Source organism: Lissotriton vulgaris, chromosome 3_1 (genome assembly GCF_964263255.1).
Source record: "Lissotriton vulgaris chromosome 3_1, aLisVul1.2, whole genome shotgun sequence".
NCBI classification, from domain to species: Eukaryota; Metazoa; Chordata; class Amphibia; order Caudata; family Salamandridae; genus Lissotriton; species Lissotriton vulgaris.
This window is the reverse complement of record NC_141689.1, coordinates 840,386,375-840,458,463: the sequence shown is the minus strand read 5'-3', so window position 1 is coordinate 840,458,463 and position 72,089 is coordinate 840,386,375.

The following is a 72,089-nucleotide window of genomic DNA, read 5'->3' as shown; positions in this document are numbered from 1 at the left end:
AACACCAACATTTCCTAAATCCGCTCAGACCAGGCATCTTAAGCACACTGATCCGTTTACTAACTTCAAGGAGTGAAAGCAAAGAACACAGTACAAAAGTACTCACCCCTCGGCTTCAACTATTGCAACAGACGAATAACAAAAATCAAAAACAAAACAAAGAAGTGGCCGCTACCCACAAATACTTAACTAAATGGTCTTCTCACGCCAACGGAGGTCCGTCTAACGTCTCGCGATACCAATCATCACCAGAGGGTCAAAGGCAGGACGGTAGTCAGGGCAGCAGTCATCAGCAGCCGTCGGAAAGGAGTAGCCGCCCTGTAAAAAACCTTTGGTCCACTTCGACATACAGGGGTCGCTTGACGTGGCTCGCGAATCCTCCGGAATTTTCTTGCGGGGCTTCTCACGACCCTCGGGCTGAACCGCTACCACCGAAACCGCTCCATGTTGGGCGCCAGTTGGAGAACCGGGCCTTATGGGCCGTGCAGCGCAGGCCACGCCTAAATCCCAGAGTTCACCTGCCTTGTAACTAACAGAGACACAAGACACTCCGTTGAGCGTGGAAGCCAGGTTTATTAGCTGCAGCTAAGCACAGTTGTCCCAGAAGCTACACACAGGGTGGATTCTAAGGAGACTGCCACTTCAATCCGTGGCGCACAGTCTTTTATAGGAAACACATTTACAATATCCCACTCTTTGCATATACAAAACAAACCAATGAGAAAAGTTGAAAAACAAGCTATCAGGTGTCTCAAATACGCCCCTTTCTCAGACCCAGTGTGCTACCCCTCCTGCCAAATTAATCAGTGATGGTGTCCAAAAACCCCTCTTGCAGGTGGCAAGACTTATTTGTGTGTCTCAAAGGATGGTTGTGTAATAGGAGCATACAAGGAGAGAATAGCGAAGGCCAGTCAGATAAGATAGTAAGAAAAAGAATAGGAGAGGAAAGAATAGGAGAGGGCAAATAGTCGGCCGAGACAGGGATCAATTGAACCAGACATGGATTAACGAACTCAGCCAGACCCTGACATTGGGTTTCATGAACAAGGACAATGGAGTTACTTTTTAACTGAAAGGACACGTAGCAGCTGGAAAAGCAAAAGCACATCGTTCGCCGTGCTGCCTGAGTGAGGGCAACACAAAATGGCGAAAGGACACAAAATGGCGGCTAGATACGAAACGAAATCTGAAATCGTAGAACCTCACGTCCCACTCAAAATGCAAAAACAACACTTGATGGACAGAATGATACACAATGGCAAAACATTCACCCCCAGTCACAGATCTGGGTTTAATCCATTGATATTTTGCTCACCACACCACCTCAGTTCAGACATGGCCATATGCAAATCAGTTATGACCCTGTGCCTCATGGGAACAGTCTAGCCCGAACTGCCAAGCCATGTCTTCCCTGGACCAGAACCAAGCATCTTAGGACCGGTTTCTGGCTATCAGCCGTCGTCAACCAGGATAGCTTGATTCCAGGGGCATGGAGAACACGGTGCTCAGGTCTGAGCATACCCGTCTCACTTGGGGTGACAAATCCAAAAATAACCCTTGATGGACAGCTTGTTGCACAATGGCAAAACATTCACCCCCAGTCACAAATCTGGGTTTAATCCATTGTTATTACTGCGTTCCTCTGAGCACTCATTCAATATCAAAAAGAGTCTTTATATAGTTTTCACTATTCCATTTAATGTCCAGTCTTCCTTCAAATTCAAATCCAGTTCACATCAAATGATAATTCGCAGCCCATTATCATTTGATGTGAACTGGATTTGAATTTGAAGGAAGACTGGACATTAAATGGAATAGTGAAAACTATATAAAGACTCTTTTTGATATTGAATGAGTTCTCGGAGGAACGCAGTAACTGTTTGGACCATTGGTTTGTCTTGGAGGCTGTGGTAACCAGCCCCCCATCTCTTCCTGAGCACCACGTTTACATATATTGTTTGATTACTTATACCTGGACTTTTTGCTGTGCGCTCTCATTAGCCGTTACCATTGTTTGCTTAATCCATTGTTATTTTGCTCACCACCCCAGTTCAGACATGGCCATATGCAAATCAGTCTTGACCCTATGTCTCATGAGAACAGCTCTGCCCGAACAGCCAAGCCATGTCTTCCCTGGACCACAATCAAGCATCTTATGACCGGTTTTTGGCTATCAGCCGTCATCAGCCAGGATAGCTTGATTCCAGTGTCATAGAGAGCACTGGACTCACGTCTGAGCATACCCTTCCCACTCGCGGTGACGAATGCAAAAACAACACTTGATGGATGGAATGTTGCACAATGGCAAAACATTCACCCCCAGTCACAGATCTGGGTTTAATCCATCGATATTTTGCTCACCACTCCACCCCAGTTCAGACATGGCCATATGCAAATCATTCTTGACCTTGTGCCTCATGGAACAGTCCAGCCCAAACTACCAAGCCATGTCTTCCCTGGAACGGAACCAAGCATGCTATGACCTTTTTCTGGCTATCAGCCATCATCAGCCAGGATAGCTTGATTCCAGTGGCATGGAGAGCACGGGACTCATGTCTGAGCATACCCGTCCCACTCGAAATGCAAAAACAACACTTGATGGATGCAATGTTGCACAATGGCAAAACATTCACCCCAGTCACAGATCTGGGTTTAATCCAACGTTATTTTGCTCACCACACCACCCCAGTTCAGACATGGCCATATGCAAATCACTTTTGACCCTGTGCCTCATGGGAACAGTCCAGCCCGAACTGCCAAGCCATGTCTTCCCTGGACCGGAACCAAGCATCTTAGAACCGGTTTCTGGCTATCAGCCGTCATCAGCCAGAATTGCTTGATTCCAGTGGCATGGAGAGCACGGGACTCATGTCTGAGCATACCCGTCCCACTAGGGGTGACAAATGCAAAAACAATACTTGATGGACAGAATGTTGCACAATGCCAAAACATTCACCCCCAGTCACAGATTTGGGTTTAATCCATCATTATTTTGCTCACCACACCACCCCAGTTCAGACATGGCCATATGCAAATCAGTTTTGACCCTGTGCCTCATGGGCACAATCCAGCCCGGACTGCCAAGCCAGGACTTCCCTGGACCGAAACCAAGCATCTTAGGACCGGATTCTGGCTATCAGCCGTCATCAGCCAGGATTGCTTGATTCCAGTGGCATGAAGAGCACAGATCTCACGTCTGAGCATACCCATCCCACACAGTGGACAAATGCAAAAACAACACTTGATGAACGGAATGTTGCACAATGGCAAAACGTTTACTTACAGTCACAGATCTGGGTTTAATCCATCATTATTTTGCTCACCACACCACCCCAGTCCAGACATGGCCACATGCAAATCAGTCTTGACTTGACTTGATGAACGGAATGTTGCACAATGGCAAAACGTTTACTTCCAGTCACAGATCTGGGTTTAATCCATCATTATTTTGCTCACCACACCACCCCAGTCCAGACATGGCCACATGCAAATCAGTCTTGACCCTGTGCCTCATGGAAACAGTCCAGCCCGAACTGCCAAGGCAGGCCTTCCTTGAACTGTAAACAAATATTTTGGAACTGGTTTCTAGGTAACACCATTCATGAGCCAGGCTAGCTTGAATCCAGTGGCAAAATGAGTAAAATACCCACGTCTGGACATACCCTGCCAACTTAGGGCAAACAAAGCAAACACAAGGAGATGATGGACAGAGCGCTGAAACTTTTCAGACACGCACCCCCAGTCACAGATCTGGGTTGAATAAATGAATACATGATCATTCATTAGCTCACTTTGCCACGGGGCTGGACTGTTCCCATTGGGCACGGGGTCAAGACTGATTTGCATATGGCTGGGTTCAAACTGGAATGGCATGGTGGGCAACAAAACAATGGATTTAGGCCCAGATCTCTGTACTGGGGTGAATGTATGACATTGTTCTACATTCTGTCCATCAATTGTTCTTTTTGCATCTGGGGCTGTGGGCACCTTGTCTGTGATTACGGTGCACCAATGACATTATTTATTCTTAATGCATTTGCCTATGTTGCGCCGTCTGAAAGTGGGTACGGGGGTGCACTGTTGCAAATGCTATTGCCAAAAGGTTTGGCTTAGTGTACCCATACCAGTATTTACTGGTTGTTCTCACTAATTGTTTTGCATTCTGTCCATCAAATGTTGTTTTTGCATTTGTCTCCCCGAGTGGGACGGGTGTGCTCAGACATGGGTCCCCTGCTTTCCATGCCACTGGAGTCAAGCTATCCTGGCTGAAGAGGAGTGAAACCCGGAAAACCGGTCATAGGATGCTTGTTCCCTTTCCAGGGGCTGTACTGGGGTGAATACATGACATTGTTTTGCATTCTATCCACCAATTGTTGTTTTTGCATTTTTGTCACTCTGAGTGGGACGGGTATGCCCAGACATGGGTCCCTTGCTCTCCATGCAACTGGAGTCATGCTATCCCGGCTGAAGAAGGGTGAAACCCCGGAACCAGTCCTAGGATGCTTGTTTCCAGTCCAGGGAGGACCTGGACTGGCAGTTCAGGCTGGACTGTTCCCATTGGGCCCAGGGTCAAGACTGATTTGCATATGGCTGGGTTCAAACTGGAATGGCATGGTGAGCAAAAAAACGATGGATTTAGGCCCAGATCTCTGTTTTGGGGTGAATGTATGACATTGTTCTGCAGTCTGTCCATCAATTGTTGATTTTGCATTTCTCACCCCTAGTAGGACGGGTATGCCCAGACATGGGTCCTGTGCTCTCCATGCCACTGGAGTCAAGCTATCCGAGCTGAAGTGGGGTGAAACCCTGAAACCATTCCTAGGATTCTTGTTTCCAGTCCAGGGAGGACCTGGCCTGGCAGTTCGGGCTGGACTGTTCCCATTGGGCACAGGGTCAACACTGATTTGCATATGGCTGGGTACAAACTGGAATGGCATGGTGAGCAAAAAAATGATGGATTTAGGCCCATATTTCTGAACTGGGGTGAATGTATGCCATTGTTCTGCATTCTGTCCATCAATTGTTGTTTTTGTATGTGGGACTGTGGGCTTCTTGTCTGTGATCATGGTGCAGCAATGACGTCATTTATACTTAATGCTTTTCCCTATGTTGTGCCCTCTGAAGGTGGGTACAAGGGTGCAGTGTTGCAAATGCTAATGCCTAATAGGTTTGGCTTAGTGTTCCTTTACCAGTATTTACTGTTTGTTTTCACTAATTGTGATGGTTATGCCTAAGAGGGCCCGGATGTGATTATAATGTATTCATACGAGGCTATTCTATTTTATGCTATGATGTTCTGCCTAATATGTGTATTCAGAGTGCCCAATTGCCAGTAGTTACTGGTTGTTTATATTTTCCCTACTTGTGTGATCTAATGGTTCTGACAGTGGCCCGATTGGGGCTGTCATGTATATAATCCCCTGTGAATTAATACCGGGTGTCAGTTGGCACAGTGTATATTGCGTAATTATTATTCCAATGTGTTTATGATAATACAAAGGCTACTTTTAATATAATCTTGTGTGGAGTTTCCTTTGAAGTATGCCTAGTGTGTGGCTGCTGTGTGTGTTGCGCAAACGCTTTACACATTGCGTCTGGGATAAGCCTGATTGCTCATGCCAAGCTACAAAGGGGGTGAGCAGGGGTTATCTTCAGTGTGTAACTCCCATGCCCTGACCTGAGGGGTGGTGTCTGCCTGGCTTAGGCGCAAACCCCATTTTTTTTCATGTTACAGCCAGCCAATCAGATCCTTTGGTACTGCAGGAGTGTCATGGGACCAGCAAATCAGAAAACATTATTTTCCCGCTGGATTCCTAAGGCACTAGGTGCCCGATGTAGGTGGCCCATTACTGGTCGGTAAACCCAAAAATCAGTAAATTTCAGGTTTACCGACCGGTATTGAGCCATTTCCTGTGTAGGGGAGATTCGGTAAATACCGTATCGGTATTTACCGGTTCTGTATTTACCGAATCATCATTTACCGATTCGGTATTTACCGAATCAGCAAATGACATGTCGTAAGCACTTTGAAGAGTGCTTCTGTGCTTTAAGGATTCATTATTTACCACCAACTATTAGTTGGTGGTAAATATTGAATACCTCTGTGAATGCAAATCTGTGCATTTACACCACTGCCATGTGGCAGACATCCATGCCCTTGGGGCATGTATGAAGGGCATGTATGTGTGCCAAGTGTGCACACAAGCACTATTCAGGGGTGCAACAGGGTGTCAATATGACACCCTGCCAGCCTTGAATCTTTCCCTATTTTACCGAATCGGTATTTACCGATTCGGTAATTCACATTCATTCCTATGGGCCTCCAGTCCTCCAGGCCCATAGGAATGAATGGGAATTACCGAATTGGAAAATACCGATTCGGTAAATACCGAATCTTAACGATTCAGTAATACTTACCAAATTTTTCCCTACATAGCATTTACCGATTCTAAAATACCGAATTGGTAAAATTCAGTATTTTTTAATTGGTAAATGTCTCTCACCTACATATGGCCCTAGGTATCTCTATTATTTATCAAAGTTTCTCAAAAATAGTTGGCCACATTTAGACCAAATCACAAAAAGCTCACCTTCTGGGCAAGGATCTAACTTCTTGCCATATTTGGTGTAATTCTGTACTGCTGTTTTTGCTTCTGTTTTGTTGTCTGATTTCCCTGTGGAAATTTCACAGGTAATAAACATTTTGTGACCCCTCTTGTTTCTTAGCCCTTCTTTTCAGATTACCTTCAGATTTCCTGATTGACAGATTAACTGCACTCGTACATCTCTGCTCAAACAATGTCAAATTCGACATTGTTTGAGCAGTGATGGACTAGTGTAGTTCTCCCAAATATCATGGGCGAGATTCCTTTCCGCAGCAGATTTATACTGAATCCTTCATTGGACTACCCTTCAAATATCTAATATCGGAACCCATGTTAGAAACGGACTCCTGTTTACTGAATTCAGCCACAGGCCGCCATTCTACCCCAGGCTTGCATTTGACCAGTACCACGCAACACAGTTTTCTGGATACACATTTTAACCAGTACACCACCGGATATTATTGACTGTAGTACCCTCCCCTCAATAGGTGCCTGGCTGGGCCCTATGGGAGTATCCTTCATTACCTTTCACTCCCACAGGTGCTTACTACACTGTCAGACATCCCCAGGTGTCCCATCATTGAAAGGTCCTGATGAGACCCCGTATTGATAGCTGAGTCAAAACAGCATTGACAACTTGAGGCAAACCAAATCTCAGTTCCTACCACTATACTAAAAGGCCGTTAACATTTATTTTGTATTAACCCCTTCGCTGCTAGGCCTTTTCCCTCCCTGTGCTAAGCCTTTTTGTTGGCTATTAGGGGTAGTGCGCGAATAGGCGCCTGTAACTTTTTGACCACATAAGGTATCCACACCAATTTTGCTTCCTTTTCTTCCAACATCATGGGGATTCTAAAGGTACCCAGGGTTTGTGGATTCCCTTGGAGGGGTCCCAGAAATTAGCCAAAATACAGCAAGTTTTTTTTTTTTTGAAAAATTGGTAAAACAGGCTACAAATGAAAGCGTCTGGGTTTTTCGCTGCAAAAGTTATCAAAAAAGGCTTTGTGGGGCTGAAATCACAATTGTCAGAATTCAAACATTTTTCACACAGTTTTGGCATTTGTCTGGGTCATAGCCTATTTTTGCTATTTTTTTTGCTTTAAACCTCCTTCCAGTTAATGGTAGAAATGAGTGTGAAAGCAATAATGGATCCTGGAAAGCTATACATTTTAGGAAAGTAGACAAAATACTGAATACAGAAAGGGGTCATTTGTGTAAATCCATCAAGGTTTTGTTATGGAAAGTAACAGTTAAATATTGGAAAAATTGAAAAATATAAAAAAAACAGCCTTTTGTGTCAACGTTTTCACCTGTAACGTCTTGTAATTATGACAGCTCATTGAAAGCAATATACCGTTACACCCGCTGAACCTTCCTGGTTGTGGGGATATTATAGGACTTGTAGGTTCACCAAGAAGCAGACAAACCCAGAGTCAAAAACTGATTAGCAATTTGCAATGGCTTTTTATTATGTACCGGGTATATAGCAATTATTGTGTGAAAATGTATACATGGAGAAATCAGTAAGAAAGACACCTATGTAATTCTGAAATGGGAACAAATTGTAGAGTTTAGAAACAGTACATATTTGCACATTATCAAAATTGGGAATACTCATACTAGCATGAGAATTATTGGTCATTTTTCAAAATGACTTCTTTTTTACACAATGTCTTTTATTTGGAAGGCAGAAATTCATAAAAAATCAATAGATAATAACAGTTGCTTTACAAATCTGAATTACCCTAAGTCTCTCAAATAAAAATGTTACCTCACTTGTGTGGGTAGGCATAGTGTCCACGACCGGAGAGGGCTCAAAACCCAACGTGAACACACCATATTTTCACAATGAAAATGTACACTTTTTTTGCGAAGTGTGTAGCTGTCGTTTGTGAACCCTAGCGCTGCCGGCACCTAAGGAAACCTAGCAAATCTATACATTTCTGAAAACTAAACACCATGGGGAATCCAGGATGGGGTGACTTGACTGCCTTCCACCAGGTTCTGTTACCCAGAATTCCTTGCAAACCTAAAAAACTGTAAAAAAAAAATACATTTTCCCCACATTTCTGTGGTGGAAAGGTCAGGAATCTGTGTGGATCCACAAACTTCTACCCACCCTACGTTTCCCAAAGTCTTACAAGAAAAATGGTCCCTCGCTTGTGTGGGTCAGCCTAGCGCCCGCAGCAGGAAACGGCGCAAAACGCAACGTGGTCACACCTCAATTTCACAGTGAAAAATAACCCTTTTTTTTGCAAAGTGCCTAGCTGTCATTTTTTAACCCTAGCTCTACCGGCACCTAGGGAAACCTAGGTGCCGGTAGAGCTAGGGTTAAAAAATGCCTTTTAAAAACTAGGCACCAAGGCAAATCCAGGATGGGGTGAATTGACTGCCTCCCACCAGGTTCTGTTACCCAGAATCCCTTGCAAACCTAAAAATTAATTAAAAAAACTCTTTCCCCATATTTCTGTGGCGGAAAGTTCTGGAATCTGCGTGGATCTACAAATTTCCACCCTCCCCTCGTTCCCCTAAGTATTGCAAGAAAAATGGTACCTCACTTTTGTGGGTCGGCATAGTGCCTGCGACAGGAAATGGCGCAAAATGCAACCTGGTTACACCTCAATTTTGCAGTGAAAAATGACTCTTTTTTGGCAAAGTGCCTAGCTGGCGTTTTTTAACCCTAGCTCTGCCGGCACCTAGGGAAACCTAGCAAACCTGTACATTCTTAAAAAGTAAACACCCAGGGGAATCTAGTATTGGGTGACTTGAGTGCATCCCACCAGGTTCTGTTACCCAGAATCTCTTGCAAACCTAAAGAATTGACAAAAAAGCAAATTTCCCCCATATTTCTATGGTGGAAACTTCTGGAATCTGCGTGGATCTACAAATTTCCATCCACCCAGCATTCCCCAAAGTCTTACGAGAAAAATGGTACCTCGATTGTGTGGGTCAGCCTTGTGCCTGCAACAGGAAACGGCGCAAAATGCAACTGGTCATACCTCAATTTTGCAGTGAAAAATTACCCTTTATTGGCAAAGTGCCTTGCTGTCGTTTTTGAACCCTAGCTCTGCCGGCACGTATGGAAACCTAGCAAACCTATACATTTTTGAAAAATAGACTCCCAGGGAAATACAGGATAGGGTGACTTAAGTGCCTCCCACCATGTTCTGTTACCCAGAATCCCTTGCAAACCTAAAAAATTGGTATCAAATAGAGGGAATAAGGGTGGACGATTTTTAGTGGGGTCCAATGTACTTGTCCTAGGAAGCGGCAAGCAACAATAGTTGTACAGAGTTCCCCAAGGAGAGCTAGAAATTTTAGCCCAGCCAGTCTTCTCTCTCACTTAATTAGACAAGGGGTGGTGAGAGGGTATAGAGTGCATGATGTAGACCCTTTTTCCAGAATGTAAGGATACCTCACACAGGCTCCCGGCAGGACCCCAACTGTTGTCCCAGCCGATGACCGTCCAGCGTCATCATCGGTATCCTGCTCCTTCGGCAGGCTGGCGGTGCAATGCCCGTCGGGCAGCAAGGAAAGCTGCTCTTTAGCGGAGATCTTCTATTCTGGGCCAACGGGTGTGTGTGTGTAAGGGGCCTAAAGAAGTGCATTCGTGAGCATAATCCGGACATTGCTTGACTACCGCGCCGGCTGTCCAGTGATCTGATTTCCTGTGGGAAGGGTAGGTGCAGAGATGCCTGCCTTCAGTGACCTTTGAGGATCTCCTCACTCGCTGCTGGCCCCACCTGGACAGCTCGTGAGGCTTTCATGAGGAATTATTAAGGTTCCCAGGAAGTCCGTTGCGTGGAACCATTTCTGAACGACACTTTCACAGGTCGTATACCGGTGTCTTCCTTACTTGGAGGACCCGAGCAATTTTATGAGCACGCAGGTCCTGATGAATCGCCCTTAGGGCGTGAAACATGTCGACCGTTTTTTCACAATAAGGGTTGAATAAGGGTTGGTCTCATTGCTCACTACCCCTTAATACCCCTGTAACTTTTTAATCAAAGCAGTGAGCCTGACTATTAAAATAATCATCAACAGGACTCTACTGACTTTTTTTAACTACACCACTATGCTCACGATTGCACTTCTTTAGGCCCCTTACACACACACACCCGTTGGCCCAGAATAGAAGATCTCCGCTAAAGAGCAGCTTCCCTTGCTGTCAAACCTAAAAAATTGACAAAAAAACACATTTTCCCCACATTTCTGTGGTGGAAAGTTCTGGAATGTGTGTGGATCTACAAATTTCCACCCACCCCGCATTCCCCAAAGTCTTATGAGAAAAATGGTACCTCACTTGAGTGGGTCGGCCTAGTGTCTGCGACAGCAAACGGCACAAAACCCAATGTGGTCACACCTCAATTTCGCAGTGAAAAATTACCCTTTTTTGGAAAAAGTGCCAAGCTGTGGTTTTTGAACCCTAGTTCTCCTGGCACCTAGGGAAATCTACCAAACACACACATTTCTAAAAACTAGACACCCAGGAACTTCCAGGGAGGTATGGCTTGCGTGGATCCCCCAGCGTTTCCTTACCCAGAATCCCTGGCAAAGGTCGATTTTTGCTGAAAAAATCCCTTTTCTAACACATTTTTGTGTGGGAAAGTGTGGCATCACCGGGCTCACACAAATTTCTTACCACCCAGCGTTCCCCTCGGTCTCTCGATAAAAATGGTGCCTCACTTGTATGGGAGGCCCAAGTACCCGCGACAGCCAAGGGCCCAAAACGTAGTGAGGCGACATTAAATTTGCCTATCTCCAAACCACCTGTTTTTGCAAGGGGGGTCACCTGGGTTTTTGGCTCTGTGCTCAGCGGCCATCTATGGAAACCTACATAACCCACACATTTCCAAAAACTAGACACCCGGGATCTTCCAGGGAGGTTTAGCTTGCGTGTATTCCCCAGCGTTTCCCTACCCGGAATCTTTTGCAAACCTCGATTTTAGCTGAAAAAATCTTTTTTTTTCACATATTTTTGTGTGGGGAAAGTGTGGAATCACCGGGCTCACACAAATTTCCTACCACCCAGCATTCCCCCAGGTCTCCTGATAAAAGTGGGCCTCACTTGTGTGGGAGGCCCAAATACCTGTGACAGCCAAGGGCCCAAAACGTAGTGAGGCGACATGACATTTGCCTATCTCTAAACCACCTGAGTTTGCAAGGGGGGTCACCTGAGTTTTTGGCCCCGTGCTCGGCGACCTTCTAGGGAAACCTACCAAAGCCACACATTTTTGAAAACTAGACACCCGGGGGCTTCCATGGAGGTATGTCTTGCGTAGATCTCCCAGTGTTTTCCTACCCAGAATCCTATGTAAACCTCGATTTTAGCTGACAAAATCATTTTTTTCACACGTTTTTGTGTGGGAAAGTGTGGCAGCACCGGGCTCACACAAATTTCCTACCACCAAGCGTTCCCCAAGGTCTCCCGATAACAATGGTGCCTCACTTGTGTGGGAGCCCAAGTACCTGCAACAGCCAAGGGCCCAAAACGTAGTGAGGCGACATCAAATTTGTCACCCCGAGCATCGACTCAACCGTCCGCATGGAACCCCATTCACGGCTCCACAATACGTCACACACGGTGGGAGATTGCCGCTGTGACCACCACTCGCTTCAATCCTTAGCGGTCCAAAAATCAGCTGCAGAGCTCTATTCTTGACCCCCAGCACGCCCCATCGAGGGATATTTTCACTGTGTGCACTTTCGCCCTTTTAACTCTACAGAGATACCGCGCCTTCTGCGATTCCCTCGTAGTCAATAATGCAATGCTTCACAGGCATGAATCTAATGTCCTGAGGATGATCCCTTTATTTTCAAACAGGGATCGATACGCCATCGACACTGTACACACTATATGCATATGATTGTAATATGGACTATGTCGCAATAGTGTGCTTTTTTTATCAGTCTGCTGAAAAGGATTATTGCACACAGACACCACGTTGCCCTTGCCTGAACCCTTCCTTTTTGTATGTCAAATAGTTCTATGTGTGGTAGTAGGACACAGAATGTGTCACACTTGAATCTGTATGAATATCTGACTACAAACCTATATATTAAAATTCTGTCCGGCTGGAAAAAGAATATGGAGACTATTCAGCCTATATTTATTTCTTAAACTTAACTTGTACAGTCTAGGGATCTGCCCCCCAGGGGAGGCAGAAAGTCTACTAGACATCAAGGAGTTTTTTTTCTAATTTTAATTAGGGTGGGGGCTGCCCAAAATGGGGATGCCAATGCCCCCAGCCTAATTAAAATTTGCCCAAAAAATCCCTGGCTTCTATTGGCCTTTTTGCCTCCCTGGTGGGCAGATGGGGGGCTACTGCCCCATCTGCCCTACAGGGGGGCAGGAAGGCTGTTATTTTTGCGGGGGTGTTGGGGGCATGGGCATGCCCGTTTTAGGAACCCCCACCCTAATTCAAATTTGCTCCCAAAAAATCCCTGCCGTCTAGTGGACTTTTTGCCCCCCCCCGGAGGGGTAGATTGGGGGCTAATGCCCCCATCTGCCCCGAGGTGGGTCAGAAACTCCACTAGATGCCAGGGAGTTTTTTGGGCAAATTTTAATTAGGGTGGGGATGCCCAAAACGGGCATGCCAATGCCACCACTCTAATTAAAATTTGCCCACAAAATCCCTGGGGTGTACTGGGCTTTTTGCCCTCTCGTGGGGCAGATTTGGGGCTAATGCCCCATCTGCATCCCAGGATGGGGCAGAAAGGCTGTTTTTTTGAGGAGGGGTGGGTGGGGCATGGGCATGCCCATATCGGGCAGCCCCCATCAAAAATAATAATAAAAAAACAAATCCCTGGCGTATAGTGGGCTTTTTGCCCCCCCCCCCCGAGGGAGCAGATTGTGGGCTATTGCCTCCAACTGTCCCCCAGGGGAGGCAGAAAGGCTGTAAATTTTGAGGGCTGGGGGCATGGACATGCCCTTTATGGGCAGCCCCCACCCTAATCAATTATGCAGCTATAAATAAATATCCCTGGGGTCTAGTGGGCTTTTTGCCCCCCCCCCCCCGGGGTGGCAGCATCTGCCCCCCTGGGGGGCAAAAAGACTAAATTACACCGAAACAATTTGTGGGGAGCAAAAGCCCTTGCCCAAGGGGCCGCTCCCCCTCCATGGTGTCTAGTGGGTGGATCCCTGCCTCCCCAAGTAGGGATCCACTCTGGAAAGAGGAGATTCTCCCCTTTCCAATGATATCCCTCCAGTCTTTCTACATGCCCGGGGGGCTGAGATAGCCCCCTGAGCACATAGAAAGTGAAACTGAAATGAGCCTAAAGACTCATTTCAGTTTTGGTTTCCGTGCAATGACAACAGCACGCTGATCGGCATGACACAGAAACCAGGGAGGGGGCCTCGGGAGCTGGAGAAGCTCTTCCCCAGCTTCCTGAGGTCACAGGGAAGAGAAGGAAATCCCTCTATTGTCTGCAGCAGAGGGATTTCCTGCCCCTGTCCTCATGGCGGAATGATTTCGTCATGAGCATAGGGGCACCAATGCTCATGACGAAACTATTCTGTCATGAGCATCGAAGGGGTTAATGGGCGAAAAGGTCACCTATGAGGAACAGGGGCCAGTTTGAGAGCTGGTACCTCAAGCGTTGCAGCAGGATTACACTCTCCATAAATAAGACAACATTAACAGCGTGGGGAGAGTAACAACATGGTTATTTGCAGGAGTCTCCTGTGATCAGGAATGCATGGTGGAATCATTCATCCACATTATATTGGGGGCCTTAGCACCAGATCTATAAGGTGAAGCAGCTATTGGGGGGAGGGCGAGAGCGCCAGTTGGCTCCTTGCCCTGTGGCAGGGTCCGGGCAAGAAAAATGGCGCAGACTCCTTTTTGGCGGTGTTGGACTTGGCCCTTCTTGCAGGTTCACCCCTAATCTTTTTGCTTTTAATATGTGATCTGTGTTAGTGATTTTTGGTCTCTGAGCACTTTTTCCCTGTGTCCCAGAGTAAAGTGCGTGCCTGTAGTGAGGCTGGCCTGTCCTCCAATAGGAATGCATGGGGAATGTCTGTGTCCATGGTCCTGATGCGTGAGGTGTGCAGGCTCGAGTTTGGTATGTGCGTACTCGTGAGATTGAACGCTGCGCAATGATGTATGCGGCGTGTATGTGTCTAGTGGGGAAGTGCCACTTCTAGACATTGGTGTGTGTGTGCAGTAAGGGTGCTGCTGTGTGATTGGCTGGGCCTGGATGGATGCCAGGCTCCATGAATCATGATGGGTCTGCCTGGTGGGGAGTGTGGAGATTAGCATGTTGATGGCTGGGGAGGAGTGCACCTGGGTCCTGAATATGGCTGGGCTTTCCCCACACAATGCTGGCTTCGCCCCCTGTGGTGCGACTGATGATCCTAGCCCTGCCAGTGAATAGAGTGAGGGGCTGAGCACATCTAGAGTGCTCACCAACCAGCTGCGACTGGTTTTTCCCCTCACCCTGTGCCTGAGACAAAGGATTGACCTGTATAAAAATGGGGCTGTGTCCCCACACAAGTTGTACTCTTCCAGGATCCTGAGGGGACTGCTGCTGTTGCTGGGGCCAGGAGGACTGCCACTTGGATTGCCTCCCTGCCTGGAGGCCCAGTGAGCTGGCTCTGGGCCCAGCCTTGCCCCCCTGCCTTCCTGAAGAACTTTTGCTGGAGTTTTATTTCTGCTCTAGCGATGAGGAGCGCTTTACTGTATGCTTTGCTGAAGCCTATAGCGCCTGGAAGCGCTGGACTTGCCTTTAGCACTGGGAGCGTGTGCTTTCCCTGCTAAGCGCTGAGGAGCGCTTTATTTTGCCTATAGTGCCTGGGAGCACTTTAAATTTCATTTAGCTCTTGGGAGCGCTTCAAGTGTGCTAACGATTGCCCACCTCGCTTTACAATTTAATTAAAGCCGGTTCCCACCCCGCATTGCCCCGCGAAATCGTCCCCGTCGCTGCCCGGCCGAACCGGAAGTCAGGCAGGCCAGGGGCGGGACCTTTGGACATCCGAAAGCCGGAAGCAGCGGTAGCCGACCCCGTGTTCCTGCGTTTGTCCGCCAGCGAGGCTCCCCGTGTGGTGTGGAAGGAGAGCCCCGCACCCAAAGACGAGTACCGCAGCCCGAGGGGAGAGAAGGAGAAGTGCGGGCGTCCGGAAGCAGAGGAGAGCCCTGGGCGCAGCTGTGTCCGTGCACCGCAAGGCAGGGTGACGCCGCAGAGAGCCAGCGCGGCATCAGAGAGCCCCCGCAACAGCAGCCGGTGAGTGTTGCTCCGGCTTTCCAGTTTCAAGGGCAGTTTCCTTGTGCTTTTGAGCAGCCCCGGTTGGCAGAGGGCCACTCCGACGACCTGGGGGCACATATCCATTATTGATTTCCAGTCCCCCGAGCGGGACTGCAACGAAGACCTAGCAGTTGTTGCGGAGCCCACAGAGGGCTCCGGGGGCATATTTTGTTGGTTGAGCCAGAGAGGCTCCAAGGTGCCCACAATTGTTTCAGAGCCGTGAGGGGCTCCCACGAAGGGCCATTGTTACCTGAGTCCCCCGAGTGGGACTCCAACGAAGAGGCTCCCAGCCCCCCCTTTTTGTTCCTGAGCCCTGAGAGAGGCTCAGCAGTGCCACAGTTGTATTTAGAGCCCAGAGAGGCTCTGGGGGCATTTCCTTGTTTCAAGAGCCGGAGAGGCTCGTGAGGGCACATTTGCTTCATTAGAGCCCACGAGGCTCCTGAGGCCACAGTCATTTGTTTAGAGCCCTGAGAGAGGCTCGAGGTGCCATTGCTTTGCAGAGCCCAGCGAGGCTCAGGGGGCAGTTAGTTGGTTAGAGCCCCGTGGCTCCCACGCTGTGTTTTCGCCCCCTCATCATTGTGTTCTTGAGCCCACGAGGCTCCAACGTTGGCCCATCATTGTTTTACAGCTGCCCAGCACTTAGTGGGCAGTTGCCACGTTTAGGTTTGTGTTCTTGGCTGCCTGCCCTGACATTTTGGACTAAGGGCATTTGAGCCCTTGCGAGGCCAGTTGGCCTGGAGGACAGTTCTAGTGTTGTGCCTATGTGCACCTTGCGCAATTTATGATCTACTTGCCAATGTGATTCCTGCGCAATTGTTATTACTTACACCTCTGAATGTGTTTATGCTTCATGTGTTTTGCTTCCTTCACTTTGCTATGTATTTGATGCTTACGTGATTGTTTTTCCTTCTATAGGGCCTGCTAGTAAGGTCCTAGTTCCCTGCGTGATTTTCCTAAGGTGGTTAGGGTTGCGTAGGAGGTTTTTACCCTTTACCAGTAATTACTGGTTGTGTGCTACATGTACTATTTTGATGCTACATTTATTATAGGTTCTATGTGCTAAGTGTTATACCTACAAAGTGCTAATTACAACAAGTGCTAATTTTAAAAAGTGCATATCCCTGACAGTGGTCCATGTGGCCCTGTCCTGTACATAATCCCCTGTAAATTCTGCCCGTTCCTGTTGGCACATTGTGAAGTGTGTGTTTTATCTAATGTGTTTTACTATAATACAAAGGCTATTTTTTATATAACCTTGTGCGGAGTTTCCTTTGTGGTGGGCCTTGGGTGTTGTTGCTGGGTGCGCGCGCAAACGCTTTACACATCGCTCCGAGATTAGCCTTGCTGCTCGCGTCACGTTACCTAGAGGGTGAGCAGGGGTTATCTTGGTGTGTAACTCGCTTGCCCTGACTTAGAAATGGTGATCTCTGACTGACTTTGGCGCGAGCCTTGGCCAGCCGGGGATCCCGTTTCTAACAGGCGGTGACTGGCTCATCCTTGAACAGGGAGGGCAGTCAATGGGGCTCTAGGCTGGCGGGAGAGAGGGCCGTCCTGCTGGTGGTCCTGGACTCTCCGGCCCTACCCGAGATGCCGGTGCTTGGAAGAAGCAATTTTGGTGAATGCTGGTGCGCAAGGAAAGGCGCAAAGCAGTACCAGGTGGCCACATCTAGTGGTAGACGATGGGTAGTTACCTCGATTCGCAGGGAAGCAATGGAGATGGGTTGAGGTCTGCTGGTACAACCTGCATCCAAGGTGGCTCTGGAGAGCCTGAATTGGAAATACAATTGTAACCGGTGGGGCAAACGAATTCTGCACAACCCAATGTTTATCAATGGGTGTTGGATTGGTTTAATAAAGTTGGTCTAATGTTGACAAAGCATCAACAAATAAAGAGGGCTTTATCTGAGAATTAGTAAAGACTTCACAGTGAAGACCAGCCACTTTGTATGGTGCCTTTTTGTGGTGGGCAAAAGGGGGCAAAGTATTGTGGGACGAATCGCACGTTAAATGCCTACTATGCTCATTTATAGGTTTGTGGTTTCTTTAAATACGCCGAGCCCCTGGCTGAGATATTCTCTGTCAACAGCAGAACTATGACATGCACCACAAATTAGCACATTTACAGATCAGATCCGAATCTAAAGGATCATTTCTGTGTGAGACAACCAGAACACGAGATCCGTTGAGCTCATCACCTTGGCACCCTCGCACATAACTTAATTTAAAAAAGAAAGTAGTTTAAATAACCTCATAGAACCACAAAATCAGAAAGAAAAAGTACATATCAAGATAGAAATACAGAACGGACTGGAGCAAAAGGCGAAACAAATCCTTTAATACATTTAAAAGACAAATTTACACTGGCTGTAGTATAATGAGTAAACTGTGTTAATTAAATGTATTTATAACTGAGTCTGCTTGCTAAATCAGATATTGCAGAAAACCCTTGTATCTCTGATATACGGTTCATTTACGTCCATAACATATAGCCCCTGCGAATCTTAATCAAGTGTGAAAAGTGAGTTTTTGTCAAGTGCAGAGATTGTCTCCCATGCTTGAGAGATTTTTTTTAATGCAGTGTTTGCTTGGCCTCACACAACATTGATTTAAGTGTTTGAATAATGTTCCAGCGACTTAACGTGTGCTGTGCTTGCTGAAAGCAAGTGCATATTAGAACTGAATCTTTCAATACAAGCATCCGAACATTTCCAGTGTTTAACGTATGCGAGCCAAGACAGCTTTCATAAGACATTAAAGATGAACGCATTTTGCGTTAGGTTTACTGAAATTGGGAGCCGGGTGAAGTCAAACACTTTGAATGCGGCTATGTCTCTACTTACTACTTTGCAGCGGAGGTGGAACTTAACTTCATTTGATTTATACCCATTCCCGCAGATGTAATGCGTGTGTTGCAAGACGCGAAACCTTTTATTGGGCTGAGAATTGAAGTATAAAGATGTTAAAGTGCAATATATTTTAAATTATTCATTGTAAGTTGCTTCGGCAGGCGTTGTATGCTTAAAAAACCAAGGACTACTTATTTTAAAGGAAGGGGGCATGTGGTCTAGCATTGTGGTTTTCCTCGATGAAAACAGGATAGGGATTTTTATAATCTTTGCACTTCACGAGCAATTGTCATTATACTATCGGCAATTCACCTCTTTGTGATTTGCACAGCAAATTCTGAATATGTATATTATATTTTCACGAATTCTATCAAATATTAGATTTATTTCTGTACCAATGGCGTGTCTCAATTCTGGATATAGGACATTTGGCCACATTGCCTCGTTGATTTTTCCCAGCTTTGTTACACTAATGTGGAGCAGCTCAACCAGCGATAGGAGTCATTTGTTTTATCCGGAATGTCCATTATAGATGACAGGTTTCCACTCATCAAAATCACCTGCCTCGTTTATGGCATTTTGGCGTAGGGCGACGCAGCAAGGCTCCATGCTGCTCTGCCTTACGTCAAAGTGAAAGGGCAGGAATGTGCCGTATTTAAGAGGTATGGTAAATTCCTGTCCTTTCTACCTGCGCTGGTGCCGTTTTGGCAGCATTGCGCCAACATAGGCACCCTTGCAACATGGTACAAGGGGGCCACCTTTGCAGGCACGATTCAGTGCAGGGAGGGGCACCTTCCTGCACAAAAACAACCCTACGAGGCGTTTTCCTCATTCTACGTGTGCTGCCGAATGCAGCACACATAGAAAGAGGAACAAAATGAGGAGAAATAAGCATATTCCTTCTCTTTATGCATCACCTCAGTAGGCTTACAGATCTGACGCTTGCCCTTGTTTACATCACTTTGTAAATCTGGGGCAGCGACAAATTCCATGAGTTTTGCGTGGGAAAACCCATTGCAACGTCCATGGAATGCTTCCGGGGTACAGAGTAAGGCACAGGAGTGATTTGCACTGCGTTGCCTTACTCATGATCGAGGTCACTCAAAGCCACACAGGGTGGCTTTGTGTGGTTTCATAAATCTTTATGAGTGCCCTGTGTCACGCATTCACAACTTTAGTAGTGCAAAAGTGATGCAGGGCTCTCATAAGTTATGTCCCTTAGTTTGCAAAGGGTCCTATTCCAAGCTGCTGCGGCTCTCACATTAACCTAACATTTCACTGGTGGCTGAGAATTGAGGCAAACACCTGCCAGAATGTGATACTGGACAAAGGTAAGCGGGCCTGCTACCTTTCAACATAAAAGCAGTTCACTATAGAACTCTTCATACTGTGATAGCCGTAACACTAGTTTGGTATTACATTAATATATTTAATCATTTTCCATTGTGTTGGCATCTGCAAGTCGTTTTTGTATACCAGTGCCACTGCAGCTCATTAAAATGTGAGCTACTAACTCACCCTTATAAGCACAACAAAGACGATCAATGGCATTGCCCTAGGGCAAAATATAAAAACAATTTGCAGAGCTGTGTACCCCTGCATAGACCTGGATATGTTTTTCCTCAGCAGGTTATCCCTACTCAGAAGACTGAAAGGTTCTTTTTTAATTTCGCATCACAAGGGTGTTTATTCAAGTATATGTTTACTAAATGTTTGACTCATAGACTTTTGTCAAAAACGTTTCAATCACAACTTTCTGAGCATTCAAATTTAACAGATAATAGATATACAAGTCCATGTATCGGATTGCATGTGCATACAGAGGGCCTAATTTATGAGGTTTGCGCTCCCCTATGGTAAAAGAAAAGGCAGGAATATGCAGTATCTATCAGATAAAGTGCATTTCTGTCCTATTCCTCTGCGCCAGCACACAATGGGCTGACGTGCAACAATGCAGGTACCTTTGCACCATGGTGCAAGGGTGTCTGCAATGCAGGGATGATTATTTTTGTGCAGGAAGGCAGACCTTCCTGCACAAAAACAATCACAAGAGGCTTTTTCCTTATTCTGTGTGTTCTGCATTCTGGAACACACATGGAAAAAGGAAAAGCAAGGAGAAATAAAGATAATACTCCTCATTGTGCCTCTCTTTTGGTGGAAAACAGGTTTTTGGTCCTTCCTCAGATTTACGATTTCTTGTAAATCTGGGGCAGTGTAAAAAAAACATGGATGTTGCAGGGATCACCCCCGGAAACACCCATTGCACACCCCTTTATACCAGAAAACTGTGTTAAAGGAAACAATAGTATATGAGGCAGCATTAAGCCCAAAAAAGTGGCTTAGGGCTGCCTTGCAAATTTGCAGCAGGCTCCTGCACCATTTAACGTCACAGAAAGTGAGGCTCCGGCGGTGCAAGGGGCCTTAGAAATGAGTCCCTCAGTGAGTTATTCATGGGGGTTTTGATTTAGGGCAGCGCAGCAAGTCACCTTTCTGCTCAGCCTTCTGTTAATGTGACAGGGCAGAAATGCACCGTATTTATCAAATACTGTGCCTTCCTGTACTTCTTCCCAGTATTGGTGCCAATTCAGCAGGTTAGCGCCAAGCAAAGGCACCCTTGCACCATGGTGCAAGGGTGCCTGTGTTGTTAGAAGGATTTTTTGTGTGCAGGAAGGGGCTCTTTTCTGCACAAAGGCAATCATGGGAGGTGTTTTCCTCTTTCTATGCATGCTGCAGAATGCAGCACTCATGGAAAAAGAAATAAACAAGGAGCAGTAAAGGTAGTTCTCGATGATATACCTCACCTCGTGAGGCATAAGGTTTTAGTGCTTCCCCAGGTTCACATGCTCTTGTAAATCTGGGGAAGCGTCACAATCCATGGGTGTTGAGTGGGAACACCCACCACAATGCTCTTGGAGCACCTCCTGAGTGCAGAGTAGGGCAACACAGAGATGTGCACTGCCTTGATTACTCCATATCTACGAGGCCATTCAAAACCAAGCAAAGTGCTTTGTGTGGCCTCATAGATATGAATTTTAGGTATTTGCTGCCGGAGCGTGACAAAAACTGATGCTTCAGCAGCACAATGGTCTCATATATATGCTCCTAAAAGTAGTACACTTTTTATTACACACTAAGCCTAATTTTCTGAATTTTAGCATATGACTGTGTTGTCCTATGTCAAAGTGAAAGGGCAGGAATTCACCGTATTAATGCAATACAGTTCAATCTTGTCCTGTCTCTCTGCACAGGTGCCCTTTTGGCAACCTGGCAACATTTTAGGCAACCTTGCCTCATGTGCAAGGGTTCCTCCATTTCATTCAGGATAGTTTTAGTGTAGGAATTGGCCCCTTCCTGCACAGAAACCATAAAGTTATTTCCCCTTGTTACGCCTCATCTCTGGAAGCATAAGTATTCCCCAGGTATAGATGATTTTTAAGCATGGGCGAATTTTGCGAATCTGGCGTTTGCGAATTTTGCGAATTTGCGAACTCGCAATCCGCAAAATCCGCGAATTCTCGCGAATTTGCGGATTTTTTTGTGTTCGCAAGGGTTTCTGCCAGTTCGCGAGGGTTTGGTACTAGTTTGCAATTGCGAACTTACTTGTCGGCTCGCAACGGTCGCGACTATGTTGTTTCTACGTCTGGTTCATCATCACAGCCTCCCAGCACCCTCTGTTTCACCACTGCCACCCTCTCTTTCACCCATGCCACCCTCTGTTACATCAATGCCACCCTCTGGTTCATCATCACTGTAGATTATGGGGGGGAAAAGCAAGCACACCTGCCCTGCTTCAACTTACATGAATTAATTTGGGGTTAGTTTATTAATGTGTCACTGTTTTAAAATTCCAGGTCTGGCACCTGCTTCCTTATCAGTAATTTGCTTTCTGTTGCAGTGCAATTTTTTTTCCAGGACCTTTGTGGCCTACTTGTAGCTATTCTATGAGCCTGCTGTGAGGGTCAGAGCAGGGTCATACAATTGTTGCAACTAGCAACTGAACTCTGGAGGGGCCCCAGTCAGGAAGCACTACAGTGAATTGTTACTAATGATGAGTTTGAACTCTTGCACCTGCCGAGTGCTTTCAGCGTTGCAAAACTCGTTTTTCTGCAATTTCGCGGGATTCGCGGGGCACGAACACGTGCGAGATTGGATTCGGAAGCCGCGAATTTGTGCAAATATGCGATTTCTTTTTTTGTGGCGTGTTAGTTCGCAAGGTTTCGTGCGTTTTCACGAGCCGCTTGTAGCGCAAGGCGCGAAGTTACCCTCGCGGTCGTTCAAGGGCGCGGCCATCTTGTTTGCATGACGTATTTCCGTTTTCGGGCGCGAAGTGTAATCTCGCAAAGTGTGCGGCTCGAAAGTACAAATTTGCGAGTGCTCGCGAGAAACATCTCGCGCGAACTTACCCGCGCGGTCGTGAACGGGCGCGGCCATTTTGTTTCTCATTCATGGCTATGGTTCTGGGCATGCTTCTTGTATCCTCTCTAAATCTGTGCCATCCTTTGCTTGTTTGAAGTTTTTTTTTATCTATTTTACTTATTATCTACCCCTCTATTTTTCTAGCCCTATATTTTTGTGTTTACTGCTACTTTTTTTGATTTTAAACTACTTTTTTAAACTCTTTTCTTTTCTTCTCTTCCCTGTTCTATTTTCTTTATTCCTTTCCGCCCAGACCATGGGAAAGGGAGCCGGGAAGCATCCCGAGAAGGGGAAGGGTCCCGCACCCCGTGCCCGGCTCCCGTGCGGGCGTTTGAGGGGGGAGACAGTCGCACCCTGGGAGATTTTCAGCCCGGAGGAGGTGGGCCACTACTGTTCTATGTACAGCGCCACCTCCCCAGGACCATAATGGCAGGCGGCAAGATCGGAGGCGGGTACGGCATGCGGGATCGCCGGAAGCGGTGGGATAAGGTGTGCTGGGCCATGTACCACCACTCTCAGGTCCGGCGCACCTACAACCAGGCCACCCACCGCTGGACGGATGTCCTGACCCGTGAACGAGATCTGCTCGACCTGCTTGGCCTCGAGATCCCCGGGCTTGGTGAGTAGTAGTAGTAGCTATTTCTTTACTTCTCTGTTTTCTCCTGCTGTGTTATTATATTGCATTTTTTTTTACCAAGAGCAATAATGCTGCTCATTACATTGTAGGTATATTATATTTCAAAATCTTCTGTGCATTTCAGGTGCACTGCTCTCCTTCTCAGCAGTGTTGCTACTAAGCTTATTTGTTTCCAATTTTGTGTTCATTTCATTGGCCTGTGAAACTATGTATGAGTGTAGTTTAAAGAACTGCGTAATGCTACACACTAAGGTTCAGATGTTTAATTACCGGCACATCCCTGCAAAGTAGCAGGGATGCACCAGTAATTGTGCGCCACGCCACTATCACCCATGGTGCGCCGTATTTACAATGCGGCGCACCATGGGCCCAAAACGTCACCAAAGCGTTACGCATCTGTGCCATAAGGGCGGCGCATTGCTGGAGTTGCGTCGCAACGATGGCGCAGCTCCATCAATGCTCTGGGGTGCCCTATCTCCCCAAAGCTGCGTCAAGCCGTACTTCTGCTTCAAGCAGGCGCAGGGTTTGAGTCACGCATCATTGTCGTTAAAGTGAGTGATTGAAATCTTGTAGATTTCCCTCAGCCACTTTTAGGATGCGTTCCTGTGCAGGAACGCCCTCCCTTGCGCCGGACCGCCCCCTAATGGCGCAGGGCTTTACAACGTGATGCATCTCCCATATGCGTCACTTTGTTAATATACGCCTCACCATTGCGCCTCTTTTGTGCTGCCGCTGCGTCACAAAAGTCACGCAACAATAGAGCAAAAGAGCCGCAAGGGGCTTCCAAATCAGCCCCTACAGACTCAAGTCCAGTCCTTCCTTTGTACACATGACGATAAGAAGAAATAGTGGTGATGGATTGATAGTTTGAGTATTTTATTGACTGGTTAATGTAGTAGGAAACTTTAGTGTTGTCGCTGATCTGCAATCACGATGGGCTTTGGCTGTCACTTCGCGTGCTGCGGACTGCTGCCTGCCAATCCTAGGCAAACCTTTTTAGTACTTTGTGTAGTGAGTTACATAAGAAGTTTACAATTCGACGGTCCGCAAATCAAGCAATACTAATAACGTAGTAGACCACATGAGATTGGTCAATAATATATCCCGTTGAATAGTTGTCTATTTGCTATTTTGCCAAAATATTTTGTTAGTTCTTTTCAAATGTTTGATTTGGTTGACAAATATCATCCATGTTTTCTGGTTTTCTTTCTTTCATGTTGTACATCAGCTTCCCCCAGGGGCAAGAGGAGGACACAGGAGGAGGAGGAGGGTGCTGTTGAGGATGCAGGCCAGGATTGGTGAGGGCTCCTTTGCTGGCCCCAGTAAGTTTTAATTTTAATATAGAGTACTCATTTTTTCCCAGCGTTCCTCATTCGATTTTTTCTAAATCGTCTTTGATATTCTTGTAGACTGGATCTAAATTCCTATCCTGCCTCGACTATGACTCTGTGTGGTATTACTAGATTATTCTTATTAGTCTGTCTGTGTAGCTAACTAAGATTGCACATTTGGCAATTCCATTGGACTCCCATTCTAGTCGGCAATAGCTCTATGCACAGAGTGCAGTCCTCTGGGATTGTCCATAATGTCTTTTCAAGTCTTCTAAATGTTTATGCTTTGACAATTGCCAAAAATAAAAAGGTGAATGAGCTCCAAGAAAGAATAAGATACTACTTTACTTTTGGTTTGGATAGGAGGACAATCCATTCTACTACTGTTGCAGGGACAAATCTGCACAAACAGAACTATGGTCACTAAATATTGCATTGCTTAGCTTATCAATTATAATAGGCGCTGTTAGACTTTCCACATACCTCAGTGATAACAGACTTTGTAGTTGAACCCCCAATCTCCTTACTGACTTGATATTGTGGCAGAGTCATTTAGCTCCCAAAGTCACTGATGATTATGATTATTCCCCAATGATGTCAGAGGCACGGACTCATGCTTTCAAAAATTGCAAAACCTTTAGCTCATCCACTCTAGTCTGGAGGACCAAAAACCACAGAGTCTATTTAAGTTTAAAAGCTTTATTAAAAGTAAACACATTTATTAAAATCAAGTTTGTCATAAAAGTAAATGTTTAACTGAAAATGGAAAAGTGCTTAGTGCTGACGATTAATTGGACACATTTCTTGTGGTCGAGCCGAGCTCTCACCTGCTTTGAACTTGATCCTGCTCATGTTCTTAGAAGTCAAGCTTCTGTCTGTTAGGAGAAAAAGTGGTGCGTGTTAAAAATAAAATGCAAGCATTCATCAGTTGTGCCAAAAAGTACAGCAAGACAACAGCCTTCCCTGGAAAAAGGGACATTTTTAGTTTAGAGTAGACAGTCACAAATTATTACATTGTATACTGTTTTTTTCACATTTCTTTCTTCCTCCTAGACCAAATATTATATAGTAGTGAGTGGTGTATTCTAACATTATTAAATGTACTTTGTAGGTGGAACATCTGGAGGCGGGGCCAGCGCGGAGGTGGTGGTGGCATTGGACGAGGACAAATCTGGGGAGGAGGCGGTGGAAGTGCCGGACAAATCAATGGAGGATGACACAGTGGTGGCAGGCAGAGGTAAGCTATATATTCCTTACTTATTGAGATTGAAGACTGCAGAGTGTGCTTTTTGCACGGGTGTATTATAAATAAACCAGGTAGTAGCCTCCTCTAAATGTACTTCGACTTAGCTGTGAAGTTTTTGGCGAGAAGAATCCCAATCAGATCTGAGATGAACTTGATGGATGGGATGAACGAAAAGCGAAAGAAGAGTGTAAGTAAGTGTGGAAGGACGAGAAATGCAATGATGACTGGCAAAGAAGAATTATATGTGTTTGCTTGGTCCCCTAGGTGGCTGGGAAGGAAAGAATATGGTATGGTGCATGGCTCGGTGAATGATGAAGCAAGGATGGGTGGAAGGAGAACAGCCTGGGTGGGTGAAACAGAAACTGTATGTGTGCATATACTTTGAATGGATGGATGCCTGGATCATTCATGGTACTATCTGACTCTTAGATAGCATATGTGTATCTAGAGAGAGAAGACGGTCACTGGATGAACTAAGTGTTACTTTGAAGAGCATGTAACACCGCACCCGCACATCCGTTCCAGTGTAGGAAAGGCAAGGAAAAGAAGTTGTAATTTTGTCCAAATACTACCATGAATAGTAGCAGTAGTTTGTATTGCAAATGCAAGCACAGCATATATCCCGTTATTACGGTGGACACTGCCTACCTCTCTTAATAACTTTAGTTTAGTAGTAGTTCGTCATTCATGTGTAGGTGTATCACTGTTCACTCAATAATAAGCAAAGCACCTAAAGTCATCCCATATGTCATCAAATACATCCCATGTGAAGTGATAGATAATCAGATTATTTAGCTTCTTCATTTTCCTTTTCTAATACTCATTTGCACTGTAGGGTGAAAGCTAAATTAATTAAGCAGTAGCCCTTTTAACAGAGTATTCTCAGTGCCACCCGTAATAGAAAAGTAAGAGCTTCACCACCTGCATGTACTGGACCGGTACAGTAACGCAAGTCTGTCTCACTCACCATGGTGTGCGTCTGTTTTTCTCGGGTGCAAGTTCACTGCACTGGCATTATGGGCCCGATGTAGGTAAATCCCATTTACCGAATTTGAAATACCGAATTTTACTGATTCGGTATTTCAAAATCGGTAAATGGGATATAGGTCCCAACATCTGGAATCGTTACCGATTCCTTACAAATTCGGTATTTACTGATTCGGTAAATACCGAATCGGTATTTGCTATTGAATCCTATGGGCCTTTGAAGCCCATAGGATTAAAGTCAAATACCGAATCGGTATTTACCGAATCGGTAAATACCGAATTTGGCAAGGGTGCAGGGGGTGTCACTTTGACACCCTCTAGCACCCCCAAAACGGGCATGTGTGCAATGTGGCACACAGACATGCCCTAAGGGCACGTCTGTCTGTCACATGGCACATGTGTACATGCACAGATGTGCATGTACACAGGAATCAGTATTTTACCATGGAGTTGTATTCCATGGTAAAATACCGATTCTGTAAGCCATGTGCTGATGGAACATTGGCTACCTACATTGCATTTTCAGTAATTTTACCGAATCGTTATCATTACCGAATCGGTAAATATTACCGATTCGGTAAATTTACCGATTCGGTAATGATAACGATTCGGTAAAATTACCAAAAATGTGCCCCTACATCTCGATTGCCCTTTACCGATCGAAAACAGCCGAAAATCGGTATTTTCGTCCGATTCCGATCGGTAAAGGGCTTCCTACATCGGGCCCTATGCCGGCTTGCATAAGATAACGTACCAATTTTCCTAAACAAGAGAGAAGAAGAAGAATAAGACTGGTGTACTGTCATAGTCAACTGTAATGGAAGTCCATAGTGCTCATAGAATTTGTTCCTTAAACTCCCACTAATGTTAGAGCAAGGATGAAGAAGTCCGAGGTTACATAGATACTGTCCTCAATAGTTATGTACTGTGCTTTCAATTTGCTACTTGTACTGTGACAACTTTCTGCTCAATCATTTTGTGTTAATCTTAAGGAGCATTGGTTACAGACTATGTCTTTCTTTCTTCATGTAGTTGCTCCTTCCAAATCCAAGAGACCATCAAGGAGGAAGGAGCTGGCTCGAATGGCCCGGCAACGGAGGCTGGATGCCACTGTCGCTGAATATCGGCGGCTGGTGGCCCTGGAGGAGGAGGAGACGCAGTCTGGTACAACAACGTCCATTGGGACAGCTGCATCCTCCTCCGTGCGGGCTGCCAGCCAGCGCAGTGCTCCAGCGGTACGGAGCCGGGCTACCAAAGCCAAACGCCACCGCCGAGCAGCAAAGACAGCAGCTGCCCCCCACAGGATTTGCAAGGCATGCCGGCGCCGCTTATCCCTCAGACTGTCCTACCTGGAGCAGGAGGTCCTGAACTATAAGAACTTGGTGGAGGGCCTCCGCTTCGAACATGCCACCCTCCGCAAGGAGCATGATGCCCTGGCTTCTAAAGTCAACAGCACCCTGCCATAGTGTCCCTTGCCCCTTTTTTAGAGACTTTAGGGGGGTGGGAATTGGGAGTTGGGTTTTTTGGGGACTTTTGAAGGACAATCGTTGGGGTTAGGGAGGGTCTTGCGGGAGATTATTTTGTTAGGGCTATAAAAATATACTTTTTGAAACTTTATCTGACCATACCTGTTTTTTACTGCTTTTGAGTCTGGTGGGTGGGGGTTTAACAGTAAGTTTGTTTTCCTGAATAGTCCTAGGACTTTAGTAGTACTACCGTCAATCTCTCGTCTCTCCTAATACTCCATTATACTACCTCCAACCAAACGCTTATCTTACCTGTAATTTCTGTTTGCAAGCAGGGCTAGGCCCAGGGCTGGCTCCACGGGAAATGGCGATTAAGGTTGCAATCCAGGGTGGCTGAAATTTCCTCCTCATTGTGGTGGTACTAGTCGTGTGACACAGTGGCATTTGCATGGCTATGGAAAAAAGAAAATGAAACCTGGTTTGTCCTTACTGTAGCATTACAACGGTACGATAGAGAATATAGCAGGTGACAGTACACTAGACTACAACAGTGCCACAATGTAGCCTAACAAATGTAATGTAAATGTAATGTAAATTGATACTTGTATAGCGCACTACTCACCGGCAAGGGTCTCAAGGCGCTTGTACGAATACCGCTGTGGAACCCGCCCTGGCTTTCCCTGTGAGGCGTCCACTCCTGGGCACCCCCAGGGTGAAGGCCAGGCATCCTTAGCGTCGTGGGGGCCGTTGTGGAGATTAAGCAAGCTATTGCCCAGAGTTGCAGAGTGGGACTCTATGATTAGAATAGGCACCAAGGCGAGAATTATCAGGTCCGTGGAATTTTTGAGTCCAAGACCCGCCGAGGCGTGGAATTGAACCCTGGTCCGGGGCTAGACCTCTGCATCAGGGTCTGCCACTCTAACCATTGAGCCACACTTCTCCACAAATGGTAAAGTATTTATAGTATAACTTGTACTTGTTTCTTTGACATTGGCTAATACTACAAGAAATAGTACTGAAGCTGAGTAAGTCTAGAATATATCCTCGGATTCCTTCACCAGCCTGTAGCTATGACTTTATCCTCCCCAGGAAGTGTGTGGAATTATTGATGTCATTTAGTCACACATCAAGCAAAACCACACAACCCGGGGGAAGAGGGTTAGGGTTTGTAAAATGGATAGGAATGGGGGTTTCTTTTTGGGTAGGTTTTGTTGAGAGAAAAAAAAAGCACAGAATTAACAAACAATAATTGAACATAAAGACATTTTTGGGTACAAAGCTAACCATAAAACTTTTTTACGTGACATAAAGGAAATGCATGCACTACTGAATGCATTGTTACAGAAAAGTAAGTAGTACTTTCGACAACCGTGAATGACAGAATGCGACAGTACAGGGCTACATTAAATTAGGTTTAAAAAATAGCCGAAGTAAAACCTATAGAATGGCTGTAGGGATCAATTTAGAAGCAGAGAGAGAGCCAAGAAATGCAGTCACACACACTCATTGAATAAAATAATGGATACTGTATCTGTATTGTTGTAGTTGTCCTGTTGAATTTGGTAAGTAAGTTGCATGCAGCAAACAATTCCTCTTATTAGCGGCACTCCTCCATTCCAGCTGACGCTTCGTCCATCAATATTGGTGACCAGAAGACACCCTGTCCACTGCCTGCCTGGCGGATGCTGAATTGCGGCTCGCTAATGTGAAGCCAGACTCCATCCTTTTTTCCCCATTGCAGACTGAAACCCGGCCTGTAATTATTGAACAAAAAACAGCACTGATAAATAAATATAAGGTATGTACGCTGTGTAGTGCAAAAAGTCACACTTTGATTTTCCTAATAGACAGTACAACATTTTTGAAAGTGCGTACTCTTTCTGAGTCACCTTTTCAAGGATAAAAAAGTATGGGCAAATTAATTTAGCGGGTCTTTCCCCTCAAGCTAGGTGTACTGTAAACTGTGTTTTAGAACAAAGTTAGACCTTCCCAGCAGTGCTTCCACCCAGACCCTTACTAAAGCCAGTTGCAAAAATGTAGAAGACCCCCAATCAGATCTCAAAAAACGAGGCCTAGCAGAAAACTGGTGACAAAACGTACTTCGAAAGTAAAAGTAGGCCCAAATACCCCCTTATCCACCATGGATTGTATTCAAACCACTTGAAAGCAAGCAAAAGTATCCATAGCCAGCATGGCTCCAAGACTCGAAAACTCCCCCACCCAAACACATGCAATAGAAATACTGCTAACCCTAACGAGCCCTAAGTTAAGAATAGTGGCAGAGGCTTTCTTTAACTATGCCAAATTCCCCCTTTCCTACCATGGATTTTCTTCAAATGACTTGCAACCAAAATTACACATTCTCACAAGTGCTCTAAGACCCCAGAACTCAGTTGCAAAAATCTAGAACACCCCAAAACACATGCAATCCTGCTGCTAGGGCTAACCCTAACGAACCCTAAGTTACAAAAAGTGCCAAAAGGCTTTTCCTTATGGATTTTGTCCCAACCACTTCTATCCGGTATTAGACCTTCCCAGGAATGCCCCAAGACCCGCCAACCCACCCGCCAAAAAGCACAACACCCCCAAACAGCCCAAAAGCAAAATCTCATACTTACAATATTTCTCGGCCTTCGGGTCCAAACGCGCTGTGTAGCTAGGCCATAACTCCAGTTTACCACCACGGATTTCGTGAAAGCAAATGTAATCAAGATTAGAGTGTCCCAGCAGTGCTCCCAGACCCCGAAACCCGCCCACAAACACCAGGAAGCCCCCAAACAGGCCCCCGAAAACGCTACATTGAGCAAAATGTCAGAAATAGCAAAAAAAAAATCAGCGTGGATTTTGTCCCAACCGCTTGTATCCGGTATTAGACCTTCCCAGGAATGCCCCAAGACCCGCCAACCCACCCACCAAAAAGCACAACACCCCCAAACAGCCCAAAAGCAAAATCTCATACTTACAATATTTCTCGGCCTTCGGTCCAAACACGATGTGGAGCTAGGCCATAACTCCGGTTTACCACCACGGATTTCCTGAAAAGCAAATGCAATCAAGATAAGACTGTCCCAGCAGTGCTCCCAGACCCCGAAACTCACCCACAAACAGCCGGAACCCCCCCAAAGAGCTCCTCAAAGGGAAGCAATTCAGCAAAAACACAAATAAATTTCCACCTCCGATTTGGTCCAAACCACTTTTATCCGGTATTAGAGCTTCCCAGCAATGGCCCCAGAGCCGTCAACCCAGGAGAAAACGAGTAGAAGACCCCCAAACAGCCAAAGAGCAAAAGTACAAAAATGGGGACTTGCCAATTTCCCAAATCTCTCCGCGCGCGCTCTGCAGCTAGGCCCTAACTTCCCTCTGCCACCATGGATTTGCTTCAAACCTCTTGCAAAGTAAAGTATCCATAGCCAGCAGTGCTCCCAGACCCCGAAACCCACCCACAAACACCAGGAAGCCCCCCAAACAGGCCCCCGAAAATGCTAGATTAAGCAAAATGTCAGAAATAGCAAAAAATAAATCAGCGTGGATTTTGTCCCAACCACTTGTATCCGGTATAAGACCTTCCCAGCAATTCCCCAAGACCCGCCAACCCACCCGCCAAAAAGCACAACACCCCCAAACAGCCCAAAAGCAAAATCTCATACTTACAATATTTCTCGGCCTTCGGTCCAAACGCGCTGTGTAGCTAGGCCATAACTTCGGTTTACCACCACGGATTTCCTGAAAAGCAAATGCAATCAAGATTAGACTGTCCCAGCAGTGCTCCCAGACCCCGAAACTCACCCACAAACAGCCGGAACACCCCCAAAGAGCTCCTCAAAGGCAAGCAAGTCAGCAAAAACACCAAAAAATTCCACCTCCGATTTGGTCCAAACCACTTTTATCCGGTATTGGAGCTTCCCAGCAATGGCCCCAGAGCCGTGAACTCACCCGCAAAGAAGTAGAACACCCCCACAAGTGCTGATTCTTTCTTCATTGGGCGTATTCCAGCCCTCTGCTTTGATGGAAATAGGAGTCTGGAGTAGGAGGATAGAGGAGCATGTTCTTCTGCACTTGTGAACCTGAGGAATGCAGACTGCGGCACCTTCAAATCAATAAGCAAACAAGTGAAGACAGTTCTGCTGATAGGCTTGTTTTTGTGATTAGGTGATTAAAGTTTGAATTATATTAACTGTGCACAACAAAGAAAGACAGACACACAGGAATGAAAGTGAATAAGGACGAAAAAGAAAGTTATTGATTCATTGTCTCATTTTCAGGGCTCGGTGTTAAGGTCCAGGAATAAGAATAAGGCTTCGTCTTCATACTCTGCGAATTCAGGCAGGGTGAGCTCAGTGTCACCTGACAGAGTAGAAATTCCCTCATCTACGTTGCTGTCCACCTCGTCTTCATCCGGCGCGCTTTCTCGTACTCTGTAATCTGGTGGTATGAGGTGCTGATTCATCTTGATCATTGTTAACCTCTCCACATTTTTGGGCGAGAGGAGGCTCCGTTTGGGAGTTACAATGGTACCAGCAGCACTGAAAACACGTTCAGAAGACACGCTTGCGAATGGGCAAGACAAGTAGTTTAAAGCCAGCTTGAAGAGCTGTGGCCACAATTCTTTTTTCCCATGCCAATACGCCAATGGGTCAGCATTAACATAGACCTCTGTTGAGTCATTCAGATAGTCCTTCATCATCGACTCAAGGTCCTCCTCCAAGGTTCCTCCACTTTGCTTAGCTGTTGCTGTGCCTGTGACCTTTTGAGAACCAAACCCAAGCCGAGCTAGCCAATCCTCTTCAGCCTCCAATGTTTTTGTTGTGTCTGGTGCAGATGATCCGGTTGCCAGTGTCTTTAATGGCTGAGAGGTCACTTGTGCCACAGCCAAAGGTGCAGATGTGGATTGTTTTGACTGGGGATGGCCTGCTGATGCTGATGTACTGCCTTTTCCCTCAAATTTCTGACGTTCTCTTTCAAACCTCTTGGCTGACAAGGCTAGCCAACATTTGTACTTTGGAACATGTTCATCATCAAAAGGAAAGAATGCTTGGCCTGCCAGCGCCTTTTTGTAGCGTGAATCCAGAATAGTAGCACAAATGTAATGCTGGTTTGAGTGGATCATTTTAGGACGTTCATCACCTTGTAGGCGCTCTAATAATTTCTCCACCAAAACAAAAGGGTCTTTGTTTTTTTCATCTTTTTGAAACACAGAACACACCTCCTTCAGTTGGTGCTCCAGCATGTACAACAATGGGATAGCTTTTCCCAAATTACAGTCCTCCTTGCTGACTGCACGCGTGAAGACCTCAAAAGGACGAAGCATGCGTGTCAGGCTTTTAACTATGTGCCATTGCTCCGCACCCATCCTCAGGTCCTTCTGAGCTGTACCCTGTGTTAAGAAATACTGATTGAGTACCGTATACTGCTCATACAGACGCTCAAGCATGTAGAAGGTTGAGTTCCAAAGTGTTGCCACCTCCTGGATGAGTGCTTTCACTGGCATTCGATGTTCATGTAGCAGGCTCCTCAGATGCTTCCAGGCCTTAAAAGAATGGCTGAAATGGTTGCACATTTTTCGGCAGGTCTCCACTACCTCGTACGCTGGACTCTCTTTATCACTCAATAATTTTTTGACAACCAGGTTTATACAGTGCGCCAAACACGGCACTCTGAAATACTGCCCCAGCTCCATGGCCTTAACTACATTGGCGCCATTATTCGTGGAAACATAACCAATCTGGCGTTTTTTTGGGGACAGCCAGTCAAGGGCCTTTGTGTTAAACTCATCCAAAATGTTTTGTGCTGTGTGACGTTTCTCCAAACCAAGCATGGCTAGTGTTGCATGTTTCCGAGCAGCTTTGAAAACTTGGTCCGGGTCAACACCTGCGTTTAGCTTTGCTTTAACTCCTGAAAAAGAGACCCAGTGTGCAGTGATGCACATGTAATCAGCGCCTGCGCCACTGGTCCACATGTCTGTTGTCAGATGTATAGTGTGAACATCACTCTTCTTTAAAGCTGCCCCAATCACCTCCAGCACATCTTCATGTAGTGCTGGAACCGCAACTCTGGCAAAATAGAACTGGCTAGGAACCTTCCATTTAGGGCAGAGCGCTGCCACTAATTTTAGAAAACCAACCCCTTCTACAAAAGAAAAAGGGAGAAGGTCCAGAGCTAGCATTTTAGCCAGCTTAGTGTTATACAGACGCGTCAGTGGGTGGTTGCGTTCATATTGCGCTTCTGTAAACAACATCTTTTTAATGTTGCCCTGGACCAAGCATTTACGGGATGATGATGATATCTTCGACCCAGTTACGCTCGCTGATGAACTTTTTCGCATTGGTGTTTCACTCTCTCCCACACTCTTAGTGTGGCTCACATGGGGTGTGCTGCTGACAGGGGTACTGGCCGGTGTAAGTGAAGTGTTTGACACGTCTTCTTCCTCCTCGTCATCATCAGATGAAAGAGCATTACGTGCAATTCGGTCGTCCTTGATCGCCTGTAGGTGTGCAAACCATTTGATAGCGTGCTTTCTTTCAAGATGACCTCTCTGGCCTCCAGTACCATAGTTGGAACCAAACTTACCACGACTAACTGCCAACTTACAAATGCTACAAATGGCAAAGTTTTCCTTTTTTGGGCAAACACTAAAGAAGTCCCAAACTGCAGACTTGAAATGTCTTTGGGGGCCGGAGGAGGCGGCGATACTGGTGGTGGTGGTCCTGCTGCTAATGCCAGATGAAGTGGAGGATGTGGATTGCCGAACTTCAGTACGTTTTGCACTTTCACCACCACTAATTGAGGTCGAGGTGGATGGAGGTCCCTTCTGGCGACTAAGAAATATGGAAGCGGTAGGTGTTGGTGTACTAGTTAACTCCAATGATTGTGGTGTTTCTTCCATTGCCTCCTCGTCAACAATATCATCATGCCCAGCAGCTTCTCGGGCTAGGGTCAAAATGTCTTTTTGCTGCATGCCCGCTGGGGCTGCAGTGACCTTTATGATGACTGTGTCGTCGTTGTGAGAGTCTTCATCAGCAGGAGTATCCACCACTTCTTGTTGAGCCTCATCACACTCCATAACTGAGTTTTTCGACAACCTTCCTTTTACGCTTAAGTACCTTTGTCAGATCATGGTGTGCCTCATTCTCAGACGGCCGTGATGGTTCCCAATCTTCATCCAGATCATCAGAAGGAGGTGGGCTTGAAGAAGATGTAGAGACCAACCTTGATATTTTCCTTGCTAGGGATGTGGAAGACAATGAATGATCATCAGGAGGAGTGGCTTCCAATGATACCTCGGCTTGATTGTCGATTTCCTGATGTGCCCCTACTTCACGAGGAACAACTATTGTGGGCACTTGTTGTGACCCTCCATGCACCTCTGCTTGCGCAGCCTCTCCTTCCACATGTACTTGGGCTTGTACTTGCACATGTGGTTGTAGTTGCGGCTGTGGTTGTTCAACACTTGTCAGATGAGTTACAACAACCTGTGTTGATTCAGGGACATTGCTGCTACTTTCTTGCGATGAGCCAACATCACTGGTCAATGGTGATTGAAGAAGTACACTGACTGCCTCTGCAGCACTCAAGGACTTGGACTTAAGTTGGCGTGGTGGTGGTGGTGGAGGCACTGAGCCCAATGGAGCGGGGGTGCTGCTCCCAGCTTGGTCCCCAGCAGATCCCGCTGCTGCTGCAGGCGTACTTTTTTTTTTACTCCCAAAAAACGCGGCGGCCGGCACACCAGCCTCCTTCGTAACTTGCTTCTTCTGCTCCTTACTGGCAACTTTCTTGCTCGAGGAGCTACGGGGAACTTTTTTTGGGGCCATCTTCTTCAGAGCAGGTCAGAACAGCAGGCCGGAGTTGCACGAGTTGCAGAGTTGTCTGTGGCCAGACGTGACGTCGCGTGACGTTATGATGCACACACACACCGCTGCAGGACTTCTTCCTGGCACTAGTGGTTCTCTTGATGCTTGTGCACCTTAAAGCAATGGAAGACAGAGGAACATCAGTTCAGTTATACACCCCAAAAAAATCGAAAAAAACAGAAAAATCAGCACAATCCCAAGCCATCCAGCCCCTCCATGATGTTTAAATTCTAGACAACCCACAGAAAGACTAGGCCCATGCACCACTCACTACCCCTGGGCATAATGGATGAAAGCTAGGCAAAATGGGTGCAGGCCTGAGAACACTGCCTGCATTCAAAATGGCCCCTCCCTCCCAGCACATGGCCAGGGCCTGTAGCAGCATTCAAAATGGCCCCCACCCACACGGCCTGTCCCCATGAACACCCCAAAAAATCGAAAAACACAGAAAAATCAGCACAATCCCAAGCCATCCAGCCCCTCCATGATGTTTAAATTCAAGACAACCCACAAAAAGACTAGGCACATGCACCACTCACTACCCCTGGTGAAAAGGCCACAACAGGCCAAAAAAACGAAAATCACAGAAAAATCAGCACAATCCCAAGCCATCCAGCCCCTCCATGATGTTTAAATTCAAGACAACCCACAGAAAGACTAGGCCCATGCACCACTTACTACCCCTGGGCAGAATGGATGAAAGCTATGCAAAATGGGTGCAGGCCTGAGAACACTGCCTGCATTCAAAATGGCCCCCTCCCTCCCAGCACATGGCCAGGGCCTGTAGCAGCACTCAAAATGGCCCCCACCCACATGGCCTGTCCCCATGAACACCCAAAAAAATCGAAAAACACAGAAAAATCAGCACAATCCCAAGCCATCCAGCCCCTCCATGAAGTTTAAATTCAAGACAACCCACAGAAAGACTAGGCACATGCACCACTCACTACCCCTGGTGAAAAGGCCACAACAGGCCAAAAAAACGAAAATCACAGAAAAATCAGCACAATCCCAAGCCATCCAGCCCCTCCATGATGTTTAAATTCAAGACAACCCACAGAAATACTAGGCACATGCACCACTCACTACCCCTGGGCATAATGGATGAAAGCTAGGCAAAATGGGTGCTGGCCTGAGAACACTGCCTGCATTCAAAATGGCCCCTCCCTCCCAGCACATGGCCAGGGTCTGTAGCAGCATTCAAAATGCCCCCCACCCACATGGCCTGTCCCCATGAACACCCCAAAAAATCGAAAAACACAGAAAAATCAGCACAATCCCAAGCCATCCAGCCCCTCCATGATGTTTACATTCAAGACAACCCACAGAAAGACTAGGCACATGCACCACTCACTACCCCTGGTGAAAAGGCCACAACAGGCCAAAAAAACGAAAATCACAGAAAAATCAGCACAATCCCAAGCCATCCAGCCCCTCCATATTGTTTAAATTCAAGACAACCCACAGAAAGACTAGGCACATGCACCACTCACTACCGCTGGGCATAATGGATGAAAGCTAGGCAAAATGGGTGCAGGCCTGAGAACACTGCCTGTATTCAAAATGGCCCCTTCCTCCCAGCACATGGCCAGGGCCTGTAGCAGCATTCAAAATGGCCCCCACCCACATGGCCTGTCCCCACGAACACCCCAAAAAATCGAAAAACACAGAAAAATCAGCACAATCCCAAGCCATCCAGCCCCTCCATGATGTTTAAGTTCAAGAAAACCCACAGAAAGACTAGGCCCATGCAACACTCACTACCCCTGGTGAAAAGGCCAAAACAGGCCAAAAAAACGAAAATCACAGAAAAATCAGCACAATCCCAAGCCATCCAGCCCCTCCATGATGTTTAAATTCAAGAAAACCCACAGAAAGACTAGGCCCATGCAACACTCACTACCCCTGGTGAAAAGGCCACAACAGGCCCAAAAAACGAAAATCACAGAAAAATCAGCACAATCCCAAGCCATCCAGCCCCTCCATGATGTTTAAATTCAAAACACCCCACAGAAAGACTCAGCGCACCCACCACTGAATTTCTATAAATTTTTAAAATCTTTTTTAAAATTATACTGATTATGCTTATGTTCTGTAATTGTTTTTAAATTTGTGGTCCTCAGTTGAGTACCAAAGCAAATAAAAAACTTTTGACTTTGACTTGACTCAACCTGAGGAGTTATTCAGATAAAAATCATCATTTCCAGAAGGTTTATGCTGCTTGCTGGTGGATTTCTTGTGCAGAATTGCAAATTTTGTATTTTCACGAGTGCGAGATTGTTGCTGCTCGCCGCATCTACAGGCTCGCAATTGCGAAGTACCGCAATACGTGATCACGGCGTACTCGCGTTGACAAACTCTCGCTGTGCAAGTTGGCAAGCCGCGATTACGTAACCGCGCTCGCCAAATTCCTGCGGGATCCCGCAGCAAGATCCAAAATGGCGCAGCACTCGCAAAATATCAAGAAAAACAACTCGCCAAACGCTGAATGACGGTAAGTAAACGCCATGCGCCGCAAAATTGTATCACCAAGAAAAAAAATCCGCTGTGTGCGAATTTGCGGATTTTCTGTAAATTCGCGAGCGTTTGCGGATTGCGAATTTACCAAAAATCCACGAGCGTAACGGATTTTCCGCCCATGCTTAATGATTTTGCAAATCTGGGGTAGCATCCAAATCCAAGGGTGTTGCTTGAAACACCCACTGCAACACTCATGGACTGCCTCCTGAGCACAGAGTAAGGCAATAAAACAATTTGCACTATTTTGCCTTACTCAAGATTTATGAAGCCACTCAAAGCCACACAAGGGGGCTTTGCGTGGCTCCATAAATCCGATTCAGAGACTTGCCCCATGTATGTACCACTTTACATGGTGCAAAAATGATGCAGGACTCTCATAAATAAGTTCCTAAGCATTTGAGAAGATGTATTCTTTTATTTGCTCAACATTTGGATACTGTGCTACATTGTGAAGCAGGGAGAAAGCAAAGCGCAGCCATATATAAAGGCCTGCTGCTTCTTTAATTTCCGGAGCTACTGCACATTCAGGCTGCCTACCACCAAGCAAACCTTCGCTTCAAGGTGTCCATGATGTCTAGCATACAGCTGCATCCTGCATACCCTACAAGCACAAAATCCTATCCATAGACAACTCCTATAATATTTCACTTGAATATGTGCCTTACAGTGTAGCACACTTGTAAAGTATGGAATGTTTAAAGAATTTTTTTTCCAACTTTGCATCTGCTTGAAGGAGCCATTATTTTTTTACACACAAAGCCCAGACTGACTTACTTAGTAGATCTGGTTTTGCGTCAAAAACTACGGGTGCTTACCCAGATCCACCCACGAGTTCGTCAAAATGTGCGATGAATAGGTACCTTTCCAGTGCAAGTTACCAAGATAGTAATTACCTTTCCAAGACATTGTACTTCTTTGTGTCACTCTGTTTGACTTTGCATCAGTAAACCTGCCACCACGAGTGCCAATTTTGGGTAGCAGAGGGTGTTTCTTTTCCAGCTATGCATGTTTATCATCTGACGTTTAGCAGTGACTATTTCCATTACAATTTCACGAAATGGAGTTCATACAGATGGACAAGTGTTTATGCATTTACTGCTGAGATAAGGTAGGTTATTTTAAAAATGATTGAAATATTTTGTCGATATCAGATATCCAGTTTGGCAAATATATTAAGTGTGCTTAAAAAATAATGTTCTTTCATGGAGCAAATAAATGCTTCGCTTGAGCAGCCTATGGAAGGATGCGAATCATCCTTCCGGGGTACAGCTGCAGTATATCATCAGCCAGGCAGAGACATTATTTTCTGTAATAGTCCAGGCAAGAGAATACAGTAGTTTAGCCTTGTAGAAAGAACCAATATTTTATACAACAGAAGAGAGCATCGACAGTGACAAACATTTTGCAGGCAAAAAGGAGTGCATTGCCTAAAAACAATCACAGACTTATCACATATGGGGTAGATTTAGTACCCCATTGACAACAAATAGGTGCAGTACAATTTTCAGGATGCTGCATATGTCATCCACTTGGCATGAAACTAAAGCACCATGACCGTGTCCCACTAGGGTGTGTTCAAGAGCTATGCAGTTGTCTGAATTTGAATGTAGCCTCAATAACAAGCTGCAAGTAGAGATCTGCTATATAAAGCTGCAAGGAATTGCTAACACAATGTTAGAAGAGGACAGGAGTTCTCCATGCTATTAAAGTAGGGCAGTAATGATGAGATGCACTTTTGTAGCTCACCTTTGTTGAAAGTCGATGAAAGAGCCTGAAGTAAATTATCAAGTATACGTTTATTAACACAGCTTCACACCTAGTGCGGTGCGTAGGTAAGGAAAGAACTCGGGAATGACAGTTGAGCAGTTGGAGAGGAACAAGAGGGAGAGTGGAATGTTGGGGAACCAATGGGAAGGGTGAGGGGACAATGGATGCTCTCGCGCAGGACAGATGGGTTGTCATCGTCACGCGCAGGGGCACGAGGGAGTGCAGAACTGGGATACAACACATCTTCCTCTCTTGAGAGTTTTGACTAATAAACTACATATTGTGATATAACAACATTAATGTATATTTAACTATGAACCTTTAGTCACAAACAAAGTCTTCATAGCATTTTGGTTTATGGATGGTTCTCCCAAACCTCCCCGTGACCAAGTGGGGATCAGGAACACTTTCAGTGTCGGAGTGAGGTTCATTGCTGGTTCTACCGAACAGCCTGAACGGAATTACACCAAATTTGGCAGAGTGGTAGTCCTCAGTTCCGACTTGTGCCTTTTGCTTATATGGTGTCAATCTGTTCAGTAGTTCCTGAGAAAATTATGGTTAAAGTCATTTCACTTGTACAAAACCATTGAAATTCCCCCGTTATAGTTAATTGTACTAACTATAACTCTCACACCCGCAATCCACTGCTGATGATGTCACATATTACATCATTCATGACATGGTCAGTGACATCACTGATGACATCCCTGATGACATCTCAAATGACATCACTGATGACATCATCCAGTGAATGTGGTTTGGTTTGATAAATGGATAATTTTTTTTGTTAAATTGATTGTATAACTGAGTGAATAAGTGTATCTTAGTGAATACATGGGTAAGTGAATAATGTTTAAATATGTAAATATCTGTACTAGTCTCTCACTTTGTATGTAAGTGGCTGCATGGGTTGGTGAGTAGCTACATGAGTGTCTATATAGGTTATCAGTTGTTTTTTGAGTATCAGTATGAGTGTCTGTATGGTACGGTGGGGGTATTACTAAGTGCATAGATGAATGAATGAGTGACTCACTGTCTGTATGTGTTGAAGAAAGCATGTGTGCAGGAATGTATAGGTGGATGAGTGTGTGTATGGGTGTGTTAGTGAGTGAATGACTGTTTCAATACCATGGTGCAAGGATTGACATATGTGTCAGCAATTTTGACGTATCTGTTGGCATTGATGGAGATGGGTCGCAAGCACAGCGCAACTCCAGCAATGCATGGGCTGGCCTAGTCCTAACACACTGTGCTTGGAGCTGGTGTAAGGTTTTGATGCAGTGGCATCCAAGAATTGTCGTAGTCAAATATTGTAGAGTTCACTGAATCACTTCTAAGAGGCTTTCCTGCATGGGAACGCTCACATGCATACATTATACCTAACACAAGTATAATGTGACGCTGGGCTTTACAATGTGACACACCTCCCTAAATGCGTCACGTTGTAAATTGGCTGCATTGTTTACGTCGCCGCTGCATCACAAAAGTGATGCAACAGCTGTGCAAATGTGTTGCAAGTGGCTTGTAAATCTGCGCCTTAAACTTTAAATCACAGTGCTATCAAAACATCAGGAAAATCATAACTTCTACTTATAAAACATGCAACTACAGACATACTGGCATGCTGCTGGCCTTTCACAACACACCACCTATCAGTTAATATATGAGGGCCAATGGACAAAGTTGACCTTGTACTGTCATGTTGTTTCTGGAAAGCCATATTGCTTTATGTGTGCATACATAATCGAGTAATTCAGCAAAATGCCTTGACACACATTTTTTATTTTTCATCCAAATACAAGTAATGCATTCATATATTACTTTTGAGTTATTGGGACAGCGTGCAGTTGGATTATATTGCATTTCATCTGCCACCTTTCAGTTTTGGGAATAGATAATTTTTTACTACTGCCTATTTATCTGGCTGAAAATGTTCAAAGGCATTTCTGAAAAAAAATGCAATGCAAGAAGCTTCAATGTGTAATCAGAAGGAAATTCTGCACCTTGTCATTGCTATTGTTTTGATGGTAGAAATGCACAATGAGGCACGCCTGTTGTGTTCAGACAGGAGGATGTAAATGCGTGCCTCTTGTTCGCTAGGATACTGCAGCACAGTCTAGCCACAAAGAAAATGAACCACAAAGTCACTGAATTTACAAAGCACCGGAAAAAGTCTTTATGGGCTTACATTTTGCAGCATCACAAACACATATATGTGTGCCCCAGATACTAAATTGTTCCAGTTACTGGATATTTCCTCCTCTGTGGTCTTTGCTCAGTGTAAACGAAAATGGCTTTTTTTTTGGTTGTTCCAGGTAGCTTCGTTTGAATACAGATGATGTTTTCCCTGTGACCTGCTAAACTAACTCTGTGAAATGTTGTTCTTGCGCATTTATTTCTCATTAGCGGTGCCAGTTTTGTCTCAGCTGATACACGTTTTGCTTGTTTGTGAGGCCAGCTGGTGTGCCATATTGAAGGATCCACCCTTTATGTCAGCTTGCTAATTAGATGGACATCAATTCGAGCTGAACAGCTTGTAATGTCTGGGAGATCTTCTGCTTGTTACAAAGCCATAAATCAACATTGAGGATGACATTAATGAATTGTGCTCTTCCCAGGAAATATTCAAGATTTTGGCAAATGCATCAAGGCGGTGCTCCATGCCAGCCACATCCTCTGTATCTTACAAAGCAATTTGCTGGCAACAGCTTCCTAAAAAATAAAAAAAAAGAACTCCTTGCTGACTGTTTTTTTCTTTAGCCTTTGTTAAAATATGTATGAGAGCGATATATTTTGCAACATGCATCAAGTCAGAGCGAGTAATCAGTTGACTCTGCACTTAGTCGAAAACAGCTGCATGAATGTAAGAGTACAATTGTGCTACAGACTAGGGTACAGCTTAAGGAAAACTGCTCCATAAAAGTAGCATGAGATGTCACTAATGACAAAAAGAAGATCTGCTTAAGATCTTGAATGACCTAACATGGGCCCCAGAAGGAGGGTGGATAATGCCCTCTCTGTCCTATGAAGTTGAGGATCCCTGGCTACAGCAAATCTGTTTGCTGTGTCCACACATGACCTCAACTGTATGTACTGCACTTGGATTGGTGAGAAGTTGTGACAAAGCTGTGCTCTAATTAGTAAGAGTGGGCGAACTGGAATAGTTCCTATACACGTAGCTCCACAGGGTTTGCAAAAACTCAATTGAGCTCCGCTTAGCGCTGCTGTGCTCCCTCTCCCTCCCAAATTCTTTAAAAACGATAAAAGAAGGCACTTACCTGCATGTCTGCTGCCTACCATGCCTGGTCGCTCTCCTTTCACAAGACGTACAACGTAGTGTTTTTTTCAATGAAGAAGGACGAGAAAAGAGCAGGAAGGAGAGAGGCCAGGCAGGGGAGGCAGCAGACACGCAGGTAAATGCCTTCTTTAATCATTTTTAAAGAATTTGGGAGGGGGAAGGAGTGGCTAACTCCACTCCGCTACAGATGTGGAGTTTTGCCTACCTCTGCGTTCGCAATAGAGTGCTGAGTAGGCACATCTCCACAAACTCCGCTGATGGGCGGAGTTACACACCCAGGTTACTGATTTAGTTGATTGCTGGCATAGTTACTCTGTGATAGGTTGACCTTTGAGAGTGTAGCGCTGATATTGCTTTTTTCTTTGCTAACTTTGCTTATAGTGTTTAATTGTGATCTTGAAGTTGTTTTGAGTTCACTTAGGTGTAAAACATGGGTGGTGTATTGACAAGCCCAACCCCAAAACTAGGGATGATATACCCAGAGCAGTCAGAAATTGCAGAGTGAATGAACACCAGCATTTGAAAATATGGTAGAATTTAGGTATTATACTTGCATGTAGATCTCTGAATTGAATAAATACACATTACATGATGAGGCTTTACAAATTCCAATGGAGGGCACCATATATTAGAAAATTACACTTTCTAAGACAAACCATTTACAATATAAGGCCAATGCCTAGAACTACAATAGTGACAACAGTTGTGTTTCCCTAGGTGGGCCAGGTATGCCCAGATTTAGGTCCTATGCATTCTGTCACGGGAACACAGCTGTACCCAGCTGATGAGCCCATAACAAAGGCACAACTGGTCCTGGGTTGCTTGTGTTCCAGTTCAGGGAGCACCTGGCTTGGAAGTTTGGGCTGGACTGTTCTAATTGCAATAGGGTGAAGACTAATTTGCATATAGCTCGGTCCCAACGAGATGGCATGGTGTGTAAAACAAGAATAGATTGGAGTGAGTAATTCCAGTGGCTGAGATTAACTCAAGCATTCCAGCTATCTCTTTTTATTTATTTCATCTTTTGAGATGAAACATGAATTTCAAGTAGCTATCAACCACAATCCTCAGATTTAGAGGAGCATACAAATGCCTCCCTCAAGAATAAACTAGCAAAATACGTCCTTCACCTGGTCTGAAATGGCCCCATGCTCTTCCACCTGTTTCAATGAATATGACAAGTACTTCTGACAGGAAAACAGGCTTATCTCCCCACAAAGTAGTGATGGGTAGAGGAATGGGAGTTGCATATGTACCTTCAGTTGCACCAGTTCCAATAACTCATGACATTGTTCTGGATTAATGTAAATGTCTGACTGATATGGTGAAATGTCTTTCTCATTAGGTGAATGTGACGACAGAAGATTACAAAGATACACCCTACCAATGACAGAAGTGATTTTGACTATAGATTAGGCTGTCAAGTGTGCAGGTGTGCCTCAGTGGATCAATGCTACTTGCAAGTAGAGAGTAAGAGTAACTGAAGCAGTGGATGAGGCAATTGATAAAAATACACAGACTGCAGATCAAGCTCCAGCTCAAGACCAGGTTTGCAGTGTGAATCCGGAGAGGGTGTAGATTTTTCTGGAACTGATGAAGATAAAGTGCAATAAAAAGGGCAAAAGTTTCCAGTGGGCAAAAGTTCAGAAAAGAAATCTGAAACTTCTGAAGTCCAGTTCCAGAGTGATCAGAATGAACATCTGTTACAGAGCAAATCATGAGTGGCAGAACTAAGAAATAGTCTCAGATCAAAGCAGTGAAAATGCATATTTTAAAATAGACAGTAAAAAAGACCCTTTTCAGAAGAAAGAGATACACCGTGGAAAAAGCAGACAGAGATGAGTTTGAGCAAAGTGCAAGCTCAAGTTTGAGTCAAGGTCTTGAAGAAGACAACAATTAAAAGACTGTTGCAGGAAAAATTAAAGTTGAAGACATTCCAAGAGAGAGAGAGAGAGCATTGTGAAGCAGGAAGAGATTTTGAGAGATAGTTGAATTAAGAAAGTAGTGGGAGTAAATCACCAAATGGCAAAAGATCAACCAGAAGGAGAGCTCTGAATGATAAATATGCCTTGTCTGAGTAAGCATATTTAGCCACTGCATTGGAAGAAGAAGCAGCAGATGAAAATGATGACATTGTTTCTGAATGAATAAGTGCCAAATAGTTCTGAGAGTGGTTTAGATCCAGAAACTGAAACTGAAGACTAGCCACCCTGAAAAGTGAGATAGAGGTTTAACAAACACAAAGCTCTGATGAGAAGCATGAAAAGAATCAGAAAGAAATGACTGAAAGGACATATAAAGTCTAGTCAATTGAAGATGATGATATATGAATTTTTAAAAAGACTGAAAAGTCAATAATCTTTTTTTCTCCTATTGTTTTAATGAAATAGAAAGAAAAGAAGAATATTTTTATTGTTTAAAGAAAGATGTTGGTGTATTTTGAATTTTGGTCTCTTACAAGATGACAGGAAACCGCAGATGCATTAAAATTGATTGATGATACTATTAATTGTAATACTATTAGCATTAGTTGGCCTGATGGTGTTCACTGACTACTGTGGGAAATGTTCTAAATTATTTCAATAGTTATTCTGTAGTTTGAAAATGTAATCAAGCAGTACCAGTACAGACAGAGCATTTAATTTGCAGTTTTAAGGATAATGTCTATATTAAAATGATTGAGGCATATATAAACATAAGAAACCTAGTAAATGCTACATATGAACTTACCTTCTCACATCAGCTGGTGAGGTTTGACATATGTGCAATTAGATATTTCATATTCACTATTGTGTAATGGTTTCATTGTGATTTTCAGTCTAAAAAAATGTCTTTCTCCTTATCTGACTGATTTTGATTTGTCTCTAGAGAATCTGTTTAGTAATGAAATGTAGTGAGTATTTGGGAGTGATTGCACAAAACAAATATAGTACTAATTGATTAGGTATTTTTTATATTTATAGAATAATGAAGAGCGTGATTTTTAAAAAAAATATAATGAATGAGAAGTGAAAATAGTGAGCTGTTAGAGGAAATTGGTTTGGAGGAAATAGAAGAAGAAGAATTTAGGATTTCAAGTTTCAAGTTTCAGTTTGATGAGAGATGATTGATGGAATATGTTCAGGAAGTGGAATACAAGGTAAACACACAACCAATCAACAAGAAGCACAGCAGACCTAGGCTACATGTGTGTGCAGTGGTGGAATGGAATAGTGCAATGATTGACTGACATTGGCGCATTTATTTACATTAATCACTTGTTTTGGAAATACTAGGTTGATGTATATGCCTTTTGTCTGAAACTCTGAAAATTGTAGGTAAATGGAGTTTGGGCCACACTTGACTGCTGTGCAACTAGAAGAGTAGAGTTAATCAATGTATCCAAGCAGCCTCAGTCTGAAAATCTTCTCGCTCACGAGTCTTGTCTTTTTTGCACTACATCGAAATTGATTTTTATGTTTTCATTCTGTTAATATATTTTGTAATACCCCATTTCTTCTTTCATCAACGTGGCAGGGCAGCGGGCCAAAGTGACTAATGACAAATGGGTGGACTTCATTCCTATATTTGACATTATAGCACTACAGGAGACCTGGGCATGTGATGCGATACATATGGAGGGTTTTAAGACCTACTACTCACCTGCCCAACCATCTACCTCAGGCAGAGCGAAAGGAGGTTTAACAATTTATGTTGCAAACCTCCTTAATACAATCGAAGTTGTGCCCATCAAATTAGATCCAAATTTTCAGATTCTAAGGTTATGCCTCAACAATAAGGATAACTTCCTCGTAGTTAATGTCTACAACAACTTGCCGGATGTTGAAGCATTGAACATGGGATCCCTGATTCACTCTATACTTTTAGCTCACAAGAGAAAGGCAGTCAAGGAGGAGGTAATTATCTGGGGTGGGGATTTCAATCTGGGACCATGCATTTTTGGAAGAAATGACATTTGTGGCATCCTAGATGAAGCTAGAAATCCCATCACACACTTCAGGCATTCCACCCTAGGTAACCTTCTTAATGAAACACTGTTTGAACTAGACTTAGTTCTAGCAAACAATCTCAACAAGGCAGATTTGTCACTTACTCCAACATTTCATGGGAGGGGACACAAACAGTCATAGACTAGTCTCAAATGGAGAAATGTCTGTAGATGCAGTGTTTACCTCACACAACATTGCATTAAGTGACCACAGCCCAATTAGTATCTCAATGCCATTGTCCCAGAATCCAAGGAGTGGCTTTAGTTCCATCTTAGCACAAAATAATCTGGCTCTAAACAGATTAAATGGTTACGCATTGAAATGGGGGTAAGTAGACCCTATAGAAATAACAAACCAAGTGGTAGCAAGGGCCTTCCCTCCCCTCATAAAATGTCTTACCTTGGATGCAACAGACCAAGAAATCATGGCCAATTTTGAGACAATTATAAAAGTGAATAATGAGGCTTTGTGGGTTGAAGTAACACATAAATCCATACAGAAAAAGGGCTGGTTTAACCATGATTGTACAGTTGCCTATTCTAATTTAAAAACTGCTTTGAGGAAACCAGTTAGGATCCCACAAGAGGTAGAAAATTTAAGGAAGAAATACAACTCTGCACTCAAAACTAGGAAAAAAGAATTAAAAAAACAATTATGGGACCAACTGCACAAAAGCTGCACTCATAAGAATTTGGCTGCCTTCTGGCAAGTGGTCAAGTCTCCGTTTTTCACTGATAACAATAAGCTCCCAAAGTTAGAGGTAGCAATAGAGGAGAAAGATTGGGTTCTATACTTTTCTAAGATCTTTTCTCTTAGTCCGGACCCTCAAAATCCACAGGACCCCAAACCCAATGACCCAGTTAGCCCTTATCCTATTGACCTACAGTTTACACCAAAGCAAATTGCACAGGCTCTGAAAGTTAGTAAAAACGGGAAGGCACCGGGTCCCGATGGTGTTCCCATCGACTTGTTTGAAAGCCCAAATGGACCTCTGGACCCCCCTTCTAACTAGAGTTCTGAATGCAACTTGCAACGTTGGTCTATTGGAATCTTGGTCGAGGTCCGTGCTAGTTCCCATTTTCAAAAAAGGGGACAGAGGGTTGGTTGCATGCTATCGCCCAATCTCTCTTTTAGACTCCCTTGGTAAGGTGGCTGGTCGAGTCATTTTAGAACTACTACAAGATTGGGCAGACGATGGCAGAATCATCTCAGACCTACAGTACGGGTTCTGTCAAGGCTTAGGGACCATTGAGCAGGCCTTAAATCTTTCACTCCTCATCGATAAGTACGTTTCCATCAAAGGAGGAGACCTGTACATGGTCTATGTGGACCTATCGTCCGCATTCGATTGTGTCTTCCACTCCAAACTTTGGTCTTTATTGATCAACATGGGGGCACCATTGAATGAAGTAAAATTTCTGAGAGAACTTTACTCAAACGCTACAACAAAAGTCCGCTATGGGATGGGGGGGGAGCTGACGGTGGAGTTTCCAGTAGAAAGAGGGGTGAGGCAAGGGTGTGTCCTGGCACCCTTCCTCTTTACACTATATACGAATGGGCTGGAAAGAGAGATGCTGAAGGGGTGCCAGGATCTTCCAATGGTGAACAATCGCCCAATTCCCGCACTCCTTTATGCTGACGACACAGTCATACTAGCCCGTACCCCCCCTGAACTCCAAAAGAACCTGGACAGATACTCCACGTTTATGAGGGCAGGTTCAGGTCGCAAAAATAAAATGAGGGGGATCCACCTCACCAAGGAAAAAATAGCGATAACAGATAAATACTCTTACCTGGGTATAACAATAGACCACAAACTCTCATGGACAGCAGCTGTGGAAACACGCAAACTGCTTTTTTTAAGAACCACAGCAGCCCTGACTAATTTCACCAGAAAGTTGGGAAAGAGAGCTCCCCCAGAAATTATCATGATATATAAAGCCAAATGTCTATCTGTGGCTTTGTATGGGGCTGGTCTTTGGGGTTTTGTGGCCATAGACAGTATCCAGAGGGTAGAAAACTCTTTTTTGAGGTTCCTTCTCGCAGTACCTGGTAGCACGGGTACCTTTGCTTGTCACACTGAGTTGGGTCTCGCATATGCGACGGACTTAGCAAAAACTGAACCTCTGTTATTATGGCACAGGATTTGGACCTCAGACAAGGCAACCTTTACCCAATCCATTCTTTCTGACTGTCTAAAAATGGATAACGCTAATAATTCTAGGTGGCTGCGGTATATAGCGAGGTTTTTTCATGATTTAGGGTGGGATCAATATTATTTAAAACCCTCCTTAATTCACGAGGTACCGAGAAAGGTTTTAAAAAAGAAATGCCTGGCTCATCTTGAGGATCTGAGTCTGATGGCACTCCCGCGCTGCAGGGACCTGGCAAATTTCTTTGCCGCAAAGGTAGCAAATATCTATGCATCCTTTCAGGTGACTGCCATAGGTCCAACCCCCCCCCGCCCCCCCTCCTGGCACAAGACCTACCTACGCTTAATGAATTCTCTCCCCTAGATGGCGACAAGGCCCAAGTGCTTCTGGGGAACTTGAAATCTGCATCATCTAGTGATGTAGCTCCACCAACCATCCTCAACCTTGTCTCAGACACAGTGGCCCCTGTGATACAGGATGTGATTAATACATCCTTGGCCGCTGGAGTAGTCCCACCTATGTGGAAACAAGCAAGAGTAAGAGCGCTATTAAAAAAGCCCAACCTCAACCCTGATGACTGTGCCAACTATCGTCCTATCTCCTTGTTGCCAACTGTTAGCAAGATCGCTGAAAAACATGTCAACTCTCTTCTATCCACCTTTGTTGAAGCTAATAATCTGTTACATTACACCCAGACTGGGTTTAGATGCAAACAGGGCACTGAAACGGCCCTTGTGGCAGTAGTTGAGGAAACAAGGAAGATTCTGGACGAAGGGAAATGTGCGGCCATACTACTATTAGACCTCAGTGCGGCCTTTGATACCGTTAATCACACGATTCTTACTCAGAGATTGAGTAATGTAGGTATCACTGGGACCGCACTGAATTGGCTTAGCTCTTTCCTGTCCAATCGGACCTTTTCGGTGTTTGAGGATGATATAGTTTCACCTTCAATACAGCTTCAATGCAGTGTTCCCCAGGGGTCATCCCTCAGCCCTACTCTATTTAATATTTACATGAGACCTTTGGCTGAGGTGGTGCTACCTTGGGGAGTACAATTGGTAACATATGCTGATGATACTCAGCTTATCATCTCCCTGTCCGGGCAGGAGGCGACTTATAACAACCTATCCTCCTGTCTTAGCAAAGTCCAGGAGTGGATGAATGACTCTTTTTGTAAGCTAAATGGAGCTAAAACAGAGGTCATGATGCTAGGACATAAACCACCTACCTCTGTGGATGTGTGGTGGCCGGACTCCTTGGGGCAGCCTCCGACCCCTAAAGGGCAAATCAAAAGCCTAGGAGTGTGGCTGGACCCAGCCCTTAACTTTCAGGTCCAAGCCCGGAAGGTAGCAGGGACTGGATATGCCCTCATGAGAGCACTCAGAAAGATTTTAGGACTACTTCCCTTTGAGGCCAGAAGGATCCTAGTACAATCCCTTATCTTACCACGATTAGACTATTCCAACGCAGTCTATCTAGGGGCTCCTAAAGGGACAATCAAGATCCTACAGACCATCCAAAATTGTGCTGCCCGAATGCTATTAAACATCCCACGCAGAACCTCTGCCAAACCAGCATTGAAGCAACTGCACTGGTTGCCTGTACAACAACGAATCGAATTCAAAGCAATGACTATTGCTCATAAAGCCCTGCATAATTCCGGACCAGACATTCTTGTACCTTTGTTCAGTCCTTATCAAACATGCAGAACCCTGAGATCCAGTAATAAGAACCTACTGGTAATCCCCAGGATCAGGAGATCGTGCGCCGGGGGCAGGCGCTTTTCTTTACAGGCTGCAAAACTTTGGAACAATCTTCCAGGCGCTATTCGCTTGGAGGAGAACCACCTCAGGTTTAGAAAAATGCTGAAAACCTTCTTATTCTGCTAAAATTAATGGAGATGATTGGACCACTTAAGCGCTGGGATGCCTCAGGGTAACCATGCGCTATAGAAAAATGTGTAATCATCATGAGTGAGATCACCAAACCTTCCTTTATTCACACTTTGCTTATACAAGCAGTACCCACTATACAGCCGTATCTCACCTATAACACCACGAGTTATGAGCGTTATCACCTTGTAAGGTTCAGGATGAATTCTTTTTACAGATTGGTTGCATTTCCTACCAGAAACAACTGGGCCAAAGTGCTTTCGCCCTGTCCTTATGATGGTGCTTCTTCCCAATCTACTCTGCACACCATTCTTTTCTGCAAATTTTATTGTGAACTCAGTAAAAAATGGCTTATACCTCTTTTAAGGAGCACTGGCTTCAGACAACATCGTCCAGCCTTGCTTTTTTTACAAGTGCTACAGGGTGAGCAGTTGGTATTTTTAGTGGCTAGCTTTCTTAAATGTCTTGTCCGTCATCGCATGAGCTTAGACTGCACATTGCACAACAGTAAATCTGAAATCTAATACTGTAATAAGCAATGCCAAATTTTTAAATGAATTCATTCTGCTGGTTGCTAATCGTCTCATATTTTAATTTGTAAATATTGTATTTTTAAAATTGTACTATACATGGTTATTTGATTTTATATATTTATGCATATATGTATGTTTATTTTTGTATGCTTTTATGATTTGCAACCAAAATCGAAATAAAGCAATATTGAATTGAATTGAATCATCCACACTTACAGGCCGGCCTTTCACCAAGCGCTATTATACGTGGAGCAACAACTCACACTTACCTTACCAATCCTCCTCATCATCATCCTGCCAGAGGCACCCAAGAATGATATAATCAATCAATCAGTCACAACAGTGTCCATGGAAAGGAGGAAAAAATGAATGACGAGATACAACTACCCATTTGGCCCTGAATAATACATTAACTTTAGTATCATTTTCATATTTTTCTTTGATTCCCTTTTCCTCTTCATTTATTTTACGCTTGTGTTTGGTAATTGATTGTTCACTTAAACTATCTCAATTTTGTTTGCTAGCTTTCAGCCCGCTACATCAGGTATTACGGTTTCTCAGAGGGCATACAGCCTAGGCAAAAGTCATATCATTTCATAAGAAGTACTTCCTTTGAATTGTGTAGTAGTAGTTAAGTAATTACCACATATTACTAACCATCAAGTTAATAATAAACCTTCGTCGTGCATCCATTTCGTTGTGCTTAATTGACTTTACATTTATTGGGGATTGTGGATCAGCAATCATCGTCTTCATTTTTTTGCTTTTGTTGTCTCCATGCGTACTGTTTTTCTTTGTCAAACCTTTCCCCGAACCCCCGTTCCCATCCATTCATCAAACCCTAACCCTCTTCCTCCGGGCTGTGTGGTTTTATATTGATGTGTGATGTTACTACATTAAATCTACACCAACAATTGATCACACGCTTTCTGGGGCAGATGTGGTGAAACCAACACTAATGAAATCAAATGTCAATGAGGCAGGGCGAGTATCTTCTTCTGCTTGCCCACCCAAGCTCACTTTATGTAATAGTGCACAAGGCAAATAATTTCCCAAAGTGACCCAACAAATAAATGTAAATCATTGTTGGCATTGCCTGAATTTCATTTTAGAGCATTTACATTTACGATTTGTATTGTGTTTTAATGACTCCAACGCAACTACAGTTATCTTCTTCTACTTTTTCAGTCCCCGACACCATTGATTTCTTTGAGTTCGTTTAGCAGTTGCAATATTGTTTGTATTTTTTGTCCGTATTATGTACTGTAATTTTCTACTTCTCTCACATTCTTTCTCAGGCAAATGACTGTCTCTTTGTTTATGTTTTCCAATGCTAGTGCCAGTGTCTAGGATTCTAGTCTACTATTACTATCACACAACCACGGCATATTCTCCGTTGTGTTGGGAAACCATGCAGCCCTTGCGGTGCCAAACGTAATCATCATCAATCACAGGTAAGAAGAGAAGTTTGCTGGGAGGTATAATGGAGGAGAGGCTGGTAGTACTAATAGGACAAACATAACTGAGTGAGGGGCACAGCATCTATCTGTTTGCATGTTACACATGTGGTCAATTAATAAAGTATTTCAATCAAACACTGGCCGCTGCCCTGCATCTAGAGTAAACCTTGTGACGTACAACAGTAACCCCACCACAAAACAACATCATATCATATGTGTAAGTTGAAAATAAATAACATTTATTCATGTATAAAAATATCCTCCTATCCCACCCCTATCCCCACCCTAACCCCAACCAATGTCCAAGTCCAATGAATGTCCCACAAAAATAACCCCAACACCCAATTCCCACCCACCAACAAAAGTATTGAAAAAGGGGCAAACCAACAGGGTCTGGGTCCATTACAATTGGTGGGCTTTGAGGTGTTTGTCCACAATGATCTTTACGCGCTCCTCTAATTGGTCCTCCAGCTTGGCCACCCGGAGGAGAAGTTGTTGCCGAAATGCACGGCACCTACATTTGCCTCTATGCTGTGTGGGGGTGGCAGATGTTAAATGCCGGCGGTGAGCGGCTGCCTGGCCGCGGCACCGTACTTCTGCAGGTGGAGCCTTGCTGGGGCCAGACGCATTGGAAGAGGCAGCAGCTGCTGCCGCCGCCTCTTCCTCCTCCTCCTCAGCCTCAGCCACCAGCTTGCGGTACTCCTCCACAATGGCCTGCAGTTTCCTTTGCTGGGCCCTGGCTGCCAACTCCTTCCGCGATGGTTTTGAGGAAAGAGTATGAGTATCTATAAAAAAAGAAACAGAATTGTAACTGAAACTCTTCATAATTAATTCAACAGTACATTGTGGCATAGTAGCACTACCAAGCGCAGTACATACAATTGGTGTCAACTTTTAGTATCTATCTAATCTGTCCTCCTGCTTCCCCTGCCTGTAGCATTTGTTGAAGTTTTTTCCAGCATTATACTTGCCCTAGTACTGGGTGGCCTTGAGTACACATAAGAACAAAAGTCTTTTTTGTATCTCCTTTTATTTTTTCAAAGTAAGACTCTGCTTCCAGTGACAGTCTTCACCTATGATGAATACAAATACATTTAGGGGGCATCCACCCATTAAAAGTAAATGTCTATCATTCTTTATTATCGGCTTAGCTGGTTTCACTTTCACCAGCAACCAACCATGCGTCCACTCCTTCCTTGCCTTGGGTTTCATTGACGCAAACTCCGCTCATGATTCTTGCTATCCACTGTATACATGCACCCATATTCTTTTGCCCAACCAGGCCTGCATTTTCTTTGACCTTCCAGTTCTACCCATCCTTTAACAACCCATGCATCCGATTAACATCAGCCATGTGAATGAACCTTCCAAAGTATCCTTCTATGGTAGTTAGTCTTATTATTACATCTCTTTAGTCCTTCCTCCTTCCACCCTAGTTCACTTCTTTCCCTTTTTGTTCAACACATCCCTCAAGGTCATCTGATCTGACTTTAAGTCTTCTCCATAAGTTTCACAGCTGAGTTGGAGTCTGATGGAAGAGGCCTTGTTTCCTCAACTCAAACTGGTAATGCTACAAAGGGTGTCTTCTTCAACCATTGTATATTGTCCAGTACAACTTCAAATTCATACTTTCTTAATAAGTCTCATAGCACAGTGAGGAAAAAAATGTTCCCCTTCTACCTAGTAATGCAAATAAGTAATGAATATAACTTACCATCGCCAACAGCTGATGTTTCCTCCCCCAATGATGCTCCTGCAGGTGCCGCAGCCTCTGTCCCCTCCTGCATGGCAATCGCATCGCCGCTGGCCCCGTCGGCACCGGTGGTTGGTAGTGATTGTGCACCTATAAAAGCAAGTACACCTTTTTAGATGCCTGCACACCTCCCCCTAGTTTACTAGTTGTACTTTTTTCACCAGGAAGGAAGATTGAAAAAACAGTTACGTACAACATGAATCGATGTGACAGTGTAACTAGTCAAAATTGCATCCTAATGTACAGCAGTCACATTAGACAGAGTTTAGTATTAGTTTATTAGATGGTCCCTAGGGTCATCTAATCTACTCCTACTCTAGTCTTTGGAAAGTTAGCCTGAGCCATATAACCATTTTTAGATCTGGGTCTACTGCTTTGCCCATGTTACCTCGCAGCTTGTTGCACAGTAAGAAAGACACATGAGTGTTGCATACAATTGACAAACCAGTATTGTTAGTCCCTTTTGCTTATCCATAATGTTGCACTTTTTGCCATGACTGCTAAAAACTGGCATAGTTGTATTCACTGTCTAACATGCAACATTTTTCTCATAGGCAGATGAGAAGTGAAGATTGCCTTCTACGAAACAAGGGATTTGCAGAGCTTTCGAAAGATGCATGTGCAACCACTAACAGTATACGTTCAACAGTGAGAGGTCTCCCACAATTCACACATTTCTCTATCGTGCATAGATGTACAAAATGTACAGTATTTAATCTTCTTAATTTTGCATGGTGGCGCAGGATGTTTTTCATGGAAATACTTACAAGTTACAACAATACAAAGCTTGTTATTAAAAAAATAAAGTTTTTGAACTTGCACATAGACTCTGTGGTATATTTTCAGTGTCTGGGGTGTTGTGGACTGAAACGAGTGAGTGAGCGAAAGGGTCTTCTTCTGTTCTGGCCTGGGTTGTGTAATAAAATCATTGGGTATATATATATATATATATATATATATATATATATATATATATATATATATATATATATATATATATATATATATATATATATATATATATAACTATCTTCGTGTGGGGGTCGGGAGTGGGACAAATGACTATGACTGAGACACTTAGGTAGGTAGACTAGACGGTCATTGGATTATGGGTTCTACTGACTGAGTTATGTGACTAGGGTGTAAGGTCCAACCTCCCTATCACCAACATCAACAACATGCTATTTTCTTGTGCATAGTTCTGTATGTGTATGTGCAGAGAATAATAACCACAGCAGTAGTAGAAGTATACTAACTGAACAAAAATTAGTAGGCAAACATCTGGTTGTGCATTTTTGTTGGTGGGAATTGACAAAGACTGTAGATTACAGAGGACAACGCAAAAGACAGGAGTGGACCCAGTGGCTACAGCTATTCTATCACAGCTTTATTCAAAAGAATACCTTAACTAAAGAGTGGCCAACAGGGCAAGCTTAGCTACACCCAGTCTAATAGTAGTAGCACAGAGAGTCTTGGGGCAGAGGCAGTTTGAAGGAACTGAAAGTCAGGGATGGCATTGGATAGTTACCCAAAATTTGGAAAACAAATTTAAGACCAAAGAAGGTTTTGATAACATTGAATTAGGAAGGAGAATTAATAGGTTGGAAAAAATAAGGTGCGTTAAAAAGTTAGGGAAATATAATTGTTAATAATATAAGCACTGTAGGACTTACTGGGGCCAGCAGCAGGATCCTCGGTATAGGAGCACTACTCTTGTGGTTGTCCCGCCAACTCGGACCCCGTCTTCTTGCCCTTGGGTGGTGCTGATCATGTAAGAAATAATAAAGAAAGAGAAACATTACGTGCTGTGAAACAAAGACCTCATTCAAAAATCCTCTCAAACATTTTAGAGAACAACAATGCCAATAAAATTGACTTCGAAGTATAAATGACTACTGGCTTGCAAGATCCACAGACTGTCCACTTATAGAACACTAATCAAATGTGCCATAAACATTCTGATTGCAGAATATACTAACGAAGCCAGTACCACCTGACCTACACAACCTATTCAAGAATCCAGACGGGCCAATTGTTCAGTAAGTCGGCATTTCAATTTTATTTTTGCCCGCAAACATGCATAGATGATGAGATGGAGGACACATGCATAAATTTGTACATACACGTTATTGTTGGTTGCTTGCGTCAGAATTGCTGTGCTAAGCCTACCACTCAGTAAACAAACTCAAACCGGTTCTATGGAGGGTGGGGTAAATAAGAACTAACCAAGCATTCAGTGACAGAGGAGGCATCATGCAGACAGTTAAAAAATATGAACTAATACTATCCATCCACCACTATTTCACTAAAGGACAATGTAAGGACTAGACTCTAGCAATAGCATCAACTAACTTCAGTTCTCTAAAAACTCTAACATCAATAATCAGCACCCTAAGCTAGCGCTAAGTTACAAACCAGTAAGAGAAGTGGCGAGCAGCACCTGTGCCATACAATAACAGAAGAATTTGAGACGGAATTGATCTGCAATGTAACTAAGCGCACCTGTAACCGTGTTACTTATTCGTCCAAGAATTATACACAATACTTATACTACTATAATATATATTAAATTATTATTATTACTAGCTACTCACCAAGCCCCACGACTTCAACACCTAGCAGGTCCAACAGGTCCTGCTCCCTGTCCAGAATGTCTGCCCACCAGTGGGCCACCTGCTGGTGGGTGCGCCAGATTTCCGAGCGACGGTAGACTGCCCGGCGCACCTTCGCCCACCGGCTGTGACGCTCCTCTGGGAGGTAACTGGACCCTGGCCTGCCGCCTGCTGCCAAGGTCAAGGGGTGGTGGCGCTGGATGAAAAAAACCAGGGCAGCCACCTCCACCTCCCCGAAAAGATTCCGGGCCTGCACCCCTGCAGGTCGCATTCTGCCGCAAGGCAGCCGGCTCTTGGGTGCAGGCGCCTTGCCTTTCTAGCCGGTTCTGCTGCTCCCCTTTGCCATGGTTCTGGGGTGGAGGTGGAGGTGGAAAAGAAAAGTTAGAACAAAAGGAAAAAAAGTTAGGGGGAAGAAGTAGGAGCTTAAATAAAGAAGTAAAATAAAACAGTAGAAAAGCTAAAAAAAAGTGGAAAAGTAGAAATAAAATGCAAAATATAAACTTAGGGACAGAGAGAGATATATGAGAAGTAAAAAAAATAAGAAAAATTGTGAAAATAGGTAAAGATTGCACAGATATAAGGTGGATAGAAAACTAGGCCCAGAACCATAGCATAGAGTGTGAAAAACAAGATGGCCGTGCCCATCGTGACCACGTGGGTAAGTTCGCGCGAGATTTCACGCGAACACGCACTTTGTCAGTGTGAACAAGTAGTTGTGTTCCCGAACAAGACGTGCACCACGCGAACGCGTTATTTTCGACCCGGAAGAGGAAATAGGATACGCGGGCGCGACAATTGAAAAAACAAGATGGCCGCGCCCATAGCCCAACACATGGGTAAGGTCGCACGCTACAATCCCCCGAACACGCAGACAGCGCCCCGAACACGCACTACTTGCTCCCAAACAAGAAAAACGGCTTGTGAACGGGACCAGCAAGCTACTACGCAAGCTCGCGAAGCTACACGAAGCTCGCGTAGTGCGAGAACGGCTTTGCGTAGCTTTGCGTAGCGCGACTACGCTACTACGCCCACCCTTAACACACGCACGAAATGTAGGGGTACGGTGCGCTCGCATATGGCATGATTACAATAGTGATACGATGCGCACAAACACACAGAATGTAGGATACAGTGCACTCGCGTGTGGCCCGATTACAATAGTGATACGATGCGCACACACGCACGGAATGTAGGGGTATGGTGCGCTCATGTATGGCACAATTACAATAGTAACACGATGTGCACACACGCACGGAATGCAGGGTAACAGTGCGTTTCAGATGGTACAGTTCACACGCTCACGTATGGCACCATTACAATAGTGATACGATGCACACAGACGCACGTAATGCAGTGGAAAGGTGCATTTCAGCCGGTACATTTCACATGCTGTAGTGAATGCAGGGGTACGGTGCGTTTCAGACGGTATGGTTCACACGCTGTAGTGAATGCAGGGGTACGGTGCGTTTCAGACGGTATGATTCACACGCTCACATATGGCATCAGTACAATAGTGATAGGATGCGCTCATACGCACGGAATGCAGGGGAACGGTGCGTTTCAGGCACTATGTTTCACACGCTGTAGTGAATGCAGGGATACAGTGCGTTTCAGACGGTACGTTTCACATGCTGTAGTGAATGCAGGGGTACGGTGCGTTTCAGACGCTATGTTTCACACGCTGTAGTGAATGCAGGGGTACAGTGCATTTCAGACGGTACGTTTCACACGCTGTAGTGAATGCAGGGGTACAGTGTGTTTCAGACGGTATGTTGCACACGCTGTCGTGAATTCAGGGGTACGGTGCATTTCAGATGGTATGGTTCACACGCTCACGTATGGCACCATTACAATAGTGATACGAGGCGCACACAAGGCAGGGATGTAGGGGTACCTTTCAAACAAGGATGTCTATCAAGTTCTTGTCATTGCATACTTACATGAGCAGGCCCTATGTGTGGCAGGCAGTGATACAGCACAGGACATGTGAACTTGTTGCACAATCAATGTGTGATGACCTATTGACACATCCCAAGAAGCGGCACTTCCCTCAGGAGTGACGTCCCTTCGAAGCACTCATTTGCAACTGTTCATCTCATTATTCAATAAAGTTCATTCAACAATTGTAATCAATGCCTCAATTCTATTTATTTCTTGTATTCTTTTGATGCGTGTTATTCATTCATAAAACGTTTTAAAAAATTCCATTACGATTATGCCCAATGCATTTCGGGCATGTGCCCTTCATCAGGGGTCTTGTGGGTCCTGTGAAATAATACAAGAGAACTGTGGATTCATTTAAAAAGCGTTGCATTAAGAATCAAGAAAACATATTCTTTTGTCATGCATGTGGTTCTCTTAAAGATCTTCTGAATCTTCTGTATATGGAGCCTGATAGAATGTATAAAAGGCTGCTCAGATTTTACCTGATTTGGATACCAGCCCCACTAAGGGATCTCGGCACCATGTTGATTTCACTGCGTGTAAGTTTCTGCCTGTTTCTTACTGTAATAGGTGACCCACTATTTTGCTACACTCATACATTTTCTCTCGATAAACTGTGGATATTTTTGTTGCTTCTTCAGTAACTTTACCCCAATTGTTTGTTTTGGTGTGTTTACTTATGCAGTCGAGATTCAACTCAAGCTTTGGGTTAATGAGACCACAAAGATGGAGAGATTAAGGAGAGCTATAGTATATATCTGAGGCTTAAATGATTTTAAAAAATGACAGATGGTGTAACATGGGCTGCAACTACTGCAGGCAGACAATGTATGCCTGCAAGAAAATCACCTAGATGGCACACAGAAATGTCTCTTAAAGAATCTTGGTTATGGCATAGTGGGGGCAACGACCCAAGGGACTCGCACATGCGGAGTAGCAATGTTGACCCGTAACAAATCAATCCAAATTACTCAAGTCTGGGTAGATGAACTAGGGCAATGGGCTATAGCTGTCTTCAGAGCTCCAGGGATTCCCACTTATACCTTATGCTCATTGTATGGTAGCAGCGTAGACGATCCCTCCTTATTAGAGTGGATGTCTACTGAACTAGCACATTGGCCACTCCCTATTATTTTATGGGGTGACTTAAACATCAATCTGCCATGCGATTAAGGACCAGAGCAAAAACACACAGGAAGGAAGCCCAAAGTATCCAAGCATTTCTTAACTTATGCCAGATAAATGGACTGCACGATGCATGGGCCAAAATAAGACCACTGGAACATGGGTTTACCTTTTATTCTGCCCCACATCAGAAACATGTAAGGTTGGATTATTTTTAGTCTCATCTACGGTTATTCACGAGAGCCCTTTAGTTTTAGAATTGGCTGGGTGGGGCCCTCTTAAAAGATCTCCTTCCTGGACATTTGAGACAGCACTTTTGTTGGACGAGGCCTATGTAGGACACATGAAGGAGTGGATTCCAGACATTTTTCAGAGGAACCTGGGAAAGGCCCGCTGGGTATAGTTTGGGACACTCTAAAGGCAGGTGTCCAGTGAGAATCTTTTCTCTATTGAAAAGAAGAAAAAATATTTAGAATAAAAAGATATGTTTTAATTAAAAAAGGAAATGAAATACATTTTGTGTATATATTTTGAAGACACAACTTAACCTTTATGTGTTGGAAAAATAACAAAGTATTGACTAATGAATCCTTTAAACTGATTGGGTAGGTGGTTATTGTTTAATTTCTGGTCTAGATTCCCTTGGATCCATCCCCTTTTATATATAATGTTCAGAGGCCTATTTTTCTTTTCTGAAATGGGTCTCTGGGTCAGCCTAATCTTTGTGCACATCAAAATATAGCCTATATCGGAACAAAATGGCTAAACTTCCATTACAGTAGGGTCTTGTGGAGTTGTATACATCCTCCGAACGTGAGTTCCTACAAGTGTGATATTCTCTGCTGACCAGTCTCTTCTTGGTTTTTGACTCTCGTCCAGGGAGATTTGCATTTCTTTAATAAGTTGAATATCTGGGTGGGACTTGTGTTGAATAGAAGATATTCTTTCATGTTATATAATATATAAAGCCACTAACGTAGGGAGAGTACCTTCAAGTGATTGCTGCATAAAAGCACCATTTAGAGATTTCTGTGAAGAGTACATCATGGGCAGTAAGCTTGATAAAGTTGAGGTCTCATTCAATAGCAACAATGGTGTGACTAGTCAGCAGGTTGTATTGGGCTGGAGGGTGCAGGTGTAATATAGCAGAGATGGTGTAGAGTCTACAGTGGAAAGAGGATGGCACATGCAGTTGCACTAAGAGGCAGCAAATCGATTGCAATTCAGGTTGTATAGTAGAAGACGTTCTCTTTTACTAAGATGTGGTGGTTCTTGAGGGTTGGGGTAAAGGACTGTGGAGTGCCAACTATCGCTGGGTAGAACAGGAGTAACCAAGAGTCGTGGCCGACCTGTTGTTGTTCCCAGTCATGATCAACTCTATAAGTGGGAGTATGGAGTGGGTCCGATTATTAAACAACTTTATAAAGTAGCAGATTAGAAATGGTGATTATGGGGGTTGGAGGTATAAGCTGTTCAGTATCCTTCCCAGGTTGTCCAATGTCACTTATAAATACGTGGAGGGTTGGGGAGTATTATATCATTCAGGCCACTCTATGGGGAAGAAGAGCATATTCAAAGTCATATTCATAATGAAAACCCACCCTGCATGTTTTTCAGATGTAAGCCCCCACATGTATGTCATTCCCAGGACCTAATAGAGAGTGTGCTATCTAGTGTGTTGATGCAAACTCAGATCCTCTCTAGAGTAGAAACAAATACCTGGTTAGTCTTACTTTATTGGGGATCTGGACTTATCTCTTGCAGATGGTGGACAATCCATGTAGTAGTGCTTTGCACCTAATGAGCAGTTTCCAAACAGAGGTCCATGCATTTCAGATGGGATCTCAGACATACAAAGGATTTCCATTAGAGCATGGTTTCTTGGAAGAAGTCCTGATTTGCATAGACATATGGCCTTCAAATAGGAAAGGCCTGCTGCATGCCCATTTTGATCATCTCCCATACTTGTTGGTGCAGCAGAAATTAGGCAATTTCTTGATGAGTGGTATTGTTGCTGCTTTTGGTTTGTGTCCTGATCCAGTGGGTACTAGACTATACCTTTAAAGGTGTTTGGATGGTCAATTTAGTAATGGTCGAAAGAAAATGGGGCAAAAGGGCCACCATATTATTATCTTCTAATTTCCATAGGATGCCAGAAAAATGTTGGTTGTCTCATTTATTTCTGTACTTCAGCTCCTTCAATTTTGCCTGTGTGTGACTATGATCTTGCTTCTAATCTGTTGAAGTAATAAGTTTCTGTTCCATGGTGGCCAACCTGTCTTTTATTGCTGTTAGTCGGGAATTGAAGTCTGCAAGGTCTGCTTGTATTGAAACAAGCTCTTGTGATGGTTTGGAGGTGTTTTCATCTATGGAATAACCAAGGTACCGGAGACTAACAATTCTTTAAGTATAGTGTGTAGTGCAGAGTCTTGTGCCATTATGTCCTGGTCCTGTGAAGTCTTCTGTGACTTTCCTGTAACTGCCTATGGAAAATGAGCTAGAATTCTCATTTTGACATGGAGGAAAGAGGTTAGGGTTTGTCTGGAGGCGAGTTCCAGTGCTGTCCTGTATTACTTCCCTCCTTTGCAATGCACAGTTAAGAGAAATTAGGTTAACACGTACCCCAATCAAGCAAGGGTCTAATCACTGGTAAGATTGTTTGTGTAGATGGGTGTTGCTGCACATAGTTGTTGTTTACCCCACCTATAGAACGGTTTATTTTTCCAAGCCTGCAGAAATCAAGCATTGATGGTTCTACTGGTCAGACCTCAGCAATGTGTGCTCACCAGTGTTCAGTAGCTCAAGACAGTCTTTATTCAACCATTAGTCTCCAAGTGGGTATGGAAGTTAATCCATCGCTGTGGGACAGCTATGCCTCTGTTCTGTCCTCCGACTGGATGGAGAAGGTATCACATTTATGTCTGTGTGTTAGTGTTTCTATATGGTATACACAGTCACCTTGTGATCTTGGTGAGAGTTCTCACTGCTTCTGTGTGGCCCATCAGTGTGTACAGTGTTTTGGGAAATTAATCAGGTTTCAATTATGTCTTGAAGGAGACCTTCTGGTGTACTATGATTCATGATCCTGGGGCGCCAAGTCATAGTCTGTTTAATTCATTCAACTGACAGTAAAATGGCCAACCCAACTTCATTATAAGAAATCAGTCCTCTTTCAAATGATATGATTACCTTGGGGCTGTTTATCTCCCACTCTCCCTTAGGTATTCAGCTAATGATCTGTCCTCTGTCTGCCAACCACCTGGATCAGCTACGGTGAACATCTTTGCTCCACATCTAAATGTCTCATGATATTGAAAGTCACTGTCTTTGTAGTGCATTGTCTCTCACTCTCATGGGCTGCAGTTAGTTGGACAGTGGGGCTGCTGAGTCCCCAGTGGGGATCAACTATGGAGTATAAGCGCCTATTTAGAATTCATATATTTTTCCATTCAGTGACTATAACACTGATTTATATGACATTCAGCAAGTCTGCATCTACTATATCTGCCTTATTGCATCCAAAACAAAGGTTGGTACCGACAAAGCTCTATTCAGGCAGCACCATTCCCCTCAGCAGTTAGCTACTCCGCAAGATGATGTTTGTTTTCAAGTTATCAGAATAAGCTGATCATGTAATGGTATATGTAAGGGTGGGTGGAGCTTATGATGTTTCTCTCCACGGAAATCCATGAAGTTACATGAAAAATGTGAGATTCTGCAGAGTTCAAACACGGGCAGAAATAGGCATGTCATGCTGCTTGGACTGTGATTTAACACTGGGAGCTCATTCTGCATTGAAGAATCATTGCAAAAGGCACCAGCGCACAGTGTCTCGAGTAGATATTGCTTTCCCTCGAGTAGGTTGGAGAAATCTTGCCTGGTGCCCTCCTAGCAACCAAAAATCATGCAAGGGGTGCTCAATCTCGATCAACCGCACCAACTTACCATTAGTGAGCTGCACAAAAATTCCGTCAGTTAGCTGAATTTGGCTGGAACTCCACTTTACAAACGTAACGCAGAGTGGCTAATTTCGACAACTCCACCGCCACAGCGGAATTTATCACACACCCCTAGTTATATGTTGAAATCTTTCTGCTACTATTCAAATTATCCTATGCATTATTAACCATTAGGTTTTGGAAATACACTAAATATTAATGAAAATAATGTTTTTCTATCAAATGTTGTTCTTTGCTAACATTTTGGATTTACTTATCACCAACCCCTAGTTATATGTTGAAATCTTTCTGCTACTATTCAAATTATCCTATGCATTATTAACCATTAGGTTTTGGAAATACACTAAATATTAATGAAAATAATGTTTTTCTATCAAATGTTGTTCTTTGCTACCATTTTGGATTAACTTTTTCGAATTCTATTAAACAATGATTGATGTCAATTATGTATGTATTAATAAAATAATTATACATTATCGTTTTTTCATTTCAATTTGTGGAGTATGAATGAAGTTAATGAAATTGTTTATCTAATACTTTTTATCCTTGAAGGCATTGTGTTTCCTAGCTAGCTTTTGATATAATTGAAAGAAATTAATTGATAAATATATTTGGTGTCATAAAACTTCCCATATAATAGATACTATCTGACAAATTGCTAAAAATAATGAAGACATTTTACTACTACTAAGTTTTAAAAAAGTTATTCCACTATCTTTCAAGTGGCATATTGTTTAGTGTAGTTTCAAAATAGTGACATTTTTTTTTTAAATGTGCCTTAGCAGAACAAACTTTTGTGAAAAACATCCCCTTCCCAACTATCTTATTTATTGCTCATAGCACATTTGGGAAGAGCTTGCCTACTGCAAAATGTTCTCGATTTAAATTTGATACTACATTTCACATCAGGGTAAGAACTTAAAAAAGGCTCTCTTTGGTATAACCCATTGGCCACAATTAATAAAAACATAATGTTCGGGAGAGTTTGGATCGATGATGTAGATGTCTATATTTGAGATATTTGTCAACGTGAAATGTTTTTATCTCTTTTGAAATTACAACATAAATGTTATCTTCCCTTTTCAGTATATCTATATGTAATTCTAACATTAATGCACATTATAATCCCTCCTCTTTGCCACAGTCTCTGGCCTAGAATTATGTCTCAATATTTACAATTGGTTTGACCATAATGCCTCTAATGTAAAATATGATACATGTATATATATTCACTGAAAAAACCATAGGTTTTAGCCCATATATAGTTAGGGATTAGCATTTACAAAACCTTAATTTACACGCACAAAACCATAGAAATTCGCATATATAGTTAGATGCAATAACTATATATCGCGCACCCGCAACCCACTGCTGATGATGTCACATATTACATCATTCATGACATGGTCAGTGACATCACTGATGACATCACTGATGACATCTCAAATGACATCACTGATAAAATCACTGATAACATCTCATTTGTCATTACTGATCACATCACTGATAGCGATAGCCAGTAGGTATATATAGTTAGGATTTTTTCTCTATGGAACTTTTGAAAATTCTATGTCTAATAACTTTGGCGTTTGTGGACGGAATCGGCTGAAATTTTCAGGAAAATGGCACATTTTGTTTCTGACCAGCCCCTGTAAATTTGGGGGGGTTCCGTCAACGTGGGGCCGAGAAAAAAGGGGGGGTCCCAAAACGCGTTTTTCCCATTCATTTTTCCATAGGGCGTTTGGCCTCACTTTTAGCTCGAACGGCTGAATGGATTTCCACGAAACTTGGCAAAATTGTAGGGACTGTTAGCCCGATGTGCCTTTGCTGGGTCTCAATATATGTGCTTCAGTGGATTTTGAGAAATTAACGTTTAAAAAAACAGATATATCTGTGACAGCGTACCCGATAGCGCACCAGTTCGCGTACTTTTCGCGTAACGGAGCTTTGCGAAGCGAAGCTGATTGGCTATCCGGTGTCTGTCAACATTCTAAACAGTCCGGAGCGGCCGCCATCTTGTCTCTCGGTAGGATCGAGAGACAAGAGGAGGCCAAAACGAAGGGGGAAATGAAGGAAAGGGGGCAAGGTAGACCCCTCCTGACCCCCTAGGATTGATGAGGGGGATATTAAAGTGGCCCACGGGGCAAAAAAAAAAAAAAAAAATTGCGATTTTTCGCCGTAGAGGCGCGTCCCGGTACGCGAACCGGGCAGCTAACTGGGCAGCTAACCGGCAGCGTAACGGGAGTCTGAGGAGAAGCTGATTGGCTGTCAACATTGTAAACAGTCCGGAGCGGCCGCCATCTTGTCTCTCGGTAGGATCGAGAGACAAGAGATGGTGAAAAACGAAGGGGGAATTGAAGGAAAGGGGGCAAGGTAGACCCCTCCTGACCCCCTAGGATTGATGAGGGGGATATTAAAGTGCCCCGCGGGGCAAAAGAAAAAAAAAGAAAATTGCGATTTTTCGCGGTAGAGGCGCTTCCCGGTACGCCAACCGGGCAGCTAACCGGCAGCGTAACGAGAGTCCGACATCTTGTGTTTTTGAAACGTCCGGTTTGCGTACCGGGTAGCGTTCCGGTAAGCGTAACAAGGGGAAAACCAAGAGAAACAGTAAAATAAAATTTAAAGGAATAGATTTCCACCAAACTTGGCAAAATTGTAGGGACTGTTTGTTTGTTGTGCCTTTGCAAGGCCTCAAGATATGTGCACGTGTGGATTTTGTCTAATTAAGGTTAAAAATATATATATATATCTGTAAGCGTGCTCTGGCGCGCTTACGTTATGGGTTTTGTTTGCGCTGCAGAGACAATACGTCACGTTTATGCGACGCGTCATGAGGCGTCTCACGTGGCTACGTGATACGTCACGTAATAAAGAATATATTTTACAGCTATAGATATTAGCTTTTAAAAAACCAATGAAATTCACTGAAAAAACCATAGGTTATAGACCATATATAGTTAGGAATTTGCATTTACAAAACCATGAAAATTCACTGAAAAAACCATTGGTTATAGACCATATATAGTTAGGGATTAGCATTTACAAAACCTTAATTTACTCGCACAAAATCATAGAAATTCGCATATATAGTTAGTTGCAATAACTATATATCGCGCACCCGCAATCCACTGCTGATGATGTCACATATTACATCATTCATGACATGGTCAGTGACATCACTGATGACATCACTGATGACATCTCAAATGACATCACTGATGACATCTCAAATGACATCACTGATGACATCACTGATGACATCTCAAATGACATCACTGATGAAATCACTGATAACATCTCATTTGACATTACTGATCACATCACTGATGATATCATTCATGTGATAATACGATGAACCTCTTCAGACTCTTATATAACCTTAGATACAATCAGTGTAAACAGACACTCACAGACTGTCACTCATCCATGGAGTTACTCACACACCTACTCAGTCATGCAAAGAATCAATCACACCTCCATTTCCTCAACTATACAGTTATACACACCTTACTTAATCAAACATATACTAACACATATTTACTCTCTTATACAATTACTGATACAAGTTCACAATGATCCATGCAGCCACTCACACATTCACTGGCTCTTATGCACAGTTATTTATATATGTCAACTCTTACATGTACTGTGTTTTACATATGTACTTACTTTGACATGTAGCACTGAGAAATCCAATCACTCACCAATACACTCATGCAGATAGTCAACCGCCCATACAGCTGTTTCCACATGCACTTTTGAACCCATACATCTACTGAATTAACTGCTCACACATCTATGCACAGAGTCACATACCTCCCAGCCACCCCCACACACACATTCACTCTCCCATACAAATATTTGGGCAACCAATCAATAACCCATATAGTTACTCATATAGCTACTGATCAACACATGCAGCAGTTTACAGAACTACAGAAATAATGATGCACAATTTAAGACAGTTTAGTCACTAACCCATGCACTCAGTGAGACACATTTAATCATTCTCTCATACAGTCAGTCATGCACCTACTAAATCCTTCATCCAAACACTTATACATCCACTCATTCTTCAATATGTAAGACATATTTTAACTTTACAGAAACATACAGTCACTGGATGTTGTCATCAGTGATGTCATCAGTGATGTCATTTGAGATGTCATCAGTGATGTCATGTGAGATATCATCAGTGATGTTATCAGTGATGTCACTGACCATGTCATGAATGATGTAATATGTGATATCATCAGCAGTGGATAGCGGGTGCACGATATATAGTTATTGCAACTAACTATATATGCAAATTTCTATGGTTTTGTGCGAGTAAATTAAGGTTTTGTAAATGCTAATCCCTAACTATATGTGGTCTATAACCAATGGTTTTTTCAGTGAATTTTCATGGTTTTGTAAATGCAAATTCCTAACTATATATGGTCTATAACCTATGGTTTTTTCAGTATATATATATATATATATATATATATATATATATATATATATATATATATATATATATATATATATATATATATATATATATAGTTTCAGTTTAAACTTTATTTCGGTTTAAAAAAACATAAAAGTTAGACAACACATAAAATATGGTAGTTGACAATAACACATTATCAAAGAACACATAGACCTGATACGCTTTGAGAACCCTGGTTACAACAATTCATTCACTATTAAAATGCAAAGGCGTCATCATTTTAGAAAAACATAAAAACAGTTGAAAATATAAAATCTTGATATATATTGGCTACATAATTCTTGGAAAGATATAAAAAGATTAGATCACCTAAAAATAACTTCACAGAGGTGATAAAAAATTATTGCATAATAAAAGAAGATCTGAAGCATGAGTAGTTACATAGATCTCACGTTATTTCATCTTCTCACCCACACCCATCCCAAGAATAGCAGTTGCAACCACTATCGGGCCTCCTACAGAAGTTTTTAAAAATCTGAATGCCTCACGGCTGGATCTGGTACCCATATTGGCCCAAATGGGTTTAAGCCATATAGGTCTGGGTGTGGTGTATGCATGACAGTTAAAAAAGACATGGGTCACTGTCTCATTAACATCGGGACAAAAGGGACAAACACTAGACTTTGCTGTACACCATTTAGAGGTGAAAGAGTGTAGCGGCAGGGAACCTACCCTAAACTGGTGGAATAATTTCCTGTCCCTGATAGATATAATAAGATCCCAGTAACACTCCAGCTTAGTTTCGTGTTTTATCCCTAAAAAAGCCTTTGTCAAAGAGCCATGTAAACATGATGAGAACCGCTTCATGCTGACCTGGTTCCAATATGCTGCCTTCAGCTCTGTCTTGCTGGGAAAAACACTACCCATTGGAGAAGCCCACAAGTGTTCCAAACCTATTTCCAGTAACAGATGTTTTAGTGCACCAAACCACGGAATTTTATGATTAATGTCAAGATCCCTCACCTCTAGGACTGCCTGGGCATAGTGGGCAAGTTCGGGGGTACCCAGATCTGCCTCCAATAGGCTAGAAGCCTATATCTGGCCACATCCCCGATCGATTGACAATCCAGGTCCAGAAGCAGAGGAACTGTGGGAGTGGATTGGGGGAGACCAATGAGGGACCTCAGGAATTTGTTCTGGCCATCACTAGATTTTCCATGTTGGCATAACCCCACAGCTCAAACCCATATAAAATTAATGCACCAATTTTGATGTTATATAACTGGAGAACTGGGGCTATTGGTTTGGTATATGAGCATTTGTGTTCCCTAAGCAAACCTCCTGAGAGTTGGGCATGTTTTGCTGTAAGACAATCTAATTGGGCTTTCCAGTTTAGTTTCCTGTCAATAAGGACCCCCAAGTATGAAAATGTCTCCGTTTGTTCGAGTGACCCATCTCTCATTTTAACTTCTCCGATGACTTTTTATGTGTTGTACAGAACCATGTACTTAGTTTTATCAACATTTGCAGTTAGATCGTGGTCTGCACAAAATTCTTCGAATCTAGTTAGGGCACGTTGAAGACCTTGCCTAGTTTTCGACAGTATGAGGGTGTCGTCAGCGAACATTAAAAGGGGGGTCCTATTTCCAGCTAAACATGGGGAATCTGTGAGGTAATCTTTATAGTAGTTTACAACCCCATTAATGTAGATGGAGAAGAGAGTTGGTGCGAGGACGCATCCCTGGCGCACTCCCTTCTCCACCGGGAACTTCCCAGTCGTCCAAGCTGCCGGGTCCCACCTAGCATGGGCATAGTTACCAGTGTATAGTTTGACCACGAGGGCCAAAAGCTCTAGCGGTAAGCCCAGTTTCAAGAGTGTAGACCAGAGCTTTGGGCGCGGAACCAAATCGAACGCTGACTTTAAGTCAACCAAGGCAGCATAAATGGTCCCTTTCCCTAGAGTGACTGTTCAACAATATATTAAAATAAATTTTAAAACCTGGTACACAGTACTAATTTATT